The sequence below is a fragment of the Apium graveolens genome, chromosome 9, assembly GCF_009905375.1.
Source record: "Apium graveolens cultivar Ventura chromosome 9, ASM990537v1, whole genome shotgun sequence".
Classification (NCBI taxonomy): domain Eukaryota; kingdom Viridiplantae; phylum Streptophyta; class Magnoliopsida; order Apiales; family Apiaceae; genus Apium; species Apium graveolens.
Window position 1 is genome coordinate 52,246,873 of NC_133655.1, and position 72,089 is coordinate 52,318,961.

Here is a 72,089-nt window from a genome sequence, read left to right on the forward strand (position 1 = left end):
AACGAAGCTCGTAACATGAGCTATCTAAACATGGCAGTGGTCATAATCCAGCAGGGGGTTCTCGTGTCCTAATGTTATGCACAAAAACAGTCTAAAGAAAATCGGACGTTACGACGGCTATGTTTACGCGATTTCCCAATTTTAAACCATTCAAAACCAACCCAATTCAACCTCAAATCCAACATACAACCAACATCCATCCTTATCACATCATAACAACCCCAACCAATTCAATTTTAACATTCATACTTATGCCTAAGCTTAACTTTAACCATTCTTAAGTTCTTTTAATCAAAACAACAACATTTACCATTCCAATTCAATACCATTTCAAATCCCAAACTCTAAATCACAACATCAAGCTACAATATCACCCTACTAATCAAAATCATCTTATAATACATAGGAATCTAGGGTTTGGAGATGATATACCTTCCTTGAAGTGGTGGGAGGAGCTAAGAAACCTTAAGAAGCTTTGAGAAGTCTTAGGAATGCTTGGATCTTCAAGGAAAACAAGAAAAATTTCAAGTTAAAAACTTGAAAACACTATTCATAGTCTTCTTCTTTGATTAAATGAAGAAGATGGAGAAGGAATTGATGGCTTAAACTCATGATATAGCCCTAACTAAGCATGAAGATGATTAGGGAATTAACTCACCAATTTAGGAAGCTTGGATCTTTGATTTTTGAATTTCCTTGCCTTTTGAATAGTAAAAAGCCGAGAGCTCTTAAAGAACAAAGCCTTGGTTCTTTTTGATTTTGATGAAAAATGATTTTGCTTGGCTTGGTTGACTTGTTTTTGTGTTTGATTTAGTTAATTACCTTGTTGCCCTTGACTTTGTGTGGTTCTCATTCAACCACACCTCCTTCCTTCCCATGTCATGCTTATGTCATCCTTATGATGTCATCCTCCCCTCCATGTCCCCTTCTCATTGGTTGGGTGACATCATCCTCTCTAATCCCTTTAATTAACTTCCTAATTGTTTGCCTAATGACCGCTGATCTGTTATACGGTTCGCTTAACTTTCGTTTTCGTTTATCGTTTGAAGGATCATACCCGAGATCTTATTACTTAGGTTCCCTTAACCTTTCTCAATACATTATATTCCTTTTTATGATCCTCTATTATAATCCTTTAATTTAAATCCTTTTTATCCTGTTACCTTATACTCAATCCTTTCCGTATCTAGTGGATTTCCGGGAAAAATCCAAGTGTTCGGAAATTGGATTCTGACGATCTTTACATACACTTATATACCACATAGAGTACTAATAATATCCCAGAAGATCAATAACAGAACCCCTACATAGTGTGGCATGAAAATTTTTCTCATTCAGTAAAAACACTATTCACAAGGGTTACAAAAAGTTGAAAATTTTGGGGGTTATTACAGTCTCCCCTCCTTAAAAGGATTCCGTCCTGGAATCAAACAGAAAACAAATGGGGGTACTTTTCTAGCATTGTGCTCTCTAGTTCCCAAGTTGATTCTTCCACATTATGATTCTGCCATAGTACTCTGACTAGCTTGATCACTTTGTTCCGAAGCACCTGCTCCTTCTTATCTATAATCCTTACTGGTTTCTCCATGTAAGTTAGATCTGGCTGCATATCCACCTGCTCGTACTCCACTATATGTCTGGCATCCCGATGATACTTCCTTAGCATTGACACATGGAACACATTATGAACTTGTTACAAATTAGGGGGTAAGGCTAGCTCGTAAGCTAACTTTCCAATCCGTCTTAATATCTCAAAAGGTCCAATGTATCTTGGGCTTAGTTTTCCTTTCTTTCCGAACCTCATTAATCCCTTCCAAGGGGATACCTTTAGCAGTACTAAGTCCCCTACTTCATATTCCTTGTCCTTTCGGGCTAGGTCTGCATATTTCTTCTGTCTGTCTTGGGCTGCTACAAGTCGCCCTCTGATAAGATCCACTATATCTTTGGTCCTTTGGACCATTTCGGGTCCAAGCATCTTCCGCTCTCCTACTTCATCCCAGTGTAAGGGAGATCGACACCTTCTTCCGTACAGGGCCTCATAAGGCGGCATTCCGATGCTAGCATGAAAGCTATTATTATAAGAAAACTCGATCAACGGCAAGTGATCATCCCAACTCCCTTTAAAGTCTATTGCACAGACTCTCAACATATCCTCTAGTGTCTGGATGGTCCTTTCACTCTGCCCATCCGTCTGGGGATGATACGCGGTACTCATATTTAATTTGGTCCCCGCACATTCCTGAAAGCTCCTCCAAAATCTGGAGTTGAACCTGGGGTCTCGGTCTGAGACAATGGACGCTGGGACTCCATGTCGCGTCACTATTTCCTTAAGGTAAATGTCCACCAGTCTATCGACTGTGTATCTCTCATTGATAGGAATGAAATGAGCTGACTTTGTCAGTCGGTCTATAATTACCCAAATGGCATCATGATTGGCTTTCGTCCTTGGCAATCCTACAACAAAATCCATCGCTATCTGTTCCCATTTCCATTCGGGAATCTCCAGGGGTCGTAAGAGTCCACTGGGTCTCTGGTGCTCTGCCTTTACCCTTTGGCAAGTCAAACATTTGCTTACCCATTCTGCTACGTCCTTCTTCATGTTGGGCCACCAGTAATACTCCTTCAAATCCTTATACATCTTGGTACTTTCCGGGTGAATGGAATACCTTGAACTATGGCTTTCATCCAATATCTCATCTTTAAGCTCTTGAACATTCGGAACCCAAATCCGGTAGGAGTACCTCATTATCCCTTTATCATCTTTCTCAGTATGGATCTCCTCTCCAGTCATTGACTCTCTGCCTTCATTCATTATTTTCTCCTGGCACAATCTGATCTTTTCCAATAACTCTGGCTGCATTGAGATCTCAAAAAGCTTTTCAGTTCCGGTTCCGGTTACCTTTACTTCTATTTCCATTTTCTCAAAATCCCTTATCAATTCTTCTGAAGTCGTTATCATTCTGAGTCTTTCCTTTCTACTAAGGGCATCAGCCACCACATTGGCTTTCCCTGGATGATAGAGAATCTCACAATCATAGTCCTTGACTAGTTCTAACCATCTCCTCTGGCGCATGTTGAGCTCTTTCTGCGTAAATATGTACTTGAGGCTCTTATGGTCTGTGAAAATCTCGCACTTCTCTCCATACAAGTAGTGCCTCCAAATTTTTAAGGCAAATACTATTGCCGCGAGCTCAAGGTCATGAGTAGGATATCTAACCTCGTATTCCTTCAATTGTCTCGACGCATACGCAATCACTTTACCGTGTTGCATAAGCACACACCCTAGTCCTTTGTGCGACGCGTCACTATATATCACAAAATCTCCTTTTCCGTCCGGCAATGCCAATACCGGAGCCGTTATCAACCTTTTCTTTAATTCCTGAAAACTGTTCTCGCATTTCTCCGTCCATTCAAACTTCTCTGTCTTACGAGTAAGTCGTGTCAAAGGGGCTGCGATCTTCGCAAAGTCCTGTACAAATCTACGATAGTAGCCGGCCAATCCTATGAAACTCCTTACCTCTGTGGGTGTGGTTCGCCTTTCCCAATTTGAGACCGCCTCTATCTTGGAGGGGTCGACCAATACTCCTTCTTTATTGATCACATGTCCTAAAAACTGTACTTCATTCCGCCAGAATTCACACTTCGAGAATTTGGCATATAACTGTTCCTCTCTGAGTATTCCTAGAGCTATCCTCAAATGCTCTGCATGTTCTGTCTCAGTCCTTGAGTAGATCAAAATATCATCGATAAAAACTATCACACATTTGTCCAAGTACTTCTTAAATACTCTATTCATTAAATCCATGAAAGCCGCTGGGGCGTTGGTTAATCCAAAGGACATTACCAAGAACTCATAATGCCCATACCTGGTACGGAACGCTGTCTTGGAAATATCTTCGGGTTTAATCTTTAGTTGGTGATATCCAGTTCTCAGGTCGATCTTGGAAAAATAAACAGCATCCTTTAGCTGGTCGAACAGATCGTCTATTCTAGGTAATGGGTACCTGTTCTTTATGGTTAGCTTGTTCAACTCTCGATAGTCTATGCACAGCCTCATGCTCCCATCTTTCTTCTTAACAAATAAAACTGGTGCTCCCCATGGAGACACACTGGGTCTTATCATACCCTTATCCAAGAGTTCCTGCAATTGGATAGCTAATTCCTTCATTTCTAACGGGGCTAACCGGTAAGGTGCTTTTGAAACTGGCGCCGTCCCTGGGGCCAACTAAATAGCAAATTCAATCACTCTATCGGGTGGTAATCCCGGAAGGTCTTGTGGGAATACATCTTTAAATTCGTTGACTACTGGAATATCTTGTAAGTTGGGCACCTCCTTCTGCGTGTCCACCACATAGGCTAGGTAGGCCTCATTTCCTTTTCGTAGCATCCTTTTAGCCTGGGCCATGGTCAAAAATTTTTGCGTCTGCCTCTTTCCTCTAAATATAACTTCTTTCTTCCCTGGGACATTTAGCTTAACTTTCTTCCCTTTACAGTCTATCTGAGCATCATTGCTAGATAGCCAGTCCATTCCTAAAATTACATCAAACTCCCCTAATTTAAAAGGAATCAGATCAACACTAAAAGATTGCTCCCCTATGCCTATCTCACAGGCGGGGTGAACCTGGTTAACAGGAATAATTTCATGATTGGCTATTTCTACTTGTAAGGGTTCTATCAAGGGTGCAGCCTTAAGTCTTAACTTACGCGCAAGGTCCTTTGATATAAAAGATTTAGTTGCTCCCGAATCAAATAAAACATTTGCACTGACTGAATTTAGAGAAAGGGTACCTGCTATCACATCTGAATCTTTCATAGCATCCTGGACTGTCATGTTGAAAGTCCTCGCAGTAGGTGGCTTATTAGAAGCAGCCCTGCTTGCTCCCGAAGCTGCTGGTTTGTTCATTGGGCATTCCCTCTTCCAATGACCTGGGCGTCCGCACTGATGACAAGTGGTGGTTGGAATGATGGCAGGGGTTGATGATGGGCACTTAGTTGAATAGTGGCCTTCCCAACAGCACTTAAAGCAGGTTATTGGCTTTCCTTTACACTCCCCAGTGTGATTCCTTCCACATATGTTACAGGCTGGCAATGGGGGTCGAGACTGGTTGGAATAGGACATTCTTGATTTCTGGCCGCCCTGGCTCACACTCACACTCATTGGCCGCTTAAACCCAGTGTTCCTTCCTGGTAGGGACACTGCTCCTTGATTAAATCTAGTTGGGAAGCTCCTTCCTGCGGAACCTCCACCCATGCTCATACTTTTCCTCTTTATTCCTTTCTTCTCTCTTTCCTTCTGCATCTGTTCACTTCCAACTTCTACAATCGTTGCCTTTTGCACCAGAGTGGCATAGTCCGTAAGCTCAAGGATTGCCACCCTATTCTGAATCCACGGTTTCAGTTCCTGCTGAAACCTCCTAGCATTCTTTTCCTCGGTGCTCACAAACTCCGGCACAAACCTTGATAACTCAGTAAATTTCGCTTCGTACTCTGCTACAGACAAGTTATTCTGCTTTAGCTCCAAGAACTTGAGCTCCATCTGGTTTTCCATAAACCTCGGGAAATACTTTCCCAGAAACAACTGACTAAATCTCTCCCAGGTTATAATAGCATCTGTCTCCATGTTTTTCTTGGCCTCCCACCAGTAGTTAGCTTCTCCTTTCAGAAGGTAGGTAGCAAATACAGTCTTCTGTGCCTCATCGGTACTCAAAATCTCAAAGGATTTCTCCATTTCCTTTAACCATGCCCTTGCCTCAACTGGGTCGGCTGATCCGTGGAACTCAGGGGGCTTAAGGGACTTAAAAGCCCTGAAAGAGTTTGCCACAGTATTGTTATTTCCTTGAGGGGGTGGGTTGGGTTGACGTTCCAAATTCTGCCTTAGGAGTTGCATGAACTGGCCCATGGAATCTATGCCTGGGTTTGGTACTGGTTGCTCAACCTCGGTTTCTCCTTCTTCAGCCTCTATCTCAATTCCCTCAACATCATATGTTTCCTCTTCCTCTTCATACAGGGAGTCATCCTGTTCCACATAATCCTCATCTTCCTCTTCACTGTGTTCCTGGTTCCTATCATCCTGGTTATGGCTTCCCTGGTCCTCAGATCCATGGTTCGCCCTAGTTCCAATCTTTCTTGGCGGCATGATTCTGATAATAATAAAAAAAATTATTGGGAAAATTCAACGTTAGGTCACAATCATATACAACATTGTGCCTTGCACAGCTCTTATAATGGGGAGAACGTATATCACAATTCTATTATTTTAAGAAAGTTCTAATACGAAGTGCAGTAATAATAATGATAAAAACAGTGATCCCGTCGCTAATGAACTGAACCAAAGGAAACAAATATATACATAATGTGAGAAATACATAGTTTGATCTGGTCAAAAGTACAACAGTGCTATAGTCGTCTGTCCCAAAAGTGATACACAAGAGTCTATCTGTCTAGTCAGAAAAAGGGATGCTATATACAAGTCAACTATCCCGAAAAATTGGCTCTTACTAAGGCCTCGGCTAACTAGACAACTAGACTATTCCATCATCAATCCTGAATCACACACCGGAGCGGGTCAGCTCCCATACCCTTTCCATCGTACGATGGAAGATATAGTCGGCCTGCCACCTGGAGATCCTACCATGCCTTTCCCCCTGGAGCGATCTGAGCCTCGCTCGGGATGTGAGCTCTATCCCCGTAAGCTCCCTCCTCAAGGATCGGGGTATAGAAGCCCTAGTCTGATAAGCTCGGGTACGCCTACCCGCCCTCTCTGCATCCAACTCCCTCCTGGCCTTATCCAGTCGGGCCTCGGCAACAGCCACTCGGGTCCTCAGAACATCCTGAACATATCCATGAGCTAACGAAGACTGCCTGTGGGCAGGGTCAAGAGGTGGTGAATCCGGAGCCGCTGAGGGTGCCTCCTCGGTCTGCCTAGGCTCGGAAGTATGGGTCTCTGAGCTGTCATCATCAGGAATCCAAGATAGTGGTGGAGGGGTAGGGGCTCTGACCACCGGAAGTGTGGGTAATGGGGTACCAGCATACACTACCATAGGTCCAACACGCTCCTCAACTACTGGGACCTCATCCGGGTCCTCCTCATCTGGAATAGCAATAACCTCTGTCTCTGACTCCTCTGAGGGGTCCTCCTCATCTGAAATAGCAATGACCTCCGTCTCTGACTCCTCTGAGGGGTCCTCCTCATCCTCCTCCATCTCAGGCTCCTCCTCATCCTCAACATCTAGCAATGCCTCATCATGCTCACGCTCGAACATCTCAGGGTCCTCTATCTCAGGCGCCGACACATTAAACGAGCTAAGTTACTATCATGATACTTATAAGGGTTCCCGTAAGGGTTTTAACTGTCAGCACTACTTTAAGTAGTCCGACCATGAACTTGGCAAGAGTTCTTATTATCTTTGTGAGTTTGTTATTATATCGACGCATCATCTCTGAGGTTTATAACGCTTAGATCTAATACCATTTCTGTAACACCCCTAGATCCGGGGTCGGGGATCCGGGTCATCACGGTCTTTCTTTCCACAATATCACTTCACTTAATTAATAATAATAACCTTATGCTGTGACCCCACACTAACACACACCACAACCCGTTATAGTCTCAGAGATGAAATAGAAATAAGTACAAGTCTTTGAATCCACAATTTAAAAGTTATTACAACCCAAAATGATTACTTGATAAATTTACAGTTAATTGCCATTATCTGCCACAAGTTATAATTATACATAATTGATTCTCAAAAGTAGATGGTCTGATCTACAATAGATCTACCTCTGCAGCTATAACAGCTACAACATCATCAGGAAGACGCGGGACGCTTCCCACGCGCTTGCGCTGGGTCTGCTGGAGTCTGGCCATCTTTCCTAACTATTGTTGTGTGATGAAGAAATAAAGCAAGAGTGAGCCTTACAGCTCGCAAGATAATACATAGTGATAACAATAATATAAGTATCTAAATGGATACTTACTAAAATCTTTTACCAAGTGTAAGATAATTACTTACTAGATATAAGTAAAAACAAGGGATGAAGTTACCAAATACTTCACTACACTTATATCATTTATAAAGCTACTTGAACTACCACTGTTCAAAGTATAATGAGCTTTCAACAGTTCATCAGATAGATGAGACTACAAGACAAGATTTGAATAGATTAAATCTTTGAAATTTTATTAAAGGAAATGAAGTCATGATATACTTCATTAAGTTCTGATATATATATATATATATATATATATATCCACGTATACATCTTCTTTATACAATTTCCTGAAAACCTCTGTCATGTAAAGTATGAACAGAATCGCAATATCCAATAAATTTGGAAAGGAAAAGAATTTGGCATAAACCAGATATCTTGCTGATCAGGCAAAGATACCCATAAGTAACCTTTTCTACTAGTAGATGGATGAATTCCCCACTGGTCATCACCCTGGTCGTAATAGGACCTTATGCTGGACTGCCACTCAGCCACTTATGCATTTGATGGACTCCCACTGAGCCACTTACACTATCATGGACGCCCACTGAGCCCATGTTGCTTATGCCGACTAAATAGATGGACTTACTTCCCGAACGTTGGGTAAGTAATCAATTCATTTACCAAAACTGCAACCGTGTTGCGAATATAAAATACACCACAGAGCCGGATCCCTCAGGTTTTGAGCGAGTATTTAAATCCCCTTAAAAAGGAAGATCTTAAATATAAAAATGAGTTTTGGGATCCGCTCTAACTTTTAAAAATCATTTTGAAGACTCGAAAACACTTTATAGAGTGTTTGGAGTAAAGCTGATTTAATGAAGTAAATCAGTCCCCAGAATATTTAGAAAATGACTGAATATTATTATTTAAATAATATTCCCATAAAGAATAATCTTTATAAAAATAATTGAAGTAGAAGTATTAAAACTTATACTTGAAACGAGTATTAAATAACCAAAGATATACTTATATGAAAGTACTATCTTTATTTGAATAATCGAAAATAAGTTTGATTATTTACACCTTATTCTTTAATAAAATAAAGAACAAATCTCAGCCAATAATCGGAGTCATAGATCCTCAAATGAATATTCAAAAATATTCATTAAATAATATAAACTGAGTCATAAGCCCTCGAATGAATATTCAAATAATATTCAGATAATAAAATAAAAGGAGTCATAAGTCCTCGGAGGAATATTCAAGTAATATTCATTAAATAAAATAAAGTGAGTCATACATCCTCAATTGAATATTCAAATAATATTCATTTAATATAAAGGAGTCATACGCCTTCGAATAATATTCGAAATAATATTCAATAATAAAATAAAGTTAAAGTTATCGAATAAACCTTATTCGATTAATAGTTTTGAAAACTATGACCATATATATATATAAGTATATATATATATATTTATATCCATATATACAAAATCTACTCGGGATCCTCGACTCCCGGTTTTAGAAAATATTTCCACCTTTGGGTCCCTATACTAAGGGTATATGCAAATTACCGCTATCCTCTAGCATAGGTATTATCAACAATTATATATGGAAAGAATACGAAACAGGCATGCATATATATATATACCATAGCAGCATGCTTCAATATATAACAACATTTGCTAATTAACCAACATGCATCTATCGCAAGATAATGCAAATACATATACTCATCACCACAACAGTTATAACGGGTAGAAAACTTGCCAGAGCGACTTGGGGTGATAAAAGGCTCGGGATGAGTCTGGTAACCTATAAACAACAAGCAAGTTGGAATTAAACCAAAGTCACTTGTAAATCTATACTTTAACAAACTTAGACTCTAACGCTTGTTTTGCGCTTACTGATTCGCTTAAGTCACTCGAGTACCCTCGGCTCCATCATTTTTAATAATTTTACCCTTACGAGTTTTAAGACGATTCCATCGCGAGTGTCTTACCAACTGCCTAACACACTTACCATAAATGTTTCATACATTAATTAACCCTTTTTGGTCTTTAACCTATGTTTCAAAGTAAGGCGAGGGGAAAAGTTTCGTTCGCCAAACGCCGTTATTTGAAACGGTCGTTTCTCCTAAACCGTGCATCAGAATCGAACGAACTACATATCAAAACGAAGCTCGTAACATGAGCTATCTAAACATGGCAGTGGTCATAATCTAGAAGGGGGTTCTCGGGTCCTAATGTTATGCACAAAAACAGTCTAAAGAAAATCGGACGTTACGACGGCTATGTTTACGCGATTTCCCAATTTTAAACCATTCAAAACCAACCCAATTCAACCTCAAATCCAACATACAACCAACATCCATCCTTATCACATCATAACAACCCCAACCAATTCAATTTTAACATTCATACTTATGCCTAAGCTTAACTTTAACCATTCTTAAGTTCTTTTAATCAAAACAACAACATTTACCATTCCAATTCAATACCATTTCAAATCCCAAACTCTAAATCACAACATCAAGCTACAATATCATCCTACTAATCAAAATCATCTTATAATACATAGGAATCTAGGGTTTGGAGATGATATACCTTCCTTGAAGTGGTGGGAGGAGCTAGGAAGCCTTAAGAAGCTTTGAGAAGTCTTAGGAATGCTTGGATCTTCAAGGAAAACAAGAAAAATTTCAAGTTAAAAACTTGAAAACACTATTCATAGTCTTCTTCTTTGATTAAATGAAGAAGATGGAGAAGGAATTGATGGCTTAAACTCATGATATAGCCCTAACTAAGCATGAAGATGATTAGGGAATTAACTCACCAATTTAGGAAGCTTGGATCTTTGATTTTTGAATTTCCTTGCCTTTTGAATAGTAAAAAGTCGAGAGCTCTTAAAGAACAAAGCCTTGGTTCTTTTTGATTTTGATGAAAAATGATTTTGCTTGGCTTGGTTGACTTGTTTTTGTGTTTGATTTAGTTAATTACCTTGTTGCCCTTGAATTTGTGTGGTTCTCATGAAACCACACCTCCTTCCTTCCCATGTCATGCTTGTGTCATCCTCATGATGTCATCCTCCCCTCCTTGTCCCCTTCTCATTGGTTGGGTGACATCATCCTCTCTAATCCCTTTGATTAACTTCCTAATTGTTTGCCTAATGACCGCTGATCTGTTATACGGTTCGCTTAACTTTCGTTTTCGTTTATCGTTTGAAGGATCATACCCGGGATCTTATTACTTAGGTTCCCTTAACCTTTCTCAATACATTATATTCCTTTTTATGATCCTCTATTATAATCCTTTAATTTAAATCCTTTTTATCCTGTTACCTTATACTCAATCCTTTCCGTATCTAGTGGATTTCCGGGAAAAATCCAAGTGTTCGGAAATTGGATTCTGACGATCTTTACATACACATATATACCACATAGAGTACTAATAATATCCCAGAAGATCAATAACAGAACCCCTACATAGTGTGGCATGAAAAGTTTTCTCATTTAGCAAAAACACTATTCACAAGGGTTACAAAAAGTTAAAATTTTGGGGGTTATTACACTTCACATAAGGGTTTGGGTTGTGTGTTGATGCAACACAGTAAAGTGATCGCATATGCGTCAAGACAGTTGAAGCCGCATGAGTTAAAGTACCCGACGCATGACTTGGAACTAGCCGCCATAGTGTTCGCACTCAAGATCTGGAGACATTACCTCTATGGAGAGAAGTGTGAAATCTACACGGATCACAAGAGTTTAAAGTATATTTTTACTCAGAAAGAGCTCAATATGAGGCAGAGGAGATGGCTGGAACTGATCAAGGACTATGACTGCTCGATAAATTACCATCCTGGAAAGGCGAACGTAGTGGTCGATGCTCTGAGTAGGAAGGAGAGATTGAATATGATGATAACATCAAAAGAGTTATCTAAAGAAATCGAAAAATTGGAATTGGAACTTTGTGCTTATGGAAAAGTCGAAGAAGTTTGTCGTGCAATGACCTTTCAGCCAACACTAGTGGAAAAGATAAAGAAGTGTCAAGAAGAAGTAATGGAGAAAGAGAAGAAACAGTTATCTGAAGAGGAGATTGATGCTCAAAGGGATGAGCAAGGGATACTAAGGTTTTCATCCAGAATATGGATTCCCCATGTACCTGAATTAAAGAATGAGATCCTCCATGAAGCCCACAATTCGAAATTTTCAATCCATCCGGGAAGCACCAAGATGTATCGAGACTTAAAGAAGAACTTTTGGTGGCCAAATATGAAGCGAGACGTGGCAGAATGGGTTGCGAAGTGCTATACTTGTCAGAAAGTAAAGGGAGAACATCAACGACCAAGCGGATTAATTCAGCCCCTGAAGATTCCAGAATGGAAATGGGGAAATATCGCTATGGACTTTATAGTAGGACTACCGCAAACGAAATCCGGACATGACGCAATATGGGTTATAGTTGATCATCTTACGAAGTCGGCGCATTTCCTTCCAATAAACGAGAAGTCATCATTGGACAAGTTGGTTCATTTGTATGTGCGCGAAATCGTACTAAGGCATGGAGTACCCGTATCAATAGTTTCAGACAGAGATCCCCGATTTAACTCGAGATTCTGGAAGCAATTTCAGGAATGTCTTGGCACAAAGTTGAATATGAGCACGGCGTACCACCCGCAGACTGATGGCCAGAGTGAAAGGACAATTCAAACAATTGAAGATATGTTGCGCAGTTGTGCAATCGATTTTGCAGGAAGTTGGGACGACCATTTGCCGTTGATTGAATTCTCTTACAATAACAGCTATCATTCCAGTATCGGCATGCCACCATACGAAGCTTTGTACGGGCGAAAATGTAGATCACCAACAAGTTGGGATGAAGTAGGAGAAGGAAGAATTCTCGGCTCGGATTTGGTACAACAGTTGCATGACTCGGTCAAGTTAATTTAGAAAAGGTTGCTTGCTGCTCAAGATAGACAGAGGAAGTATGCAGATCCAGCGCGTAAGGACGTTCAATTCCAAATTGGCGAAGCTGTGTTGCTGAAAGTGTCACCTAGAAAAGGGTTGATAAGATTTGGCAAGAAAGGGAAGTTAGCACCTAGGTACATAGGTCCTTTTGAGATTTTGAGTCAAGTAGGAAAGGTGGCCTACGAGTTGGCCTTACCACCTCAGTATCGGCATGTGCATAATGTGTTCCATGTGTCATTGCTTAAGAAGTACAATCCTGACGCTAGCCATGTGATATAATATAAACCTGTAGAAATTCAGGCAGACCTGTCATTTGTGGAGCAACCGGTTAAAATACTCGACTGGCAAGTAAAGAGTCTTAGAAATAAGTCAGTAAAGTTAGTAAAAGTACTTTGGAGGAACCCTAAGGTCGAAGAGTCGACTTGGGAGTTAGAGTCTGATATGCGTTCCCGGCATCCTCATCTTTTCTCTTAGATTCTGGGGACAGAATCCCTTAAGGGGGAGAGGATGTTACGACCGGCATTTTATGTAATATTATTTGTGGATTGGTATAATATTAAAGTCAAATGAAAATATATTCAATGATTGTACGCTAGTGTGAGTGAAAGTTTCTGCATTATAAATTTGCTTTGTGTAGTATATGATTTTTCAAAGCAAGAGTTTATTTAATTTCTTTATTTTTGATTTATAAGGAATATTCTAAGCTTTGGAAAAATTTTCTTTTAAAAGGTATTTTGTTCACAAATTTTGAAAATGATTTTATAAAGTCTCTAAAAATCCAAGTTATTTTATGATATAAATTTTATAATTTTTGAACTTGTATTTTATTTTATAAAAATAAATCATTATAAATTTTAGTTGTCATATTTATCAAATTACATAAGAGACCATGCATGCAAATCACCCTTCTATTCTCTCAAAGGGCAAACAAGACTTTTCCAACCCCACTAACTCATTTGATTATTACCAAATTACTACCTTAGCCTTGCATGCAAAATGGCCTAACTTTAACCAAGGGACATTTTTGTAAGTTCTCACTTCCACTCATCATTTGTAAACCAAATAGCATAAAACAAAGAAATCAAAGTGGGAAAAGTCATTCTCATTCCACACTCCAACACCCCACAAATTTTCTCTCCTCCCCCTCCCACATTGCTCTCGGCCGAAGGCCAATTCCCCACCCCCCTTCCATTTTTCAATTCATTCTTCATCTTCCCAAGTGTAAATCTTTTACCTACATTCATCTTATATACTTTCCAAGTGTTTTGTGACTTGGAAGTTAAAGTTCCATGGATGCATGTGTAGTTCTTATGTGATCTCCAAAGAGAAACTCTTGATTCTTGTGAATTCAAGAGCTCTCTATGAGATATATTATGTATATGTGCTAACTAAGTGTTTTATGGAGATATCATGATTTAAAATCCTTTGCATGCTACTGAAATTTCATTATATATTTATGTTTAGCCATGCATGTTAGTTTTAAGACATTAAAATATGATCAACCATGTTTTGCATGCTACTCTTTTCGAAATCATGTAGTTATGTTTAAAAATCTATAAATTCGAAATATGTGTGCTTAAAATAGATTGTTTTCATGATAAATTTCTTATTAATACTTAAAAGAAGTTATATTTCATGATTATTAAGGATGAATATTAGGTGCAAGTCGATTTTGCAAGCATTTACAACTTTATGCCTAGCCGAAATCTTGTTATGTGCTTTCCATGAGTTGCATGTTATATATTTAGTTGCATGTTGTTGTTTTTGGGCATGGATGATCTCACCCAAGTTTATTTTGAGAATAAGGGAGTTAGTTCAGTATATTACCATGTATAAGTCTTGGTTTAAGTATTGAGTTGTTGTTAGTTGAGTTTGTCAAGTCAAAACCTTGGAAAATGAGAGTTATAGTTTCTGCAGAAAAATCAGTATAGCACCCTGAGGTTTAGAGTGAGTTTTGACCATGTCATTGGTGTGCACTTTGAGGCCCAAGCTACCAGAAGTTAGTATTGGGAGTCATATAAAAGGTTTTAGGAGTTGGTTGGAGGTTTGCATGTCATTTGGTTAGGTGCACAAGTAGAATCACAAAATCTGTCCAGCAGGGGACAGTTTTGTTGCAACTTAGAAATAGGGAGATTTGACCATGTCATGGGTAGGCCCTCATTAGGCCCAATTGGGCCTTAGTTAGAGGGTATGTCAGAGAAGTTTTTCCAACCATAGTTCATAGGATATGAGCTAGAACCATGTGTCACAAGTTAATTCAAGTCAGGGCATTTTCTGCCCAGAAAAAAACAGGGGAACCTTGGACTTTTAGCTTAGGCCCAAGAAGGCCCAAGCCAGACCCTTGAGCCACATCAATTTTGTGAGATGCCCTTAGGTCAGGAGAGTCTTGTGTAAAAGTTTTGAAGGAAAACTTGTAGTTTAAGAGTGTCTAATGTACTCAAGAAACCATAGTTGTCATTCTGAAATTTGCACCAGTGAGCACTATCACTTATCACATAGTTTTAGAACATTTAGAAGTGAGTATTAGGTCGACCACCATAGTTTTAAGATAGTATAAGGTCAGTAAAGCAAAAAGCATAAGTGAGGGTCAATAGGTTTTGGATAATTTAGGAAAGGCACATCGAGTTAGGAAGCCAAAATTAGAAGACCTTGTCTAGTTTAGCGACCAAGTGACTTAAGTTGTGAATCGAGATCATCCAAGCCTAGTGTTGCATTATGATATATATGGTGTTATTTGATGTTAATATATGATATGTGAATATGTGGCTATGTGTGTGCAATTATAATTTTAAAGGAGAATATAAATTAAGTGCATATAGGCCTAAGTGCCATCCGTGTTTAATTTCGAGTTGTAAATAGGTTAAGTTGGTGAGAATATATTATAATGAGGATTATTATTATTTATGTAGGATCTCGAGACGAGGGAAAACTTGCCATAAAAGTCGAGTGAAGCTCCAGTTGCTCTTACCAGTCAGACCAGACCAGCCTATCTCAAGGCAAGTGATTCAACTTGACCTTCGTATTTACTATAAACAGTTCATATATATCGATGCAATTATCCTGAGTCATTTTGATATATTTAAATCAAGCGTATCTTTTGTTTATCTTTGAGTTACATAGAGATGCCATGAACCCTCGAGTACGTATTGCAAGTAGTTCAAAAGTCTTTCATGATAGTTTAATGCCATGATAAAATGAAGAGTTGACATATTACTTGATTGATCCTCTTGATTAACATGTTAATGTTTCCTATGTATTGATATCTCATCCTGATACTTGAATCCCTATAGAACCTTACTTTGAACCCTACAAGTCAGAAACTTATCAACATGAACCCTCATTGATTGATACCCTCTTTCTTATCCTAAAGCTTGACAATTCTGATATGTCCTGAGTTAAAGATCATTCTTCATACCTTAACACCCTTAGTATTCATGAAGCTTACCTTCTTGATGATCCAGCACTTGAACCTTGATGAGAAACCATTGCTTTGAGCCCAAATTGGCATTACCCTTCATATTATCCATTAGCCTCACTAAATCCTCTTGTCCAATCATTGATATATGAAAACCATTCAATTACTTGAATAGAGGATAGTTTTGTGAATCATGGCTCTGATATTCAGTACCTTGTTTCCCGTGTTTCGAGTTGATCTATAATCCCTTGATAAAAATGTTTACAGTCAAAAGAGATTTTGTCATAAATCGGCATCAGTTTCTTTTAAAATGATTATAATGTGGATTTCTCAGTCCCAAAGGGGGATAAATGTTTTCTTTGAACGGTGGATCTGGACTGAGACGCGAGTCCTTTCCACACTTATATTAGGCTTAAAAGTTGCCTAGGGATTCCCATTAATGTTTTAGAACCCAGCGAGGTTCGGGATTACTTCGCGGCTGATCACCGGCTGTAATCCGTAGCGTCATAAAATGATTTTGATTAAGACATGATTTTAAAATTGTTATGATGCAAGCAAAATGATGCCATCTCACATAGTTTTTATCTCTCGTTACCTTTGGTTATGACTTTCCATTGTCATTCTTAAAAGTATATTTCAATTTATGTTTTGTGTCGTACTGTTAGCATTTGTTGAGCATTTGGCTCACTTCTTGCTTTACCCTGATATTACAGCTAGCAGCTATGGTTAGATTCAAGCAGACTGCCCGTAAGACTTGTGATGCTGATGCTTATGTTCGAGCGCAGGTAGAATAAGTAATAATAGTTGTGTGAGGACTCGGTATTTGTAATCAGATGTAATAGTTGGTAGTGTTGGGCTGTTCCAAACCCTAAACTGTAAGATTTTGGAGTTGGTTGTGTAATCTTCATTTAAAATATTGTAATAGCTATATTTATTTTGCTATTTAAGTTGGGGGTGTGACAGGATTATCTTGTTAGATTCTGACTTAGTAGTCTTTAACCAACTATGTATCCCATATTTGAATTAGTTATTTATGTTAGATATATTTGGATGTCATGTCTAATATGATTTGTGTTTAGTTTTCAGAGCTTAACAACAGAACAAATCAGGACATACTGAAATCAGGACTTACTGGAAGTCAGAACTTAATATCAGAACTTAAGGTCATATCAGAACTTAAGTGCGGGAAGACTTTCGGTTAAGGAATGAAGCTGATTTATAGGAGAAGATCGAGACTAAAATAAAAGAAGATATACATGGAAAGAGTTAGAAGACTGGAAGACTTGTAGAAGATATCTGATTGATATATTTTAGGAGACAGAATTGTATTCCATATCAATTAGAATATATCTTATAATTGTGTACTATATAAACACAGTCTTAGGGTTTACACTATAAGTGTTATCATTATCGAGAAGATTATACATTGTAACCTAGCAGCTCTTAGTGATATTTGTTCATCACTGAGAGAGAACATCAGTTCATATTGTAACAGAGTTTATTGAATATACTTGATCTTTGTTACATACTTATGTTAAATCGATTTGATTGTATAAACACTATATTCAACCCCCTTCTATAGTGTTGTGTGACCTAACAATTAGTATTAGAGCTTTTCTATTAACAAACATATAGTAAAGATCGAAACAATCATGTCTGAAGAAACACAAACCCTAACTAAGCCCACCAAAACTCAAGAAACTCAAAACACCCAATCCCACAGTCGATATGAGACTATTAGGGTTCCATACTGAGACCTTATGGGTATCCCATATGGAAAGTGAAGATGGCTATATTTCTGGAATCTACAGATCCAGAATACATTGATAGGATTAATGAAGGACCATATAAGCCTACCAAGCTCTCTGTTGCAGTTGCTGATCAACCAGCAAAGTCCATACCAAAGGAGAAAGGTGATTACATAGCTAAAGACATCTCATCTATTTCCAATGATGCAAGGGTAAGGCATTTGCTGCATAGTGCCATTGATAATGTCATGTCAAATAGGGTAATTAATTGCAAGACTGCAAAGGAGATATAGGATGCTTTGGAGACAAGATGCCAGGGAACTGATGTAATAAAAAAGAACAGGAGGATTATACTCACTCAAGAATATGAACACTTTGACTCAAAAGCTGATGAGTCATTAACTAATTTATATGACAGGTTTTCCAAACTCTTGAATGATCTGTCACTGGTGGACAAAGAATATGATCTTGAAGATTCAAATCTAAAATTCCTTTTAGCTCTTCGTGAAAATTGGGATTTGAAGTCTACTACCATAAGAGACAAATATGACCTTACTGAAACTACTCTTAATGAAATTTATGGTATGCTCAAGACTCATGAACTTGAGATGGATCAAAGGAGCAAGATGCATGGAAGAAAGTCTAGGATAGTTGCTCTTAAAGCTGAGGAGGAGTTTCCTAAATTGGTTGCCTCAAAGAGGGGCAAAGGAAAGGCTCTTATCATAAAGTCTGATTCAGAGTCATCATATTCTGATGATGATGATTCAGAAACTAAAAGTTTACCTGAAATAGAAAGTCTGAAGGCAAAGGAGGAAAGTCTGTCAGAGGAGACAACTCAAATGTCAAATGTTACAATTATGGTGAAAGAGGCCACATATCTCCTGACTGCAAGAAAGGAAAAAGTGACAAAGGCAAGGCACTTGTCACAAAGAAGAAAAGCTGGACCGACACTTTAGTTTCTGAAAATGAAGTGAACTATGCCTTGATGGCATATGTTGAAAGCAGTACTGAAACTGCTGAATTGAAGGTATCTCAAACAACTTATGCTTTTCATACTGATGATATTACTGAGTAGAGATTATATCTTAAAACCATGTTCATTAGTCATAGAGATTAGACTTTAATATGTGAAAGATTAACATCTGAAAATCTTGATTTTAAAAAGAGAAATGACTATTTAGAAAAAGAGTTAGTTTTTCTTCATCAAACTAAGAAAGAAAGAGATGATGCTTTGTAAGTTAGAGATGAAGTGTTAAAATTGAATGAATCTCTAAAAGCTGACTTAGAAAAGGAAAGAGAGATTATCAGAACTTGGACTAACTCTGGCAGAACAACTCAGAATTTACTAAGTAGTGGAAACTGGAAAGAGGGCTTAGGTTATGGAGATGATAAAAGTGAGAAAGGAACTGTGCAAATTGAGCCAATTGTTGTTAAACAGACTGCTTAGACAAAGGTAAATCCTGTTAAGTTTGTAGCAAAAACTGTAAAGTCTGATTCTGCAAAGATGAAAGAGTCTAGGAAAGAAGTTAAAGAAAAGTCAACTTCTGACAAACAGGATAAACCAGCTAAAGTAAACATAGGCTTAATGACAAAGAAGCAGCTTAAGCATAAGCTGAAAGAGATTAGAAATGTGAACAACGTAAAGGAAGCTAGGAAAAATAGGAATGAAAAGGAAGGTGTGAATAAAAGAAATAATTATATGCCTGTTCCTAATGCTCCTAGAAAGAAATGTTATAATTGTGGAAACTCTAACCATCTTGCTTCTTTTTGGAGGAAAAATAAAGATATAAACTCTTTACCTCCTAGATCAGGAATTAAGAGTCAGTCTGTTAGGTTTAAACCACAAAATCCTTAATTTCATTATGGTAGTTTATGGCATTCCTTTTATACTTGTAAGGAATATCATAGTTTGTACTATGATTATTATCAAATAAAACCTTCTTTGAAGAAAGTTAGTATTATTCCATCTATTTTAAAGTCTGAAGCAAAGTCTGATATAAAGTCTGATAAACAGCATGTTAGCATAAACTCTGAAATTAAATCCGCTGCAAATGCTAACAAACTTAATAAGGCCAAAGGATCCAAGAAAGTCTGGGTCCTTAAAACTAACAAATAGTGGTCTTTGTGATTGCAGGGCAACAGGAAAAACATCCTAGTACTAGATAGTAGATGTTCAGGACATATGACTGGAAATAAAGCCCTGCTATCAGACTTTGTGGAGAAAGCTGGCCCAGGAGTTTCTTATGGAGATGGCAACATGGGAAAAACTTTGGGATATGGCAATATCAATCTTAGGAATGTCATCATTGAATCAGTAGCTCTTGTCTCAGGACTTAAACATAATCTGCTAAGTGTGAGTCAAATCTGTGACAGAGGTTATCATGTGGATTTCTTTGAAGAACACTTTGAAGTTGTAAGTAATTCTACAGGAAAAGTAGTTCTGAAAGGTTACAGGCATGGTAACATTTATGAAGCCAGACTTTCAACAAACTCTGATAGTTCTGCAATCTGTCTGTTAAGTAGAGCATCAATTGAAGAAAGCTGGAATTGGCACAAAAGACTCTCTCATTTAAAATTTAACAATATAAATGAGCTAGTAAGGAAAGATCTTGTGAGAGGACTGCCAAAATCAGTATTTGCTCCTGATGGCCTTTGTGTTTCATGTCAAAAGGCAAAATAAAGAAAATCTTCATTCAAGACCAAAACTAAATCTTCAATTCTTGAGCCTTTTCACCTACTGCATGTTGATCTATTTGGTCCAGTCAATGTCATGTCTATTGCAAAGAAGAAATATGCTATGGTTATAGTGGATGAGTTCATAAGGTACACTTGGGTGTATTTCTTGCACAAGAAGAATGGGACTACATCTACTCTAACTGATCATGTCAAACAGCTGGATAAATTGTTCAAAGATTCTGTCAAAATTATAAGAAGTGATAATGGCACCGAGTTCAAGAATTCAATAATGGAAGAGTTCTGCAAAGAGTATGGAATTAAGCAGGAATTTTCTACACCTGGAACTCCACAGCAAAATAGAGTTGTAGAAAGAAAGAACAAGACTCTCATTGAAGTTGCACGAACTATTCTTGATAAAGCAAAGCTACCAACCTACTTTTGGGCTGAAGCTGTGCAGACTGCTTGTTTTACACATAATTCTACGCTCATAAACAAGCATGGAAAAACACCATATGAGAGTGTTTTGTTCTGAAGCTACCAACCTACTTTCATGTATTTGGTTGCAAGTGTTTTGTTCTTAAGACTCATCCTGAACATCTGTCAAAATTTGATTTAAAAGCTGATGAAGGAATTTTTGTTGGATATCCACTTTCCACAAAAGCCTTCAGAGTCTACAATTTAAGAACAATGATTGTCATGGAATCTATCAATGTATCTTTTGATGATAAGAAGATTACTGTACTTGAAGATTTCAATGATCATGATCAGCTGAGATTTGAAAATGAAGATTTAAATTCTGATTCTATAAATTCTGATGACTTAAATCCTGATCCTGTAAGTTCTGACGGGTTAAGTTCTGATGTCATTGAAACTGTGGTAACTACTCCAAGGGAAAATGTACTTGTCCAGGGGGAGCAAGCTAAAGATCCTATCGTAACTCAAGACTCTCAAGAAGCATCAGAACCTGTCACTGGCTCTTCAAGTTCTGATGAGCCAAGTTCTGATAATTCTGGAAACTCTGATTCTTCAAATCCTGAAGGATCCAACTCAAATTCTGAAGTCTCAGAGAGCATAACTACAGGGGGAGCATCAGAAAATGCTGATGGAGACAGCATGAATCATGGGGGAGGATCTAATTCTAGAAATCAACTTCCATATGCAAGAAAGTGGACCAAATCACATACACCTGACTTAATAATTGGAGATCCTGAAGCAGGTGTCAGAACTAGAACTGCAACATCAAATGAATGTTTATATCATTCCTTTCTATGTCAGACTGAACCAAAGAAAGTAGAAGAAGCTCTTCAAGATGCTGATTGGGTGCAAGAAATGCAGGAAGAGTTAAATAAATTTGAAAGATATAAAGTCTGGATCCTAGTGCCAAGACCAAATAACAGATCCATTGTTGGCACAAAATGGGTGTTTAGAAACAAAACTGACAGTGATGGCATAATTACAAGAAACAAAGCAAGGTTGGTTGTAAAATGCTACTCTCAACAGGAGGGCGTTGATTATAATGAAATATTTGCACCGGTTGCTAGATTGGAAGCCATAAGAATCTTTTTGGCTTATGCTGCTCACAAAAAGTTTAAAGTCTTTCAAATGGATGTGAAAAGTGCTTTTCTCAATGGAGAATTGGAAGAAGAGGTATATGTTGAACAACCTCCAGGCTTTGTAGATTCAAAATTTCCAAATCATGTCTACAGGCTTGATAAAGCACTTTATGGCCTTAAGCAAGCTCCAAGAGCATGGTATGAGACTTTAGCTCAATTCCTTCTGGAAAGTGGATTTCACAGAGGTACAATTGATAAAACATTGTTCTACCTAACCATGGAAAGGACTTACTTTTGGTACAGATATATGTTGATGATATTATATCTGGTTCTATAAATGCCAAACTATGTGAAAGGTTTGCAAAGCTAATGCAGTCAAGATATCAAATGAGTATGATGGGAGAACTTAGCTATTTTCTGGGACTTCAAGTCAAGCAAAATGAAGAAGGTACTTTTATCAATCAATCCAAGTACACCAGAAATTTACTGAAGAAATTTGGAATGTAAGACTGTTCAACTGCATCCACTCCCATGGCCACTGCAACCAAGTTAGATAAAGATACTGGTTCATCAGTAGATATTACTAACTATAGAGGCTGATTCAGAGAATCAGATTTTAAGCTAATAGGTTACTCAGATGCAGATTTTACAGGATGCAAAATAGACAGAAAAAGCACTAGTAGAAGCTGCCAATTTCTTGGAGGCAGATTGGTTTCTTGGTTTAGCAAGAAACAGAAATCAATTTCCACATCAACTGCAGAAGCAGAATATATTACTGCAGGATTCTGTTGTGCACAGATTCTATGGATGAAGAATCAGTTACTGGACTATGGGTTAGAATTTTCTAAAATACCTATTTACTGTGATAATCAAAGTGCTATTGCTATGACATGTAATCCAATTCAACACTCAATGACAAAGCACATCGGCATTAGGTACCATTTTATAAGGGAACATGTGATGGAAGGTACAGTGGAATTGCATTTTGTTCCAATAGATCAACAACTAGCAGGTATCTTCATAAAACCACTATGTGAAGCTACTTTTACAAGACTGGTAAATGAACTTGGAATGGTTTCAGGTTTTTTCTCTAAATATGCTTAGTTTTTGTTCATATGCATCAGACTTTATGATCAGTGTTTATAGATTGTCTTATCTTCATGTAATCTGTGCTTAAATTATAATACATTAGATACTGATTGTTATCTGATGTGGATCTATATACTCTGATAGTGTTTTGAATGTTCTGTGACTATTCAATCTAATGAGGATAACTGTGCTAGATGCTGACCTAGTAGTCTTTAACATACTAGAAATCCCATGTTTGAATTAGTTATTTATATGGAAATTTATTAACACAAGAAAATTCTGATGTTGAGCTTAGTCAAATTTACTTTGTGTATCTTATTACTAAGTCACAAACTAGATTGTTGCTTCTTATATGTCAAATTCTGATGTCAGTAAATCTTAAGGATGAACCACATGTTTGATAAGCCTCACTTATCTAAAGAAAAGAAAAGAAAATTGAATTCAGGTACTCCTTTGAGATCTAGAGTAAATATGTGGAAGGGAAGACTCAAGTGCATTGCTGGTATTAAGTAATATGCATTAGAAAAGCAAATAAATTTTTTTTGGTGACTTTTCACATTCTCTGATTACTGGAGAAATACTCTGATAATAGCATAAATTCTGATAGCAGTTGTGACTCACTTACACTGAGAAGCCACTGTAAAAAGGAATTTCAAAAAATGCATAAAATGAGCATAAACAGTTGAGGTGGATTCTTGCGTAAATTTATTCTATAGTAGACTTCATTATTAATGACAGATTTTAAGCACTTTTCTTAGTTATGCCTTATTTCTGAGATGTATTGAAGTTTATCAGACTTTAATCTTTATCTAATATTTTTCTAATGCACACACTTTCACTCAATATGAATGATGAAAATTATTGTGGTGATTAAGTTGTTTTTGACAAACAGTTAAGCGTCATATGCATAAATTCTGAGGACAAGTTCTGATGGAATTTCTGATGCTTAAACTCTGAAGAAACAAGTTAGTATTTATATAAAGAATCACAAAAACAAACATTCACTTTTTGAGTACATAAGCTATATTCTGATGACCGTTAAAAACTGATAATAGTCAAGTTCTGATATTAAATCCTGATACAAACTATGATGCTTATGTGGCATTATTTATTTATTTGACTTATTTGTGGTAAATACTGTAACAGCATATTTTATCAGAATATAATTAGGTGAGATAAAAACAGTCATAATCATTTAGTAAGAGGGAAGCGTGTTTTCCTTGAAACACTGCATGTGCACATTTATTACTGCTTAATACCCCGTGCCCAATAATAATATTTTGACTAAAGATATGCTTCCGGGTGTCTAAAGTCTGTTCTGCTTCAATCATAATAGTTGTCAAAAAGAGAGTATATATATGGGAGTTAAAAGATTTTATAATCTTTTACCTACTTTTCTTTCTCTAATCTCTCTTATTCGTTCTCTCACTAATATTCTCTGAAGCTATTTTCTTACAGGTCTTTTATCAAACACCTTGTGTACACTCTATTTTCTCACTTATTTTTCACAGAAATGGCACCCAAAGACATCATTTTCAATGGAGCTAAGTTTGTTCCTAACAACTATTTGGCTATACTGAGCAAGGATGAAGCCCCATCGGAACTTCACTTCATCCAAGATTTTCTATCTGGAAGTGAGATTGGGTATGCTTTGACCCAACCTAAAGCAATCTCGGAGACTCTGGTGCTGGAGTTCTGGAGGTCAGGAGTTTATGATGATGGTGGTGCTAATGGGTCCCAAGCATCATATTTACAATAGGGGAGGATGCACATATGGTGACTTTGGCCACAGTTCGACAAGCACTCCAATTGCCAGGAAACTACACTTATTCAACAGTTGAGGAGCTAGCTCTTCAACAGCTAATGGCCAATCTGGGCTATGAGAAAAGTTTTTCAAAGCTTGGGTAGTTGAAGAGACCGTACATCAGGAGGGAGTGGAGCTTCTTCTTTAATTGCATCACAAAAACCTTTGTCAACAAGTGTTCAAACTTCGATGCAATTCCTATCCTAAGTCAGCAAATTGGGTATGCTTCGATTACTCAATCTCATTTTGATTATGCTAATGCTGTACTAGGATTCATAGGTAATAGGATGACAGAAGATAGGAATACAGTCTATTTTTCTAGATTCTGTCAACTTATTTACAGTTTCTGTTGCTCTGATGCACCCCAATTAACAAGTGAGTTGATTTCACCATTTAAACTTGCTAAAAGAGCTTTTACTGATTTATTATCAACTGATAATAAGAAAATTGTTCTAAGACCCCTCCAAATTTCACAAGCAATCAAACAGTTTTTAGTAAACTCTGACCCAACCACATACACTGTTAAATATCCTAATGTCCAACCATCCCAACCTCCATCAGCACCTACACAACCAATCACCTCTCAACCTCAACCAACTCAACCTACCATCAGAACATACTTCTAACCAGCTCAATCCTCACAATAACAACCATTAGCACCTACCATCAGACCTTCATCTTCCAGGCCTAAGAGGGCAAAGTCTGTTCCTCCACCTCCACCAAAGAGAAGGAAGATGATTTTAAGGGATGAGTCAGATGATGAAAAAGCACAGTTTCATGCATCAGAACTTGTGACTGAAGAAGCTAAAGGGTCAACCCATCAGAATTTAGATGAAGCTGCGGGTTCGGGTCATTTAAAGAGGAAAACTGTAAGTTCTGATGTAGATCAAGAAACTCCTTCACTATCAAGGAGATTAAAGAAAATGAGGGCAAAAAGGCACATGGTTAAGCCTCCATCTGAGGATACTACTGAAGCTGAGGAAGGGGATCAGGAATCTCTGATCTCAAAGCCAATTGTGATTGAATCTTTGCCACCTCCAGTTCAAGCCAAAGACACTGCTAATGACACAGTGATCACTCCTACTGTCTCTCCAGTCAGAGAAACACCAGTTGAAGATTCAGGATTAAGTCCTGAAATTAACCTTCAAAGGCTGATTATTACTACTGTTTTATTTCTGGAAGCTCCAACCACAACAGCTCAGCCATCAATAGTCAATTCTCCTATTCTAGAGGATGAGATACCAACAACTCCTATTCTCGAGATAAATTCTGATGATCAGAATTTAGATGAAGTTATTATAGAATCTCCAGTTGCCTCACATACTCTTGTATTGTCAGAAGATAATGAGTCTATTTCAAGTTCTGAAGACAGTGTTTCTGTTGATACTCCAGCTCCCATTCTAGGAAAGGAGGCACTTTATTCCTTGGAAAGATACTCACAGAGGTGTAGAGTGGACAAAGAATTGGAATGAAACTGATTTCATTCCAAGCTCCAAAGTACTGACAGACCACATTGCTAAGGCTGATGAGCTGGTGACAAATTTTGATTTTAAGACTCAACTCAAAGTCACAGCTCTAAGTGTCAAGACTCTTCAAGTTCAACACTCTACAACTCATGAAAAGGTTGACAAACTTCTTGAAAAGGCTGAAAAGCTGGATAAGGAGACCAAGCTTGATAAAAAGAGGTTTATCAGACCTATTTCTGAGAAAGTTGAAGCCATTGAGAAGATTCAAGAACAGCAACAGCCCCAAATCACTGAGGTCTTGCGGAATCAAGCTTCTCAAAAGGCTCAGCTGGATGAAATCCAATCTTCAGTAGAACTTCTTCTCTCTCTCCTACTACCAGATGATGCCAAAAAGGGGGAGAAGGTAAGTAAGTCCAAATGCTCAATCACTCAGATATTGAAGAAGAAGGATGACAAAAGTGATGACCAGGGAAACTCTGATAAGAGTAGAGGTCAAGAGACAGGGATGCTAGAGAACCAAGAGACAGGGATCCAATAAAAAGCCGATTGCTGTCTGATTTCATGACTATTGGGTTAAATGCTAGTGAACCAATAGACAGGGATGGACTAGGTTCTGATGAAGCTAAAATCAAGACAGGAGTTGAAGTTGCTACTAGAGATCCATTTTTGCTAACTGACAAACCTCTTGAAGATGTTACACAGAAATACCTTGATAAGGTTATCTCTGTTCAGGTGGTACTGGATGCTCATGACAAGCACAATGTCAAGGAAAATCTGATTCTATTTCTTGAAGATGGAAGGACATATCAGATGTCAGAATCAGATGTGCTAAATAAATCTCTGAAAGAACTTTAATTTTTACATTATCTTCTAGAGATAAAGTCTGATATTACCAGGAGATGGTCAAATTTCATATTGAAGACCATAAGAAGCTAGAATTTTTGGTTCAAGGGTTACATAATTCATTCCTGATATTGTTGAAGATGATGGAAGTGAGATTCCAATGAAGAAGGATTCTGCTAAACTTGAAGTGATACTGAAAGAGAAATGTCTGTGCTACAATGAAGATTCTTCTCATCCAAGGGTAATAAGACTTGATGATGGTTTAGAAAGAAACCATATATCTGCTCTAAGGACTGTAATCTACCAGATTGGAAGTTAGGGTGAAGATTTGATACAAGTCAAGACTACACTATCTCAAGTCCTGAGGATTAAAGAAGAAAAGCTGATATCAAACTTTGTCAACAATCATTTTGGATTCAGATTGACTCAGTAAGATTGGTAAAAGCTACAAGGACTGTAAGTTGTAGTTAGTTATCTAGTTAAACTCTAATTTATATTTGTACTTAAATGTTTTTGACATCATCAAATCTATTAACTTGTATATTTTGCATAATTTACAAGTTCGGGGAGATTGTTAGATATATTTGAGATGTCATGTCTATTATGATTTGTGTTTAGTTTTCAGAACTTAACAACAGGACAAATCAGGACTTACAAAAATCAGGACTTACTGAAAGTCAGAACTTAATATCAGAACTTAAGGTCATATCAGAACTTAAGTGCGGGAAGACTTTCAGTTAAGGAGTGAAGCTGATTTACAGGAGAAGATCGAGACTAAAAGAAAAGAAGATATGCATGGAAGGAGTTAGAAGACTGGAAGACTTGTAGAAGATATCTGATTGATATATTTTAGGAGACAGAATTATATTCCATATCAATTAGAATATATCTTGTAACTGTGTACTATATAAACACAGACTTAGGGTTTACACTATAAGTGTTATCATTATCGAGAAGATTATACATTGTAACCTAGCAGCTCTTAGTGATATTTGTTCATCACTGAGAGAGAACAACAGTTCATATTGTAACAGAGTTTATTGAATATACTTGATCTTTGTTACATACTTGTGTTAAATCGATTTGATTGTATAAACACTGTATTCAACTCCATTCTACAGTGTTGTGTGACCTAATAGTTTATGTGAAAATCAATAACACAATCAAATTCTGATTTTGATCTTAGTCAAATTTACTTTGTGTATCTTTTTACTAAGTCACAAACTAGATTATTGCTTCTTATCTATCAAATTCTGATGTTAGTAAATCTTAAGGATGAACTACATGCTTGATAAGCCTCACTTATCTGAAGAAAATAAAAGAAAAGAAAAATTGAAATCAAGTACTTCTTTGAGATCTAGAGTAAATATGTGAAAGGGAAGACCCAACTGCATTGTTGGTATTAAGTAATATGCATTAGAAAAGCAAATTTTTCTTGGTGACTTTTCACATTCTCTGATTACTGGAGAAATATTCTGATAACAACATAAATTCTGATAGTAGTTGTAACTCATTTACACTGAGAAGCCACTGTGAAAAGAATTTTAAAAGATGCATAAAATGAGCATAAACAATTGAGGTGAACTCTTGCATAACTTTAATCTATAGTAGACTTCACAATTAAAGACATATTTTAAGTATTTTTCTTAGTTATGCCTTATTTCTAAGATATCTGAAGTTTATCAGACTTTAATCTTTATCTAATCATTTGCAAATGCACACACTATCACTCCATATAAATGATGAAAATTATTGTGGTGATTAAGTTGTTTCTGACAAACAGTTAAGTATTATTTGCATAAATTCTGAGGATAAGTTCTGATGAAAGTTCTGATGATTAAAAAGTCTGTTCTGCATCACAAAAATAGCCGTTGTCACTTGGAGTGTATAAATAAGAGAGTTAAAAGATTTTACAATCTTTTACCTACTATTCTTATTTTCTAATCTCTCTTATTCTCTCTCACTCTCTAATATTCTTTGAAGCTATTTCTTACAGGCATTTTATCAAACACCTTTCGTACACACAACTTTTCACTTAAATTCTTACAGAAATGGCACCCAAGGATATCATCTTTAATGGAGCCAAGTTCGTCCCTAACAACTACATGGCTATTCTGAGCAAGGATGATGCTCCATCAGATCTTCATTTTATTCAAGATTTTCTGGCTAATAGTGAGATTGGGTATGCTTTGACCCAACCACAATTACTCTCAGGAACACAGATACTGGAGTTTTGGAGGACTGGTGTTTATGATGATGGTGGTAAAAATGGGTCCCCAAGCATTATCTTCACAACAGGGGAAGATGAGCATCTAGTTAACTTCTCAATTGTTCGATAAGCTCTACACTTGCCAGAAAACTGCACTTTCAATGCTCAGATTGAGGAGCCACTTCTACAAAGTATGATGGCCTATCTTGGCTATGGGAAAAGTTTTTCCAAGATGGGACAACTGAAGAGGCCATACATTAGAAGGGAGTGGAATTTTTTCTTTGACTACATCACCGGAGCTTTTGCCAACAAATGCTCAAATTTTGATGCCATTCCCATTCTGAGTCAGCAAATAGGGTATGCACTTCCAAATCAAACTCACTTTGATTATGCTACTGCTATTTTGGGTTTTATTGGGGATATGATGAATGAGGACCCAAATACTGTTTGCTTTGCTAGATTTTGTCAACTCATTTATAGTTTTTGTTGTTCTGATAAAGCCCCACAACTTTAGTGAGTCAATTCAACCTTTTAAACTTGCTAAAAGGGCCTTCACAGACTTGTTATCTACTGATAATAAGAAAGAGATACTAAGACCCCTTCAAATTCCTACATCAGTAAAATAGTTCTTAGTAAACTCTGACCCCAACACATATATAGCCCAATTTCCTGATATTGTACAATCTTCTCAACCTCAACCATCTCCACCTACACAACCTACCAATACTCAACCAGCTCAATCCTCTCAACCACAACCATCACAGCCTACCATCAGAACCTATTTCCAACCAGCACAATCTTCTCAACAACCATCATCACCTACAATCAGAACCTCACCTTTGAAATCCAAAACCTCCGGTACCTCTCAAAAGGTGCTAGTTGTAAAATCTAACACATCCTCTAAGCCCACAACCAAAAGAACTAAATATGTTCCTAAATCTCCACCAAGGAGAAGAATGATGATTCTTAGAGATGAATCAGATGAAGATGAACAGGTCCAGGTTCCTGCATCAGAACCTGTGACAATAGAAGCTGAAAAAGAAATTTTTCAGAAGGAGGTAGTAGCTGAAAAGGTAACTCCTCAGAAGGAGAATGAAGCTGAGGGTTCTAGTATTTTAAAATGGAAAAGAACTTCAAGTTCTGATGCTGCTCAAGCAACTCCTCCACCATCCCGAAGATCAAAGAAGAAGAGAGCAGGTGTGAAAATTACACAAGCTCAGTATGAAGAAGCTGAGGAAGGGGATCAGGAATCTCTGATCTCATCAGAACCAATAGTGATTGAAATTTTGCCACCTCCACCTCAAGCTGAAGACACTGTTCAAGATACAGTGATCACACCTCCTATCTCTCCACTTAGAGAAATAACTATAGTTGAAGATTCAGGATTAAGTCCTGAAATTGACATTCATAGGCTGAACATTCCATTTGTCTTGTTTCTGGAAGCACCACAAGGACAAGTGACAACTCCACCCGTTTCTCCATTAAATGCTGAAATACGAACTACTCCAATTCTGGATGTGGAAACAGATGTAGTTGTACCAGAATCTCCTACAGCCACACACACTCTTGTGTTGTCAGCAGATGATGAGATTCTAGCAAGTTCTGAAGAGTTAGCTCCAGGAAACACTCCAGCTCAAATTCTTGGAAAGGAGGCACTGCTTAAAAAGTTTGTTGAAGAAGATGCTCCTGTTCCATGGGAAGAAACTCACAGAGGAGTTAAATGGACCAAGAAGTGGAATGAATCTGACTTCATTCCCAGCTTAAATGTTCTGTCAGATCATATTGCAAAAGCTGATGAGTTGTTGACAAATTCTGACTTCAAAGCTCAACTTAAAGTCACAGCTCTCAGTACTAAAAGTCTTTAAGGTCTACACTCACGAACTCATGAAAAGGTTGATAAACTTCTGGAAAAAGCTGATAAGCTAGATATGGAGATCAAGCTAGACAAGAAGAGGTTTATCAGACCTATTCAAGAGAAAGTTGAAGCTATTGAGAAAGTTCAAGAAGAGCAGCAGGCCCAACTGGCTGAGGTCCTACAAAATCAAGCTGCTCAACAGACTCAATTGAATGAGATCCAATCTTCAGTGGAACTTTTTCTCTCTCTACTCCAATCAGATGATGCCAAAAAGGGGGAGAAGGTAGTTAAGTCCAAATGCTCAACTAGTCAAGTACTGAAGAAGAAGGATGATAAAGAAGATGACCAGGGAAACCCTAGTAAGGGCAAGGGTCAAGGTCAAGGAAAGCAAAACAGCAAAGTTTCTTCACAGAAACTAATTTCTGATTCTAGCAAATCTTCTACACAGAAGAATACGAGTTCTAAAGCTGTGAATGCTGAAGTTCTGAAAGCAAGTTCTGATGATCAAAGTCTGATGAAAAAGCCTGATATTCTGATTCAGTCTGGAAGTCAAGACTCTCAGAAGTTTTTACAAACTCTGAAGCTTAAGGGAAGGGAGACTACTGTCTACTATAAGGATCCCAAGATTCAGACACTTGATGAAGAAATTGTTATAAGATTGTTTCTCAAGCATAATCCTGGAATGGATTTAGAGATTCTAAAGGAGGAAGAAGCTAGATTTACAACTCAGAAGACAAATCTTAAATCTAAAGCTTCTAATGCAAAGAACCATCCAAGGCCCAAGGCAAAAGGCATTGTGATCAAGGAAAGGTCAACTTCTGAGGCTTCAAAGCCCAAGACAAGATCACAAGTTGAAATTGATCCCAAGGCAAAAGGGAAAGGAAAGATTGTTGAACCAACAAAGAAATAGGAGATGAAGATTACTCAAATCCTGATGGATCCTGTGTGCAAATTGGTTCAGGTTTTTAATGATGTTGCTCTTGAAGATGAAACTGTTGAAACTCTAAAAAGAAGAAAGGTGACAGAAGAATCTAAGACAACCTCTGACATAGCTCAAGTTGTTCAGAGTGAAGACATTTTAGAATAGCAAGGTATAAATGAAACAACAAATCTTGATCAAGTCATCAAGACATCAACCTCTAACAGAGCTCAAGTTGATTTGAGTAAGATGGAAATTGCTGATAAGAGGAAACTCCTATGGAAAAATGTTACACCATCAGATCCTAAGAAAAGTCAGCTGTTATCTGATTTCTTGATTGTTGAAATAAAAGCCAGAGAAGCAAGAGACAGAGCTGGATTAGGTTCTGAAGAAGCCAAGATCAAAACAGGAGTTGAGGTAATTACCAGATATCCATTTTTATTAACTGACAAACCAATTAAGGAAGTTACACAGAAACACCTTGACAAGGTTATATCTGTTCAAGTGGTACTAGATGCTCATGATAAGAGTAATGTCAAAGAAAAGCTGATTCTGTTTCTTGAAGATGGAAGAACATACAGAATGTTAGAATCAGATGTGCTGAATAAATCTCTTAAAGAACTTCAATTCTTTCATTATCTTTTGGAGATAAAGTCTGAGATTACTAGAAGATTGTCAAATTTCATCATAAAGACTATAAGGGATAAAGCCAGAATCTCTGGATCAAGGGTTGCAGAATTTGTGTCACACCCCCAACTTAAATAGCAAAATAAATATAGCTATTACAATATTTTAAATGAAGAATACACAACCAACTCCAAGATCTTACAGTTTAGGGTTTGGAACAGCCCAACACTACCAACTATTACATCTGATTACAAATACCGAGTCCTCACACAACTATTATTACTTATTCTACCTGCGCTCGAACATAAGCATCAGCATCACAAGTCTTACGGGCAGTCTGCTTGAATCTAACCATAGCTGCTAGCTGTAATATCACGGTAAAGCAAGAAGTGAGCCAAATGCTCAACAAGTGCTAACAGTATGACACAAAACATAAATTGAGATATACTTTTAAGAATGACAATGGAAATTCATATTCAAAGGTAATGAGAGATAAAATTTATGTGAGATGGCATCATTTTGCTTGCATCAAAACAATTTTAAAATCATGTCTTAATCAAAATCATTTTATGACGCTACGGATTACAGCCGGTGATCAGCCGCGAAGTAATCCCGAACCTCGCTGGGTTCTAAAACATTAATGGGAATCCCTAGGCAACTTTTAAGCCTAATATAAGTGTGGAAATGACTCGCTTCTCAGTCCAGATCCACCATTCACAGAAAACATTTATCCCCCTTTGGGACTGAAAACCCACATTTTATTTATTTCAAAAGCTGATGCCGAATTGTAACAAAATCTCTTTTAACAGTAAACATTTTTATTAAGGAATTATAGATCAACTCGAAACACGGGAAACAAGGTACTGAATATCAGAGCTATGATTCACAAAACTGTTCTCTATTCAAGTAATTGAATGGTTTTCATATATCAATGATTGGACAAGAGGATTTAGTGAGGCTAATGGATAATATGAAGGGTAATGCCAATTTGGGCTCAAAGCAATGGTTTCTCATCAAGGTTCAAGTGCTGGATCATCAAGAAGGTAAGCTTCATAAATACTAAGGGTGTTAAGGTATGAAGAATGATCTTTAACTCAGGACATATCAGAATTGTAAAGCTTTAGGATAAGAAAGAGGGTATCAATCACTGAGGGTTCATGTTGATAAGTTTCTGACTTGCAGGGTTCAAAGTAAGGTTCTATAGGGATTCAAGTATCAGGAGAAGATATCAATATATAGGAAACATCAACATGTTAATCAAGAGGATCAATCAAGTAATATATTAACTCTTTATTTTATCATGGCATTAAACTATCATGAAAGACTATTGAACTACTTGCAATACGTACTCGAGGGTTCATGACATCTCTATGTAACTCAAAGATAAACAAAAGATACGCTTAATTTAAATATATCAAAATGACTCAGGATAATTGTATCAATATATAAGAACTATTTGTAGTAAATACGAAGGTCAAGTTGAATCACTTGCCTTGAGATAGGCTGGTCTGGTCTGACTGGTAAGAGCAACTGGAGTTTCACTCGACTTTTATGGCAAGTTTTCCCTCGTCTCGAGATCCTACATAAATAATAATAATCCTCATTATAATATATTCTCACCAACTTAACCTATTTACAACTCGAAATTAAACACGGATGGCACTTAGGCCTATATGCACTTAATTTATATTCTCCTTTAAATTATAATTGCACACACATAGCCACATATTCACATATCATATATTAACACCAAATAACACCATATATACCATAATGAAACACTAGGCTTGGATGATCTTGACTCACAACTTAAGTCACTTGGTCGCTAAACTAGACAAGGTCTTCTAATTTTGGCTTCGTAACTCGATGTGCCTTTCCTAAATTATCCAAAACCTATTGACCCTCACTTGTGCCTTTTGCTCTACTGACCTTATACTATCTTGAAACTATGGTGGTCGACCTAATACTCACTTCTAAGTGTTCTAAAACTATGTGATAAGTGATAGTGCTCACTGGTGCAAATTTCAGAATGACAACTATGGTTTCTTGAGTACATTAGACACTCTTAAACTACAAGTTTTCCTTCAAAACTTTTACATAAGACTCTCCTGACCTAAGGGCATCTCACAAACTTGATGTGGCTCAAGGGCCTGGCTTGGGCCTTCTTGGGCCTAAGCTAAAAGTCCAAGGTTCCCCTGTTTTTCTGGGCAGAAAATGCCCTGACTTGAATTAACTTGTGACACATGGTTCTAGCTCATATCTTATGAACTATGGTTGGAAAAACTTCTCTGACATACCCTCTAACTAAGGCCCAATTGGGCCTAATGAGGGCCTACCCATGACATGGTCAAATCTCCCTATTTCTAAGTTGCAACAAAACTGTCCCCTGCTGGACAGATTTTGTGATTCTACTTGTGCACCTAACCAAATAACATGCAAACCTCCAACCAACTCCTAAAATCTTTTATATACTCCCAATACTAACTTCTGGTAGCTTGGGCCTCAAAGTGAACACCAATGACATGGTCAAAACTCACTCTAAACCTCAGGGTGCTATACTGATTTTTCTGCAGAAACTATAACTCTCATTTTCCAAGGTTTTGACTTGACAAACTCAACTAACAACAACTCAATTCTTAAACCAAGACTTATACATGGTAATCTACTGAACTAACTCCCTTATTCTCAAAATAAACTTGGGTGAGATCATCCATGCCCAAAAACAACAACATGCAACTAAATATATAACATGCAACTCATTGAAAGCACGTAACAAAATTTCGGCTAGGCATAAAGTTGTAAATGCTTGCAAAATCGACTTGCACCTAATATTCATCCTTAATAATCATGAAATATAACTTCTTTTAAGTATTAATAAGAAATTTATCATGAAAACAATCTATTTTAAGCACACATATTTCGAATTTATAGATTTTTAAACATAACTACATGATTTCGAAAAGAGTAGCATGCAAAACATGGTTGATCATCATTTTAATGTCTTAAAACTAACATGCATGGCTAAACATAAATATATAATGAAATTTCAGTAGCATGCAAAGGATTTTAAAGCATGATATCTCCATAAAACACTTAGTTAGCACATATACATAATATATCTCATAGAGAGCTCTTGAATTCACAAGAATCAAGAGTTTCTCTTTGGAGATCACATAAGAACTACACATGCATCCATGGAACTTCAAATTCCAAGTCACAAAACACTTGGAAAGTATATAAGATGAATGTAGGTAAAAGATTTACACTTGGGAAGATGAAGAATGAATTGAAAAATGGAAGGGGGGTGGGGAATTGGCCTTCGGCCGAGAGTAATGTGGGAGGGGGAGGAGAGAAAATTTGTGGGGTGTTGGAGTGTGGAATGAGAATGACTTCTCCCACTTTGATTTCTTTGTTTTATGCTATTTGGTTTACAAATGATGAGTGGAAGTGAGAACTTACAAAAATGTCCCTTGGTTAAAGTTAGGCCATTTTGCATACAAGGCTAAGGTAGTAATTTAGTAATAATCAAATGAGTTAGTGGGGTTGGAAAAGTCTTGTTTGCCCTTTGAGAGAATAGAAGGGTGATTTGTATGCATGGTCTCTTATGTAATTTGATAAATATGACAACTAAAATTTATAATGATTTATTTTTATAAAATAAAATACAAGTTCAAAAATTATAAAATTTATATCATAAAATAACTTGGATTTTTAGAGACTTTATAAAATCATTTTCAAAATTTGTGAATAAAATACCTTTTAAAAGAAAATTTTTCCAAAGCTTAGAATATTCCTTATAAATCAAAAATAAATAAATTAAATAAACTCTTGCTTTGAAAAATCATATACTACACAAAGCAAATTTATAATGCAGAAACTTTCACTCACACTAGCGTACAATCATTGAATATATTTTCATTTGAGTTTAATATTATACCAATCCACAAATAATATTACATAAAATGCCCGTCGTAATATCCTCTCCCCCTTAAGAGATTCTGTCCCTAGAATCGAAGAGAAAAGATGAGGATGCCGGGAACGCATATCAGACTCTAACTCCCAAGTCGACTCTTCGACCTTAGGGTTCCTCCAAAGTACTTTTACTAACTTTACTGACTTATTTCTAAGACTCTTTACTTGCCAGCCGAGTATTTTAACCGGTTGCTCCACAAATGATAGGTCTGCCTGAATTTCTACAGGTTCATATTCTATCACATGGCTAGCGTCATGATTGTACTTCTTAAGCAACGACACATGGAACATATTATGCACATGCCGATACTGAGGTGGTAAGGCCAACTCGTAGGCCACCTTTCCCACTTGACTCAAAATCTTAAAAGGACCTATGTACCTAGGTGCTAACTTCCCTTTCTTGCCAAATCTTATCAACCCTTTTCTAGGTGACACTTTCAGCAACACAGCTTCGCCAATTTGGAATTGAACGTCCTTACGCGCTGGATCCGCATACTTCCTCTGTCTATCTTGAGAAGCAAGCAACCTTTTCTGAATTAACTTGACCGAGTCATGCAACTGTTGTACCAAATCCGATCCGAGAATTCTTCCTTCTCCTACTTCATCCCAACTTGTTGGTGATCTACATTTTCGCCCGTACAAAGCTTCGTATGGTGGCAAGCCGATACTGGAATGACAGCTGTTGTTGTAAGAAAATTCAATCAACGGCAAATGGTCGTCCCAACTTCTTGCAAAATCGATTGCACAACTGCGCAACATATCTTCAATTGTTTGAATTGTCCTTTCACTCTGGCCATCAGTCTGCGGGTGGTACGCCGTGCTCATATTCAACTTTGTGCCAAGAAATTCCTGAAATTGCTTCCAGAATCTTGAGTTAAATCAGGGATCTCTGTCTGAAACTATTGATACGGGTACTCCATGCCTTAGTACGATTTCGCGCACATACAAATGAACCAACTTGTCCAATGACGACTTCTCGTTTATTGGAAGGAAATGCGCCGACTTCGTAAGACGATCAACTATAACCCATATTGCGTCATGTCCGGAGTTCGCGGTAGTCCTACTATAAAGTCCATAGCGATATTTTCCCATTTCCATTCTGGAATCTTCAGGGGCTGAATTAATCCGCTTGGTCGTTGATGTTCTGCCTTTACCTTCTGACAAGTATAGCACTTCGCAACCCATTCTGCCACGTCTCGCTTCATATTTGGCCACCAAAAGTTCTTCTGTAAGTCTCGATACATCTTGGTGCTTCTCGGGTGGATTGAAATTTCGAATTGTGGGCTTCATGGAGGATCTCATTCTTTAATTCAGGTACATGGGGAATCCATATTCTGGATAAAAACCTTAGTATTCCTTGCTCATCCCTTTGAGTATCAATCTCCTCTCCAGATAACTGTTTCTTCTCTTTCTCCATTACTTCTTCTTGACACTTCTTTATCTTTTCCACTAGTGTTGGCTGAAAGGTCATTGCACGACAAACTTCTTCGAGTTTTCCATAAGCACAAAGTTCCAATTCCAATTTTTCAATTTCTTTAGATAACTCTTTTGATGTTATCATCATATTCAATCTCTCCTTCCTACTCAGAGCATCGGCCACTACGTTCGCCTTTCCAGGATGGTAATTTATCGAGCAGTCATAGTCCTTGATCAGTTCCAGCCATCTCCTTTGCCTCATATTGAGCTCTTTCTGAGTTAAAATGTACTTTAAACTCTTGTGATCCGGGTAGATTTCACACTTCTCTCCATAGAGGTATTGTCTCCAGATCTTAAGTGCGAACACTATGGCGGCTAGTTCCAAGTCATGCGTCGGGTACTTTAACTCATGCGGCTTCAACTGTCTTAACACATATGCGATCACTTTACTGTGTTGCATCAACACACAACCCAAACCCTTATGTGAAGCGTCGCTGAATATTACAAAATTCCCTTGATCATTTGGAAGTACCAACACCGGAGCTGTTACCAACTTCTGCTTTAACTCTTAAAAGCTATCTTCACATTCTGCACTCCATTCAAACTTTTGATTCTTTCTGGTTAACTTGGTCAATGGCGTGGTAATCTTCGAGAAATCCTTGACGAATCTTCTATAGTATCCGGCCAATCCTAGAAAACTTCGCACTTCCGTAGGAGTCTTTGGCCTCTCCCAACTCATAACTGCCTCAATCTTTGCCGGATCCACTTTAACTCCCTCATTTCCAATAACATGCCCCAAAAATTGAACTTCCTTTAACCAAAACTCACATTTGGTGAACTTGGCATACAACTTCTCTTGTCAGAGTATCTCCAATGCTATCCAGAGGTGCTGCTTATGTTCTTCTTCCGACTTAGAATAAATAAGGATGTCATCAATAAATACCACGACAAATTTATCCAAATACTTCTTAAATACCCGATTCATCAGATCCATAAAGGCGGCCGGAGCGTTGGTCAATCCAAACGGCATTACTAGGAATTCATAATGCCCATATCTGGTCCTGAATGCGGTCTTAGGAATATCTTCTTCTTTGATCTTTAATTGATGGTATCCCGATCTCAAATCAATCTTCGAAAAGCATTTTGCTCCCTTCAACTGATCAAAAAGGTCATCTATCCTTGGTAACGGGTAGCGGTTCTTGATCGTCATCTTATTCAACTCCCGGTAATTTATGCATAAACGCATACTCCCATCTTTCTTCTTTACAAACAGAACAGGTGCTCCCCATGGCGACGTACTTGGTCGTATCACTCCTTTATCCAATAATTCTTGTAGCTGGCTCGCCAGCTCTTTCATTTCTGCTGGTGCCATCCTATATGGGGCCTTTGAAACTGGTTCCGTACCTGGAGCAAGGTTGATCTCAAACTCAATTTGTCGATCTGGTGGTAAGCCTGGTAGTTCTTCGGGAAACTCACTAACTACAGGAATATCTTCCATGCTGAGGCTGCCTCTCTCTGAATCCACTACATATGCTAGGAACGACTCACAACCTTTTCTAAGCAACTTCTTAGCCTGAACGATTGTAAGAAATAGTTGCTCTTGCCTCTGCCCCTTAAATACTACCTTCTCTCCACTCTTCGTCTTTAAATACACTCTCTTGGTCTTACAATTAATCTGAGCGCTATTCTCTCCTAACCAATCCATTCCTAAAATTATGTCAAACTCTCCCAACTTGAAGAGTATCAAGTCGGCTGAAAACTTGTATCCCGAAATATCGATCTCACACTTTGGACAAAATTGATTCACAGGAATCTTCTCTTGGTTTGCAATTACCACATTTACTACCTCACTCATAACCATTTTATCACATTGAAGCTTACCAACAAAAGATTCTGATATGAAAGATCTTGTTGCTCCCGAATCAATCAATACTTTAGCTTTGACATTATTGAGTAAAAGTGTACCTGCTATCATCTCAGAATTCTGAACAGCATCTTTCATCTTTAGATCAAATGTCCTTGATGTTGCTTGCGGGGTTGGTGTGGGTGGTGGAGGTAATGCCAATACCTCAGCTGGCACGCGTGCACTGGTACTTGCCACGTTCATCAAAGCTTTGACTGGTCCTGTTGCCTTACACTCCCTAGCTATGTGTCCAGTCTTCCCACACTTGTAGCACGTAACTCCTGGCTTCGGTATCTTGCACTTATTTTCCAAATGTCCCTTCTGATTGCACCTATAACAGGTCATGCTCAGCTTATTGCATACTCCGGGGTGCCTTCTTCCACAGTGCTTGCATTCCGGTCTCTGGAACCTATTTTCTCCAACTTGCCCTTGGCTTGCCTGGTTGTTTCCTTTTGATTCTTGCCTTTTGCCCAAATTTCCCTTCTTTTGAAAATTTCCGCCCTTCTGAAAACCAATACTCTTTACATTCCGATCTTGCGAACTTCCAGCTTCAGACTTTTCTCCATAAAATGGAACCTTCCTCTTCTTGTTATCCCTCTCTTTCCTTGAATGCATCCCATTATTCTCAATCAGAGCAGCTTTCTGTACTACTCCCGCATAAGTTTCAAGCTCAAACATAGCCACCCTATCTCTGATCCAAGGCTCCGATCCTTGCTGAAATTTCTTTTCTTTTTCCTCCTCAGTGCTGGTATACTTTGTCACAAACCTTGACAACTCAGTGAACTTCTTCTCATACTCCAATACAGTTATGTTCCCTTGCTTCAACTCAAGAAATTTTAGCTCCATCTAATTCTGCATGTACTTAGGGTAATAATTGTCCAGAAATAACTTTTAAAATCTCTCCCAAGAAACCTGCTGAGTGACTTCCATAGCCTTTACTGATTCCCACCAATAGATAACTTCTCCCTTCAAGAAGTATGTAGCATACGGCGTCTTCTGATCGTCTCCTAACTGTACCAACTCAAAAGCCCTTTCCATCTCCTTGATCCATGTGTTAGCTATCACTGGATCAGTGGTATCATAAAATACAGGTGGATTCACATTCTGAAAAGCCTTGAAAGTGACAATTTGTCTAGGTGGTACTGGTAGTTCAGGTGGTTGGTGTGGCTCACGGTTATCTTGGTTTTCAATTCGTTGTTGAAGAGTTAGTTGTTGTTGAGCTATAGCATTGGTTTGCTGTTGCAAGGTTTCCAGTAGTCGAAGAATATTTGGGTCTGTGGTGAAGGTGGTTGTTGGGTTCTTCTTTTTGGGAGGCATGATCCTGAAATAAGAGTTGTGTCAAAACAGATATGAATGATAAAATGATTCGAGGGTATCGCATGGCATTCTCATTTTCATATGGGGTCAAGTTTCCAAATTAAACAGATATGATGATAAAAACATAAAATAACAGTTGAGAGCAAATGGAACAATAGCACATAATTATTGAAATTTTAAAGGTCACAGTACATAGGATTGGGACCTAGTCTATTTCTAGGAATAACAGGCTTATTTAAAGGAAAAATGGAAACAACTGGGGACTCCATAGAGTCTGATAGTACAACAACATGAAAGGTAAATGGAAAGAACTAAGGCTCCACTCCATCTGAACGGGGCTTGGTAGTCTTTTCCTCTCGAAGCGTCTTCACAATGCTCTAGAGCTCATCCGCCACCATCTGAATGATATACTGGCTGGTACGGTCCCGGTGCGCTGGCATCTCCTCAAGCTTAGTGTTGACGTACTGAACCAAGGTCTCAAGTCTCGCAGTCATCTGCTCCTTGGGCTTCCCTTCGTAGTTTCGGCTGTCCGTATACACGTTCTTCAGTCGGTCTATCAGTCGGTCGTACTTGCCCTGAAGCATGTCGAACTCGCGCCTCAACTCAGCATACACGGAGAAAGCAATAGTGTCATCCGACCCAGAGGATGACGAGGAATGCGCCCTTTGCTGACAACCAATAAGAGGAGTATTAATAATAATTTACTTAACCTACTCTCTCGCATAATATCTATAACCTACACACAAATCCTATAACCTATTTGGGCTGTCCAGGGACTCTAAACCGTAGCTCTGATACCAAAACCTGTCACACCCCCAACTTAAACAGCAAAATAAATATAGCTATTACAATATTTTAAATGAAGAATACACAACCAACTCCAAGATCTTACAGTTTAGGGTTTGGAACAGCCCAACACTACCAACTATTACATCTGATTACAAATACCGAGTCCTCACACAACTATTATTACTTATTCTACCTGCGCTCGAACATAAGCATCAGCATCACAAGTCTTACGGGCAGTCTGCTTGAATCTAACCATAGCTGCTAGCTGTAATATCACGGTAAAGCAAGAAGTGAGCCAAATGCTCAACAAGTGCTAACAGTATGACACAAAACATAAATTGAGATATACTTTTAAGAATGACAATGGAAATTCATATTCAAAGGTAATGAGAGATAAAATTTATGTGAGATGGCATCATTTTGCTTGCATCAAAACAATTTTAAAATCATGTCTTAATCAAAATCATTTTATGACGCTACGGATTACAGCCGGTGATCAGCCGCGAAGTAATCCCGAACCTCGCTGGGTTCTAAAACATTAATGGGAATCCCTAGGCAACTTTTAAGCCTAATATAAGTGTGGAAATGACTCGCTTCTCAGTCCAGATCCACCATTCACAGAAAACATTTATCCCCCTTTGGGACTGAAAACCCACATTTTATTTATTTCAAAAGCTGATGCCGAATTGTAACAAAATCTCTTTTAACAGTAAACATTTTTATTAAGGAATTATAGATCAACTCGAAACACGGGAAACAAGGTACTGAATATCAGAGCTATGATTCACAAAACTGTTCTCTATTCAAGTAATTGAATGGTTTTCATATATCAATGATTGGACAAGAGGATTTAGTGAGGCTAATGGATAATATGAAGGGTAATGCCAATTTGGGCTCAAAGCAATGGTTTCTCATCAAGGTTCAAGTGCTGGATCATCAAGAAGGTAAGCTTCATAAATACTAAGGGTGTTAAGGTATGAAGAATGATCTTTAACTCAGGACATATCAGAATTGTCAAGCTTTAGAATAAGAAAGAGGGTATCAATCAATGACGGTTCATGTTGATAAGTTTCTGACTTGCAGGGTTCAAAGTAAGGTTCTATAGGGATTCAAGTATCAGGATGAGATATCAATACATAGGAAACATCAACATGTTAATCAAGAGGATCAATCAAGTAATATATCAACTCTTTATTTTATCATGGCATTAAACTATCATGAAAGACTTTTGAACTACTTGCAATACGTACTCGAGGGTTCATGGCATCTCTATGTAACTCAAAGATAAACAAAAGATACGCTTGATTTAAATATATCAAAATGACTCAGGATAATTGCATCAATATATAAGAACTATTTGTAGTAAATACGAAGGTCAAGTTGAATCACTTGCCTTGAGATAGGCTGGTCTGGTCTGACTGGTAAGAGCAACTGGAGCTTCACTCGACTTTTATGGCAAGTTTTCCCTCGTCTCGAGATCCTACATAAATAATAATAATCCTCATTATAATATATTCTCACCAACGTAACCTATTTACAACTCGAAATTAAACACGGATGGCACTTAGGCCTATATGCACTTAATTTATATTCTCCTTTAAATTATAATTGCACACACATAGCCACATATTTACATATCATATATTAACACCAAATAATACCATATATACCATAATGCAACACTAGGCTTGGATGATCTCGACTCACAACTTAAGTCACTTGGTCGCTAAACTAGACAAGGTCTTCTAATTTTGGCTTCCTAACTCGATGTGCCTTTCCTAAATTATCCAAAACCTATTGACCCTCACTTGTGTCTTTTGCTCTACTGACCTTATACTATCTTACAACTATGGTGGTCGACCTAATACTCACTTCTAAGTGTTCTAAAACTATGTGATAAGTGATAATGCTCACTGGTGCAAATTTCAGAATGACAACTATGGTTTCTTGAGTACATTAGACACTCTTAAACTACAAGTTTTCCTTCAAAACTTTTACACAAGACTCTCCTGATCTAAGGGCATCTCACAAACTTGATGTGGCTCAAGGGCCTGGCTTGGGCCTTCTTGGGCCTAAGCTAAAAGTCCAAGGTTCCCCTGTTTTTCTGGGCAGAAAATGCCCTGACTTGAATTAACTTTTGACACATGGTTCTAGCTCATATCCTATGAACTATGGTTGGAAAAACTTCTATGACATACCCTCTAACTAAGGCCCAATTGGGCCTAATGAGGGCCTACCCATGACATGGTCAAATCTCCCTATTTCTAAGTTGCAACAAAACTGTCCCCTGCTGCACAGATTTTGTGATTCTACTTGTGCACCTAACCAAATGACATGCAAACCTCCAACCAACTCCTAAAACCTTTTATATACTCCCAATACTAACTTCTGGTAGCTTGGGCCTCAAAGTGCACACCAATGATATGGTCAAAACTCACTCTAAACCTCAGGGTGCTATACTGATTTTTCTGCAGAAACTATAACTCTCATTTTCCAAGGTTTTGACTTGACAAACTCAACTAACAACAACTCAATACTTAAACCAAGACTTATACATGGTAATATACTGAACTAACTCCCTTATTCTCAAAATAAACTTGGGTGAGATCATCCATGCCCAAAAACAACAACATGCAACTAAATATATAACATGCAACTCATGGAAAGCACATAACAAGATTTCGGCTAGGCATAAAGTTGTAAATGCTTGCAAAATCGACTTGCACCTAATATTCATCCTTAATAATCATGAAATATAACTTCTTTTAAGTATAAATAAGAAATTTATCATGAAAACAATCTATTTTAAGCACACATATTTCGAATTTATAGATTTTTAAACATAACTACATGATTTCGAAAAGAGTAGCATGCAAAATATGGTTGATCATCATTTTAATGTCTTAAAACTAACATGCATGGATAAACATAAATATATAATGAAATTTCAGTAGCATGCAAAGGATTTTAAAGCATGATATCTCCATAAAACACTTAGTTAGCACATATACATAATATATCTCATAGAGAGCTTTTGAATTCACAAGAATCAAGAGTTTCTCTTTGGAGATCACATAAGAACTACACATGCATCCATGGAACTTCAACTTCCAAGTCACAAAACACTTGGAAAGTATATAAGATGAATGTAGGTAAAAGATTTACACTTGGGAAGATGAAGAATGAATTGAAAAATGGAAGGGGGGTGGGGAATTGGTCTTCGGCCGAGAGCAATGTGGGAGGGGGAGGAGAGAAAATTTGTGGGGTGTTGGAGTGTGGAATGAGAATGACTTCTCCCACTTTGATTTCTTTGTTTTATGCTATTTGGTTTACAAATGATGAGTGGAAGTGAGAACTTACAAAAATGTCCCTTGGTTAAAGTTAGGCCATTTTGCATGCAAGGCTAAGGTAGTAATTTGGTAATAATCAAATGAGTTAGTGGGGTTGGAAAAGTCTTGTTTGCCCTTTGAGAGAATAGAAGGGTGATTTGCATGTATGGTCTCTTATGGAATTTGATAAATATGACAACTAAAATTTATAATGATTTATTTTTAAAAAATAAAATACAAGTTCAAAAATTATAAAATTTATATCATAAAATAACTTGGATTTTTAGAGACTTTATAAAATCATTTTCAAAATTTCTGAACAAAATACCTTTTAAAAGAAAATTTTTCCAAAGCTTAGAATATTCCTTATAAATCAAAAATAAAGAAATTAAATAAACTCTTGCTTTGAAAAATCATATACTACACAAAGCAAATTTATAATGCAGAAACTTTCACTCACACTAGCGTACAATCATTGAATATATTTTTATTTTAGTTTAATATTATACCAATCCACAAATAATATTACATAAAATGCCGGTCGTAACAATTTGTTCCAAAGATAATTGAAGATAATGGAAGTGAAATTCCAATAAAGAATAATTCTGCTAAACTTGAAGTTATTCTGAAATAGAAATGTCTGTGTTATAATGAAGACTCGTCTCATCCAAGAGTAATCAGACTTGGTGATGGATTGGAAAGAAATCACATCTCAGCACTTAGGACTGCAATCTACCAGATTGGAAGTCAAGATGAAGAAATGAAGCAAGTCAAGGCTACATTAGCTCAAGTCCTGAGAAATGCAGAAGAGAAGCTGATATCAAACTTTGTCAAGAATCACTTTGGATTCAGATTGATTCACTAAGATTGGTAAAAGCTGCAAGGACTATAAGTTATAGTTAGTTGTCTAAATAAACTCTCATTGCATTTGTACTTAAATGTTTTTGACATCATCAAATATATTAACTTGTATATTTTTCATAATTTACAAGTTGGGGGAGATTGTTAGATATATTTGAGATGTCATGTCTAATCTCATTTGTGTTTAGTTTCAGAACTTAATATCAGGACTTACTGGAAATCAGAACTTACTGAAGTCAGAACTTATATCAGAACTTAAGGCCGTCAGGATTTATATCAGGACTTAAGTGCGGGTACTTCTGATAGGAATGCAGCTGATTTACAGGAGATGATCTGGACTAAAACAAAGGAAGATATGCATGAAGAGTTGGACAACTAAAAGACTTGTAGAAGATAATATTTGATTGATATATTTTAGGATACAAAATTATATTCCATATCAACTAGAAGATATCTTGTAACTGTGTACTATATAAACACAGCTTAGGGTTTACACTATAAGTGTTATCTTTCACAAGAACATTATTCATTGTAACCTAGCAACTCTTAGTGATATTGTTCATCACTGAGAGAGTAGTTTAATCTACTTTATAACAGAGCTTATTATATCGAATAAACTTGATTACTGTTACATACTTGTGTTCTAAATCGATTTGATTGTATCAACACTATATTCAACCCCCTTCTATAGTGTTGTGTGACCTAACAGCATACTGGGAAATGAAGGCGGTGCAGACATAGAAGCAGGCATAGAAAGTTTGTAATTAGCAGAAAAATGATTAAAACTACCACACTTGACACTAACTTTTCTTGGTGCATATTTATCAGGTGTGTAGTTGTTATGTTTATTAATTCCCACTTTCCCATTTCTATTGTTTTTCCTTTTAGACTCTGCTTTCACTTCAATTTTCTCCAATCTATCATTTAATTGCTTAATAGACAGATGCCCTATATTGACTATCTTGTTCTGTTTCACTTGACTTGTTTCTCCTAGAACAAAACTCTTAGAAACCGATCCATATTTTTTTATTTAATTTAGATAGATTAGCTTTGCTGACTGGTTTCTTTCACTCAACGAGTGTGGCTCATTGTCTTTCGACGGATAATCGTTTTGATTATTCTACGGATAATGTTCATCATCCGTCAAATCCACATCCGTTGAAAGTCTTTCAACCAAATTGGAATCAAGCTTCTCCTTGCTCTTTTTTCAGGCTGCATCACAGAAGGATTCTATACCTTGAACTTTAGTAATGTGAGCATGGACATCTCTAGATGATTTCCATGCATTAATTACTTCATGTTCTTGTAGAATTCAGTTAGTTCATCTTTAGCAATCTTGCACTCTATCTTCAGTTTTTTAAACTCAACAAATTGAGTTTCTAACACAGTATTTCTTTCACTTAAATACAGATTGTTCTCTTTAAGTTTAGTGTTTTCTTTAGTGAGAGACTTGAGTGTGACACGCATGTGATATAATTCAGTAGACATGTCATGTATGGCATCATTACACTCAGCTTTAGATAAATGTGCTAGGTTAGTGGTGATTACCTGATTACTTGATGAATTGACCTCTGTTTCATCTGATATGGCCATAAGTGCTAGATTGACATAGCTTGTATCTTCATCCTCATCTAATACATCTGCAGCCCAATCATTTTCTTGTGTAATGAAAGCCCTTTCCTTTTTTTTGAGCAATTCATAGTATTTCTGTTTGTAATCAACAGAGTTAAACTTCTTTTACCATAATCAGACTTTCTGCATTCACTAGCAAAATGATCTGCCAAGCCACACTTGAAACATTTGAATTTAGACTTATCAATCATGTTTCTGTCTAACTTGGCTACTCCAAAATTCTTCTTAAATTTGAGCTTGGCAAATCTCCTGGATAGAAAAGCGAGATGCTCATCTATGTCATCCATGTCATCTTGACTGAGATTGTCTTCATGTTCAGCTACTAGCCCCTTTCCCTTGCCTTCACAAACTCTATGGTTTGGTGCAGATTCAACAGCTTCAACCTTTATCTCCTTCTCCTTTTCTTGCTCATAAACCAATGCAATGGATCCTCCCTTCTTTCTTCCAATCTATAGCTTCTCATCCTGCTCTATTTCAAGCTCATAGGTCTTTAGAATCCCATACAGTCTATCCAAGGTGAACTTCTTGTAATCTTGAGAATTTCTCAATGAGACTATCATAAGCTTCCATTCTTTTGGCAGAGATCTAAGGAATTTGAGATCTGAGTCTTTTGTTTGACAGACCCTTTCATGCAGTTTTAGAGCATTCAGTATTTTTTGAAACCTACTGAAAATGTCAGTGAGTGACTCACTTTCTTCACTATGAAAATGCTTATATTGCTGAATCAAGAGTTACATTTTGTTTTCCCTTTCCTGCTCAGTTTCATCGCATATAACTTGAATTGTGTCCCAGACATCCTTAGTTGTTTTATAGTTTATGATGTTGTCAAACATGTCACCATCAACACCATTAAACAAAATGTTCATGGCCTTTTTATCCTTATGAACTTGTTCAATATCAGGATCAGACCATTCTGCTCTAGGTTTTGGAACAGATGTTTCATATCCTGTAGCAGCTCTCATAGGTACATGTGGACCTTTCTCAATGCAGTCCACATATTGTTAGTCCCTTAACAATGTAATAAGAATTACAGAAGGGGGGTTGAATGGAATTCTTCAAACTTTTTCGTGAATAAAAATGTTCTAACTCAAATATATATATAAGTGTGAATTGATTAGCAGAATGCGGAATAGTTACTTGAAATGAATCAAAACACAAGTAATTAAAAACAAGGGTCTTTAAAAATTTCTGGTGGATTTGAATGATTCCACCAGAGATATATAATATATATATCGAGAGAACTCTGTGTGCACAAAGCTCACAGCTGCTTACAAAATGATAACAACTAAGTATGAGAGAAATGCTAAGAATACAGCTTACAAATGTTTCTATCTTTCTATCTGAGTTTCTTAGTTCCTTAGTTACTATTCTATTTGTTGCTTCTTGGTTTATATATCACCAAAATTATAAAGCAATAAGACAAGATAATAAAACAAAAACTATCAAGTCTAATACAATGCTACTTCATTACTCTATTCCAGCATCTTTGAATATCTTCATAATAGCATAGAAGTGGCAATGCTTCTTTATTCTTGAAAACCCAGTTGAATAGGCTACCACATTCCATTTGCATACACTCGACGCATATGACTGTGTTGTCACTGTCAACAGATATTTGAATTCTTTATCCGTCGGGTTCATGATTATCCGTCGAGTTATTGATCATCCGCCAGGTTGTTGATCATCCGTCGAATTCATTATTGTTTATCCGTCGGGTAGCAATCAGGCACTAGACTTCATTTCATCTATGCAGAATTACAAGACATCATCTATGTACAATTAATCAACCTATTCTGCATATCTAGTTAAAGTCAACATGACTTAAGTACTACTACAGATTCTAAACAATGTGTATGCAGAAATCTGCTACAGACTTATTGTTACATAAGCTACTCACTCGATGGATAATAAATCATCATCCGTCGGAACTATATTGAGTCATCCGTTGGGACTATAATCTTTATCCGTAGAGTGCTACAATTTCACTAAGTAAAATCTACCAAGGTGTTTTGTTAATGAAATCACCAAGTTCACAACATATACACAACAATCTCCCCCAATTTATGTCTACTGGAATTGTAGCCATAAATTAAGAGATACTTGTTGATAACCAAACAGCCTAAAAAAACAACTTTAAAAGAAAGTAGATAATACTGAAAAGTGCTTCAATTAACAGAATGTACTAAGTTTAACTCACAGTCATTTTCAAGGTGCTCCTCTAGCCTGAGCAGATTTATCTAGTTCCTTGAAGGTCTGGATCTCTTTCCAAGCTTTTTGTTGTTTTCTTCAATCTGATTTTGGAGCTTCCTGTGGAATTCCAGTTCATTAGATTCTAAGAGATTTAGCTTTTCTTGCATTTTCAACAGAGTCTCATTGCTAGAGATGCTCAATTGGTCTTCTAATCTAAAAATCTTCTCACTCCTTTGTCATCCATGAACTCCATCAGCCAGTAGGGCCTTAGATGCACTCTTCTCCCTGTATAAGGAATGATTAGAGTCTTTGGGAGTGCATCTTTAGCTCTAACACTCCTTAGTTCTTCAATCTTCTTCAGTACCAATCTTCTTACAGTAACATTGAACCCAAAGTTCTTCTTGAAAGATGAATAAACCTTAATCAGTACAGCTTGGCTTTCTTGAAGGATCCTATGAAGTGGCCACTGAATCTCCTTTCCTCCCTTGTACTTGAACACTAACCTTTCAGGTAGGTTTCTGTATGCATCAATTCCTCTCACTTCATCTAGTTCATCTAGATAGAGGTTTGGATCAGAAAATTCCTTGATGGCACACAAGTACATATAATCTCCTTTGTTGACTTTAGATTGAGCTTTGACTAGAGATGTGGATTTGAGAGGTGACAACTTCACTTTCTTGAGTGCTCTTGACTTTGTTCTCTTTGGCTTGTTAAGGATTGGTAGATTGAAGTCAGGAATTGGTATGTTCTCCCATTCTATTGGCTCATCCTTAAGCACAATAGGTTCACCATGAATGTTCCTGTAAGGATCCACCACCTTGATATCTTCAAATACCACAGAGGGTTTTGATGCTTGAGTTGTAGTTAGAGTGGATTCCTTTGGAAACTGATTCTCCAATTCCTTATCAACAATGTCCAGTTTCTTTTTGGTTCTTTAAGCCAATTCCTTGATTCTTGGAGACTTCTTCTATTGTTTAACTTGCTTCTTTGGATCTTGAGATGCAATGATTTCAGATGGCTGAGCAGGAATTTGTTGTGATGTATTACAGCATGTAGCTTGGCCAAGATAGCAATTTGCTCTTTCTTTTGTTTAGCCTTTTTAGCATCTAGAGCAGCTTGCTTCTTTTCCTGCTTCAATATGGCCTTTTCTTCTCTCTTTACTTCAGCAAATTGAGGGTGTCCAGCCGCGACACAAATTTCATTCCCATTCCTGAAAACTTTAGCAATTCTCTTTTTCAAAGCTGAATCAGCTGGATCTTTGTAGAAAGCAATTGACCTTGACAGAAGCTTCTTTTTATCAGGCTTAGGTGTCTCATACACAGTATCCAAAGGGTTCTTCAATGATAATTTTGGATAATTCACCCTTGGTTTCAGAATTATTTCAGCCTTTGGAGATTTGATGCAGGATGACTGTCCCCTTTCCAGATAGTTCATTCTCATCTCATTCACAGAAATTTGCTTGACTTGAGAGTGATGGATGGCTGACTTTACTGGCTCCTTGACTAGTCCAAACTTCTTTTGTATATCCTCATCAATCTTCTCCCAGTTGATTGGCTTGAACTGCTTCATTTCAGCTACTGTAATGTTGGCTGCTGCTGTATTTATCAGATCTATACTGTCTGCAACTGGTGGTTTTGAAATAGTAATTGAAGGCATAATTACTTTACTGATTTGAATTAGAAGCCTCTCCCCCTCACTTGGTCCTTTCTCCCCTTTTTTGTTATCATCAAGTTGAGTAGATGAGGGGGTTTGAGCAGCTACCAGTTTTTGAAGTAAATCTGTCTGTTGGGCTTGATGAAGATGAATGGCTGTTAAAGATTCTTCCATGGCTGACATCCTTGTATCCAAGGCATCTATCTTGGTTGCAAGATTAGAAATTTTCCTTAATTGCATCTTGATGTCAAGCATTGTAGCTTCTGGAAGCTTAGAATCCATCTTGTCTGAAATGGCCTTCTTTATCTCCTCAATATCACCCTTGATGGTGTTTACATCCCTAGCATGTTGAAAGCCTTGAATTTGTTGAAGTTGCAGAGAGGCTAGATGTACCTGAAGGAGCTTCTTGGTGCTGGCATTTGTAGTGGTTTGAAGAGCAGTATTTATCTGATTGATTAGTTGGATCAGGGTTGTCTTGAAGTAGTGCTCATCATAGTGCTTTGAAAATGCCCATGATGGCATACCTGATCTTGAACTGGAACCTAATTCTCCCCCATGTCCATTGCTTCATCTCCACTATCCCCACTGTCATCACCAAAGAAATCAGCTGAGCCACCAATCTCATAATCCACATCACCAGCTGTAGAGGGCAAAACTGTGATGACATCCCTAGCTCTTATTATAGACTGTGTGGTATGCACCAGATTGAGCATCCTTTCTGCTTTGTCATTGCCCTATTCAGCTAGAAGTTGATAAGCTGGAACAGGGTGAGTAAATGCCTCAGCATCAAGGGAGGTGGAATCTATAACAGCTTTAGGTTGCTGAGATAGTCCCTCCCTGTTTGCATCCTTGACATTCATTGACTCACTAGAAATGACATCCATCATTATAGCTCCAGTAACTGCATTTCTCTCGTTTTCTCTCTTTTGTTGCATCAGGGTCTCACCTTGGCTCCCCACCCTCACCTTCACCATCTAAGGTGGGACTCCTCTCACTTTCTTTTGCCAATCTTGAAGAAATGGATTGCATAATTTCACTCATTACCTCTCCTTTTTCCTGGGAGCAACCCAGACTCTCACTCATAACACTCTTCTCTCTCAATCCTAATAGTGACTGTACAACCACTAATTCTTCCGCACTTGAAATAAATGAAGTTTGAAGCTGTGCAGAGATACTTGACGGATGAGTGATATCCATCGGGTGAGTGGTTTTGCTATCCGATGGATAATTGCTGGTAAGCTTATCCATCGGGATACAATCACTACTCGACGGATGAGCAATATCCATCGAGAGAGTAGAAATGAATGAACTAGGAATGGAAACTATTGTGGACTTTGTGCCGATTGAAGATATTTTGGGCACAGATGATTCAACAGTTCCTGAAAGAATGGGCAAGTGTGCCAACAAATCATCTAAAAGATGATGCTCACTTGCACTAGATTTTGGCTTCCCCAACAAAGTTAAAGAGGGGGAATCAGGAATTTATATGTTTATCATATCCACATCCAGTGAGTTTGTGGGTGAGTTTTGTGTTTGAGGTGCTTCTATTACTAGAGATTTTTGCTGTGACTCCACGTTTATTGGAGTCACATCAAACTGAATTTGTGAGGGTGCAGTGATTGTGTCTTTAGCACCAGTTTGTACAGTGTGTGTACCCTGTGCATCCCCAAGGGATTTATATTTCTTCTTTCTGGCATAAGTTTGGGGTGAGCTTGTGTCCCTAACCCTCTTGACCTGTGCTCTTGGTTGACAGCTTTGTTCAATAGCTACATCCTTTTGGGAGGATGCAGCTAGAAATGAGCTTTTATCCTTTTTAAGCACTGTAGTTTGTTGGGAAACTGCAGTGTGGCTAGGTTGGGAACCACTCAACTCTCCATCCTTATCCTTAGGGTTTCTTTTATGTTCACCCCTTCCTTCATCTGTCTTACCCACCTGCACACTCCCCTCTTTGATTTTGGTGGATTTTGCAACTGGCATCTTTTGAGAGATACCAGAGGGGGCTTTCTTTGATTTGGGTTTTGAAATTTTTGCAGGTTTGGTAGCTTGGGTAGGCAACTGTTGGGTCATTAACACAGTTGCCATAGCCACACTAGAATTCAAAGAAATTAGTAAGGTTGGAATAGTAGTAGGGATAGATGAACTTACCTCACTTACTTGAGGTGCTTCCATTACAGGGAAATAGAACAGTGGCACCTCCTTGTGATGATTGGCCCTGTTCAAATCTGCAATGAGCCTTCTCTCTTGAACCCAACAATCTAATTTGTTGTTAGGGTTCTCAAGCACAATACCCTCAGAGAGATGGTTAGCTAACATCATAAAGAATCTAGCATAATACACATTCTTACCTCTCTTATTTAACTCTCCTAGTTTGAAACCCAACTCAAACAAAACAAGGTCACTGAAATTATAGAACTTATCTGTAACTAGCATGTAGAGCATGTTAAGCATCGAGATATTGACTGAATCAAAATTACTGACTTTACTTGAAAATACCTTTGTCACTACATCACACATAAAACTCCATTCCTTCCTAAGACCCAATCTCCTAATGTAACTTAACTTAGAAATAGAAAGAGCACAGTTCATGGAATTAAGCATATTTATTATATCAGTGTCAATGTGTGGTGAGGTCACAGTCTTATCAGGAATCTTGAAACATGCTTTTATAACATCACTATTGATACAGAATTCTTTACCTTTAATGGTTAGAGTAATTGTCTTATCTGTTGAGTTGTATGTAGCAGTGGTCCATATCTCTTCAACAACTTCATAAAAGATTGTGGGAGATTCCAGCATGGCATAGCTAAGCTTGCAATTCTTCACAAAGTCCATCATCTTGTGATAGTCACCAGATTGTTGAATACCCCTATTTACTAGTGCAATGAAATTGTTCTTCTCATAAATAAACCCAGTTTAAGACATAATCTTGACAACGGGCGCCATTGTTAGAGAATGAGAGCTTGAAAAGAGAGAGATTAAGTGCTTTGAAAGAGAAAGAAATTTGAGCAGTTGATTTCAGAATGATAAAAGAAAAACAATTGAAATGAAATAAGCTTTTATACTATCTCAAAAATATCTGCTAAAAATAATAAAGTAAAATAAAGTAACCAATGAAAATTGCCTAAAATAGCCGTTTAAAAATAAACTGTAAAAATTTCACCCATTATCCGTTGTGGTATGCTTACAAACTGTAAGTATACTCGATGAATAATGTTCAGGGAATTAACGGCTAAGATTAAGACAATTCGACGGATGAGGATAGATTGTTATCCGTCGAGTCATAAACTATTCCAGAAAAATAATTGATTTTTATTAGCAAATAGTATACCGGCGGGTGATCAAACTCGATGGATAAAGATCATCCTTCGAGATATAAATTTTGACTTAGCCAAAATTTTATCCAAGATTGAAAAATCAATTAAATTTTTGGCTGCATCTCAACTTGCAAATTATCTCATATAGATTTAAGAATAATTAAGCATACCTAACTCACTTACCAACCTTGAAAAGGTGGATTCATCCAGTGGCTTGGTAAAGATATCTGCAAGCTGGTTCTCACTTGGAACAAAATGTAGTTCCACAGTACCATTCATTACATGTTCCCTTATGAAGTGGTACTTGATGTCTATGTGCTTTGTCCTTGAATGTTGTAGTGGATTTTCAGTGATGACAATTGCACTTGTGTTATCACAGAAAATGGGAATCCTTTCAATTTGCAAACCATAATCTAGCAATTAATTTTTCATCCATAAAATATGTGCACGGCAACTACCAGCAGCAATGTATTCAGCTTCAGCTATAGAAGTAGAAACTGAATTTTGCTTTTTACTGAACCAGGACACAAGCTTGTTTCCTAGAAATTGACAGGTTCCTGTTGTACTTTTTCTATCAATTCTACAACATGCATAATCTGCATCTGAATAACCAGTTAGATCAAAACCAGAATCTCTAGGGTACCAAATGCCAAGTTTTGGTGTTCCCTTGAGATATCTGAAAATTCTCTTAATAGCTATTAAGTGAGATTCTCTAGGATCAGCCTGAAATCTAGCACATAAACCTGTAGCAAACATTATATCTGGCCTACTAGCTGTTAAGTACAGAAGTGAGCCAACCATGCCCTTATAACTTGAAATATCCACAGACTTTTCAGTAGTGTTTAATTCAAGCTTAGTTGCAGTAGCCATGGGAGTTTTTGCAGATGTGTAATCCATTAGATCAAACTTCTTTAAAAGATCAAAAATATATTTAGTTTGACTAATGAATATTCCATCACTAACTTGCTTAACTTGCAAACCAAGAAAGTAATTTAGTTCTCCCATCATACTCATTTCATACTTACTTTGCATCAATTTGGCAAACTTTTTGCAAAGTTTCTCATCTGTAGAGCCAAAAATAATATCATCTACATAAATTTGAACAAGTATACTAGAGCCATTAATATTTCTAAAAATAAATTTTTATCTACAGTACCTCTTGTGAAATGATTTTCCAAAAGGAACTTTGATAAAGTGTCATAATTGGCTCTAAGTGCTTGCTTCAATCCATAAAGTGCTTTCAAAAGATAATAGACATGTTCTGAAAAATTTGGATCTTCAAAATCAGGAGGTTGACTGACATAGACTTCCTCCTCCAAATCTCCATTAAGAAAGGCACTTTTGACATCCATTTGATAGACCTTGAAATTGGCATGGGCTGCATAGGCTAAGAAGATTCTGATGGCTTCAAGTCTTGCAACAGGAGCAAATGTTTCACCAAAATCTATTCCTTCTTATTGACAATAGCCCTTAGCAACCAATCTAGATTTGTTCCTGACTACTATGCCATTCTCATCCATCTTGTTTCTGAATACCCATTTGGTGTCTATTGGATTCTTTCCTTTAGGCTTGGGCACCAGCTTCCATACATTATTCCTTTCAAATTGGTTTAGCTCCTCCTGCATAGCTAAAATCCAATCAGGATCCATCAAAGCTTCTTCTACCTTTTTTGGTTCTTCCTTGGAAAGAAAGCTGCTGTATAGACATTCTTCTTGAGTTGCTTTCCTGGTTTGAACTCTAGAGGAAACATCACCAATTATGAGCTCAAATGGGTGATCTTTTGTCCATTTCCTTTGTTGAGGTAGATTAGCTCTAGATGAAGAGGCCTCATTGTTGTCTTGATGTGTGATTGAGTTTTGACTGTTAAAAACTCCCCCTAAGTTTGTGGATCTTTGATTTGAGAAATGGGAACTTTCTATAGGTGATCTATCCTGACTTCCTGCTCCTTTTGATAACCCGATGGATGGTGAATTTTGAGTACCGACGGATAAAGCTAGTTGTCTCCTGACGGATAAGGCAGATTGTCTCTCGACGGATGAAGCATTATGCAACTCGACAGATGTAACACCCCCAGATCCGGGGTCGGGGATCCGGGTTGTCACGAGTTCCATTTCCCCTAATAACACCCAATCTTAATAATAAATCAACTATTCTGTACTGTGACCCCACAATAAACACACACACCACACGTTATAGTCTCAGAGATGAACATCCAAAAATAATCACAAGTCATTTTATTCCACAATTATCTGCCAATCCACCTTAAAAGGTTTTCTGAATAAATTTATATTTTCTTTGCCATTATTACAATTCATAAATATACATAAGTCTGGTACATCATAAGTTGAAAACCTAGCCTATTGGTAGTTCCTACCTCAGCTACAGCGACATCCACGCCTACAGGAAACTGCGGAATGTTTCCTATCCTCCTGCGAATTAGGAGCTTAGTCCTGTTCATCTTATCTATCTGTTGTTGTGTGATGAAAGAAGAAAGCAAGGGTGAGCAGCAAGCCCACCAAAATAATATGTATAATGATTAATAGTATATGAGCCTTCTCATAGTACTCATAAAAGTCTTGGTCAAAAGAAATGAACCAAGTTGATATCTTAATGCGATGAAGTCACAAAATATTTAGTATATATACATATATACTTTTCAAAATCTTGGAAGTCCTCTTCCATGCATAATACACACAGAGTTCCAGTGTATAACTGTATAAAAAATATCGTTGCAAGGTGATCTCATATATCTAACCTTGTCTCAACGTTTTTCTGAAAATCTTTGTCATTCATAAGACAATTATTAACTAGATATAAGTTTAAAAGATGAAGTTACCAAATACTTCACTACACTTATATCATTTATAAAGCTACTTGAACTACCATTGTTCAAAGTATAATGAGCTTTCAACAGTTCATCACATAGATGAGACTACAAGACAAGATTTGAATAGATTAAATCTTTAAAATATTATTAAAGGAAATGAAGTTATGATATACTTCATTAAGTTCTGATATATATATCTATATATATATATCCACATATACATCTTCCTTTATACATTTCCTGAAAACCTCTGTCATGTGAAGTATGAACAGAATTGCAATATCCAATAAATTTGTAAAGGAAAGAATTTTGGCATAAACCTGATATCTTGCTGATCAGGCAAAGATACCAATAAGTAACCTTTTCTACTAGTAGATGGACGAATTCCCCACTGATCATCACCCTGGTCGCAATAGGACCTTATGCTGGACTGCCACTCAGCCATTTATGCATTTGATGGACTCCCACTGAGCCACTTACACTATCATGGACGCCCACTGAGCCCATGTTGCTTATGCCGACTCAATAGATGGACTTACTTCCCGAACCTTGGGTAAGTAATCAATTCATTAACCAAAACTGCAACCTTGTTGCGAATATAAAATACACCATAGAGCCGGATACCTTAGATTTTTGAGCAGTATTCAAGTCCCCTTAAAATGGAAGATCTTGAATTTGAAAACAAGTTTTGGGATCCGCTCTACCCTTTTTAAATTCATTTTGAAGACTCGAAAACATTTTTAAGAATGTTTGGAGTAATGCTGATTTATGAAATAAATCAGTCCCAATATGAAAGAAATATCTGAATATTATTATTTAAATAATATTCCCATAAAGAATAATGGAGGTAGAAGTTGGAAAACTTATACTCGAATGAATAGCAAATAATCAAAGATATACTTATACGAAAGTAATATCTTTATTTGAATAATCAAAAATAAGTTTGATTATCGACACCTTATTCTTTAATACAATAAAGAATATTATTAAGTAATAAGCGGAGTCATAATACCTCGAATGAATACTATAAATAATATTCATAAAATAAAGGAGTCATACATCCTCAAATGAATATCCAAGTAATATTCAATAATAATATAAACTGAGTCATAAGCCCTCGAATGAATATTCAAATAATATTCAAATAATAAAATGAACTGAGTCATAAGCCCTCGAATGAATACTCGAATTAATATTCAATTAAGTAAAATAAAGGTATCGAATAAACCTTATTCGATCAATAGTTTTAAAAACTATAACCATATATATATATAAATATATGTATATATATAATATACTCGGGAACATCGACTCCCGGTTTAGAAATATGTTCACCTTTTATCCCCTATACTAAGGGTATACGCAACTACTTGCTTATTTCTGGCATAGGTATTATGCAACTATAAGCATTGAAATCAACAGATAGATAACCAGATTACGAAACAGACATGCATATATACCATATCAGCATGCTCCAATATATCGCAAAATTTGCTAATAAAAATCATGCACTATCACAAGATAATGCATATACACATATACATCACCACAACAGTATAACGGGTAGAAAACTTGCCTGAGCGACTGGGGGTTACGAATGGCTCGGGACGAGTCTGGTAACCTATAAACAACAAGTAAGTTGGAATTAAACCAAAGTCACTTGTAAATCTATACTTTAACTAACTTAGACTCTAACGCTTGTTTTGCGCTTATTGATTCTCTTAAGTCACTCGGGTACCCTCGACTCCAGCATTTTTAATAATTTAACCTTTATGAGTTTTAAGGAGATTCCTTTGCGAGTGTCTTACCAACTGCCTAACACTCTTACCATAATTGTTTCATACATTAATTAACCCTTTTTGGTCTTTAACCTATGTTTCAAAGTAAGGCGAGGGGAGAAGTTTCGTTCGCGAAACGCCGTTACTTAAAACGGTCGTTTCTCCTAAACCGTGCATCGGAATCGAACGAACCACATATCAAAATGAAGCTCGTAACACGAGCTATCTAGACATGGCAATGGTCATAATCTAGCAGGGGGTTCTCGGGTCCTAATGTTATGCACAAAAACAGTCTAAAGAAAATTGGACGTTACGACGGCTATGTTTACGTGATTCCCCAAATTTAAACCATTCAAAACCAACCACAATTCAACCCCAAATCAATCATACCACCAACATCCATCCAAAACACACTCCAACAGCCCCATCAAATCAATGTTACCAATTCATACTTATTTCTCAATTATGAACTAAGAGTTTTACTTAAGTTCATTTACTAATTAACCAAGATTTCCAACTCCAAAAATATCACAAAATCAACCAATCTCTAAACACACAATAATCATGCCTCTCACCAACTAAAATACTCATAACAAGCTTTAACATGATTATACACCCATTACCCTAACCCTTCATCTTAACATTAGGAAATCTAAACAACAAAACTTAAAGCTAAGATCATGAAGAGTTATACCTTCCTTGAAGCTTTTAATCCATGAAAGATCCTTGGAATGCCCATGGAAGCCTTAATCTAACCTCCTACAAGCTTGTTCTTTCAAAGAAATCAAGAACACAAAAATTAATTTCAAGAAAGTACTATTCACCATCTTCTTTCTTGATTTATAGAAAAAGATTGGCTTGGAATTAGAAGCTTAAACTTATAGGAAGTATGTAACTTAACTAGGAGAAGCTAGGATAATTACCTTGCTAAATAGTAAGTGGAGGAGCTTGGACTTTCATTTTTTAAGAAAAGAGGCCGAGAGCTTGAAGAAGAAAATGGGGGTTTTGTGTTTTTTTGATGAAAATGAAATGTTTTGGCTTGGTTGGTTGCTTTTTATCTTGTTTTTGGTTAATTACTTTTCTAGCCTTGACTTTGTGTGGTTTTAAATCAACCACATCTCCTTCCCCTTATGTCATGCTTATGTCACATTGCTATGTCATCATCCCTTCTAATCTCTTTAATTTGCTTCTAATTGTTTGCCTAATGACCGTTGATCTGTTATACGGTTCGCTTAACTTTCGTTTTCGTTTATCGTTTGAGGGATCATACCCGGGATCTTATTACTTAGGTTCCCTTAACCTTTCTCAATACATTATATTCCTTTTTACGATCCTCTATTATAATCCTTTAATTTAAATCCTTTTTATCCTGTTACCTTATACTCAATTCTCTCCGTATCTAGTGTATTTCCGGGAAAAATCAAAGTGTTCGGATTTGGATTCTGACGATCTTTACATACACTTATATCCCATATAAATTACTAATAAAATCTCAGAATATCCATATCAGAACCCCTACATAGGGTGGCATGAAAAGTTTTCTCATTCAGCAAAAACACTATTCATAAGGGTTTCAAAATTTCCCAAAAATTGGGGTTATTACAACAGATGTTGAGTTTTGTGCTTCATTGGTAGTGGATTTTTCTGCATTATCCTTTGATACCGTTTCTTGATCACTTTCATCATCACTGTCATCACTAACCATCTCCACATTGTCAAATTTGAGACTCTCATGGTAATCTCCATCTTTCAGTCCTTCAATCTTTTTATCATCAAACACAACATATATTGATTCCACAACAATGTTGTTTTTAAGATTGTAGACTCTATATGCTTTACCAACAGCATATCCAACAAAAATTCATTCATCTGCTTTAGCATCAAACTTCCCATTTTGATCAGTTTGATTTCTCAGAATATAGCATTTGTAGCCAAAGACATGAAGAAAATTTAGAGTTGGCTTCTTGTTCTTGAACAATTGATAGGGAGTCATGCATCTTGCTTAATTAACCAGGGAAATATTATTTGTGTAGCATGCAGTATTTACAGCTTCAGCCCAGAAATATGTTGGCAGTTTAGATTCTTCAAGCATTGTCCTTGTAGCTTCAATAAGTGATCTGTTCTTCCTTTCCACTACTCCATTCTATTTTGGAGATCTTGCTGCTGAAAACTCATGCAAAATCCCATTTTCCTCACAGAATGCTCTTATGACTGAATTCTTGAACTCAGTTCCATTGTCACTCCTGATTCTTCTAACCTTGAAATCAGGATGATTATTGACTTGCCTTATGTGATTGATGATGATTTCACTAGCCTTATCTTTAGACTTTAGGAAATATGTCCAAGAGAACTTTGAGAAATCATCTACAATTACTAGGAAAAATCTTTTCCTTGAGATGGACAACACATTGACTGGTCCAAACAAATCCATGTGTAGCAGTTGCAAAGGTTCTTCAATTGTTGAATCAAGTTTCTTCCTGAATGATGCTTTAATATGCTTCCCTTTTTGACAGGCATCACACAACCATCCTTAGAAAACTCCACTAGAGGACAAGTAACTAGTTCTGCATTAGATGAGTTGAAATCAGCTAGGTACACATTTCCTTTTCTCACACTAGTGAGAACCACTTTGTTGCTTCTTTTGTTAGTCAAAACACAGGCTTCTGAGTTGAAGGTTACTGAATTGCCTTTATCACAAAGTTGGATGATACTCAACAAGTTGTGTTTGAGACCATCCACTAAGGCAACCTCCTCAATGATGACATTGTCCTTTGAAATCAAGCCATATCCCACAGTATAACCCTTGTTGTCATCTCCAAAAGTAATACTTGGGCCAGCTCTTTCCTTGAACTCTGTGAGCAGGGTAGAATCACCAGTCATGTGTCTTCAACAACCAATATCCAAGTACCAAAGATTCTTTTTGTTTCCCTGCACACATCAAAATCAAATCAAGTTGATTTTGGTACCCAAGTTTCCTTGGGTCTTGCCTTGTTAGCTTTCTTTTTCTGTTTCTTAGGCTTTATCTCATTTGACTTGGGGATATCAGATTCATCCTTGGTCATTTGTGTTGGGCCTTTGAAACCATTCATTGCAACAGAATTATCATGCATATTATAATCAATAGGGAATGGCATGCTATTAGTTAACATGTTATTCCAGTAAGGCATGCTAAATGGAATTTATGGCATACTAAATGCAGCATAATAAGGATTAGGTGCAAATGGCATATTAGCAAACTGTGCATTCATATTCTGTGTAGACATAACAGTCATAGGCATGGGAGGCATGGCATTCATGTTGGGAAAGTGAGGTGGCACAAACATGGGAGTAGGCATGGTAGATTTGCAATTAACAGACAAATGATTTACACTACCACACTTGACACAAATTTTTCTAGGAGCATATTTATCAGGTGTGTAGTTATTGTGTTTGTTAATCCCTACTTTACCATTTCTATTATTTTTCTTTTTACCCTCTATTTTCACCTCAATCTTTTCAAGTCTGTCACTTAATTGTTTGACAGTCATGTGACCAATATTAGCCTTTTTCCCTTTCTTAGCTTGGCTCGATTCTCCTGGAACAAAGTTCTTGGAAACAGATCCATACTTTTCATTCAACTTAACAAGTTTGGCTTTACTGATAGGCTTGCTTACAGACGACGGATGAGGATTTTCATCAGTCGACGGATAACCCTTTTTGTTATCCGACGGATGACCCTCATCATTCGTGGAGTCTACATCTGTTAGCACTCCATCCACCAAGTTTGGTTCTAGTTTCTCCTTGTTCTTTTTCCAGGCTGCATCACAGAAGGACTCGATTCCTTGAACTTTGGTGATTTGAGCATGGATATCTCTAGATGTTTTCCATGCCTTAATCACCTCCTGTTCTTGCTCGAGCTGCTTCTTCAAAATTTCTTCTTCCTTCAAGGACTCAGTTAATTCCTCTTTGGCAATCTTACACTCAATTCTTAATTTTTCAAAATCAATGAACTAAGACTCTAGCACATTATTTCTCTTACTCAAAAACAAATTGTTTTCTTTGATTTTCGCATTTTCTTTAGTAAGAGACTTAAGTGTAACACACAAATGATATAACTCTGTAGACATGTCATTTTTAGCATCATTACACTCAGCTTTAGATAAATGTGCAAGGTTTGTAGTAATTACCTGATAACTTGAAGAACTTGTTTCTGTTTCATCAGACTTTGCCATTAGGGCTAGATTGACATAGCTGACATCTTCATCTTCATCCAGACCATCTGATGCCCAACCATTTTCTTGTGTAATGAAAGCCCTTTCCTTTTGTTTGAGCAGCTCAAAGTATTTTTGCTTATAATCCACAGGCTCAAACTTTTTCTTGCGTGAATCTGACTTTCTACACTCACTGGCAAAGTGCCCTGCCAAGCCACATTTGAAACATTTGAATTTTGATTTATCCACCATGTTTCTATTTGGCTTGGCTGCTCCAAAGTTCTTTTTGAACTTGAGCTTAGAAAATCTTCTGGAAAGAAATGCTAAATGTTCATCAATGTCTTCCACTTCATCTTGGCTCAAAGAATCTTCACTTTCTACTACAAGCCCCTTGCCCTTGCTTTCACAGACCCTTGAAGTTGACTCAACAACTTCCATCTTCATCTCCTTCTCTTTCTCTAACTCAACAACTAGTACAATGGACCTCCTTTCTTCTTTCCTCTCTCCATCCTCTCATCTTGCTCTATTTCAAGCTCATAAGTTTTCAGGATGCCATACAGTCTCTCCAAAGTAAACTCCTTATAATCTTGTGAGTTTATCAATGAGACTATCATTGGTTTCCATTCCTTTGGAAGAGATCTAAGGAATTTCAGATTGAAATCTTTTGTCTGATAGACCCTTCCATGCAACTTTAGAGCATTTAGCAGTTTTTGAAACCTACTAAAAATGTCAGTGAGAGACTCACTTTCTTCATTATGAAAATGCTCATATTGCTGAATCTATAGCTGCATCTTGTTTTCTCTAACTTGCTCAGTGCCATCATAGATGATCTGTATTGTATCCCAAACATCCTTGCCAGTTTTGCAGTTGATAGTGTTATCAAACATATCACCATCAACTCCATTAAACAGGATATTCATGGCCTTTTTATCCTTCCTGACTTGTTCAACATCAGGATCAGACTATTCATGCCTTGGCTTGGGGGCATATGGCTCATTTCCAGTTGCAGCTCTCATTGGAACATGAGGGCCTCTTTCTATGCAGTCCACATAGGCCTCGTCTTGAGAAAGCAAATGAAGATGCATCTTAACCTTTCAATTATGGTAATTATCTTTATCCAGAAAAGGAATCTTGACTCCAACATCCTTCTTGTTCATCTTGTTGTATTGTTTTGATCTTAAAACTCTTTGTTCTTCAAGAGCTTGCTCTGAAACCAATTGTTAGTCCTTTAACAATGTAACAAGAATTACAGAAGGGGGGTTGAATGGAATTCTAGAAACTTTTTCTTGAATAAAAATGTTCTAACTCAAATATATATATAAGTGTGAATTGATTAGCAGAATGCGGAATAGTTACTTGAAATGAATCAAAACACAAGTAATTAAAAACAAGAGTCTTTAAAAACTTTCTGGTGGATTTGAATGATTCCACCAGAGATATATAATATATGTATATCGAGAGAACTCTGTGTGCAAAAAGCTCACAGCTGCTTACAAAATGATAACAACTAAGAATGAAAGAAATGCTAATAATACAGCTTACAAATGTTTTTTTTTTCTATCTGAGTTTCTTAGTTCCTTAGTTACTATTCTATTTGCTGCTTCTTGGTTTATATATCACCAAGATTACAAAGCAATAAGACAAGATAATAAAACAAAAACTATCAAGTCTAATACAATGCTACTTCATTACTCCATTCCAGCATCTTTGAATATCTTCATAATAGCATGGAAGTGGCAATGCTTCTTTGTTCTCAAAAACCCAGTTGAATAGGCTACCACATTCCATTTGCATACACCTGACGCATGTGACTGTGTTGTCACTGTCAACAGATATTTGAATTCTTTATCCGTCGGGTTCATGATCATCCGTCGAATTATTGATCATCCGTCGGGTTGTTGATCATTCATCGAATTCATTATTGTTTATCCGTCGGGTAGCAATCAGGCACTAGACTTCATTTCATCTATACAGAATTACACGACATCATCTATGTACAATTAATCAACCTATTCTATATATCTAGTTAAAGTCAATATGACTTAAGTACTACTACAAATTCTAAACAATGTGTATGCAGAAATGTGCTACAGACTTATTGTTACATAAGCTACTCACTCGATGGATAATAAATCATCATCCGTCAGGACTATATTGACTCATCCGTCGGGAATATAATCCTTATCCGTCGAGTGCTACAATTTCACTAAGTAAAATCTACCAAGGTGTTTTGTTAATGAAATCATCAAGTTCACAACATATACACAACACATATGCTTCATCTTGAGATAGGAGATGCAGGTGCATCTTCACCTTCCAATGGTGATAGTTGTCTTTGTCCAGAAATGGAATCTATACTCCAACATCTTTTCTGCTCATCTTGTTATTTGTTATGATCTTTAAACTCTTTATACATCAAGAGCTTGCTCTGATACTAATTGTTATTCCCAAACAATCTAAACAAAAATTACAGAAGGGGGGTTGAATGTAATTCGGGCTACTTTTCAATTTTTAAGAACAGTTCTTCAATAAATATATATAGTTGTGTTTGATTTAGCAATGGTGCGGAATAAAAGAATTATAGAAATCATGACACAAAATGTTTAAATACAAGTACTTAAAAACTTTCTGGTGGATTGAACTTTTCCACCAGAGATATATATTTAGTAGAGAACTCTGTGTTACAGAATTGTACACAGCTACTTACAAGGTGAATCTAAAAAATCTAGAGAAATTCTTTACAAATTCTGCCTTATCTATTTCTCTGGAAAATTGCTTGCTAACTTAAGATACTTTTCAACTTGCTACTCTTGGTTTATAGATCACCAAGTTACATGATAAAAAGAAAAGATAATAGGATAAACTGTATCTAGTCTAACTTCATGCTGCTACACTTCTCTTTCCAGCATCTTTCAATATCTTCAGTCTAGCATGGAAATGGAAATACTTCTTTGTTCTCTAAAACCTAAATTAGGCTACCATATTCTATTTGCATACAATCAACGCATGTGACTGTCAAGTCACTATCAACTGCTCTTTTGAATTTGATCATCCGATGGAACTCAGATTGATCATCCGTTGAAACTCAGATTGATCATCCGTTGAAACTCAGATTGATCATCCGTTGAAACTCAGTTTGATCATCCGTTGAGACTTATGTTGATAATCCGTTGAAGCTTTTTGAATCATCCGTTGAGACTGTCTTCTTGGCAGTTAACTTTATTTCATTTATATAAGATTACAAGATTTACAATTAGTCATCCTATCTTGCATATCAATCTAGTAGTCAACGTGACTTAAACATTCTACAACATCTAGTTCACTAAGTCATTCAAGTATGCAAAAATGTGCTTCTAGTCTTATTGTTACATAAGCTACTCTTTCAACGGATGTTAAAATGATCATCCATTGAAAGCTACAAACTCACTTAAATAAAATCTACTAGGTGTTTTGTTCAATTTATCATCAAGTACACAACATATTCCTAACATCGGTTTTTATCAAGAACCATTCGGTTTTTAAGTTGAGTTAGTTTTTGAGTTTGATTCTTTGCAAGAAAGTGATGAAATGGTGTGCATGATAGTTATCTTGTGTTATTGATGGAGAATTGGTGGTTTTTTTGGTTGGATACTCTCGAGTGAGGGCACCACTGAGAAGCCACCACCAACAGCGATGAACTCTGGTGAGTCGGTGGTGAGCTATGATGCTTGGTTGAGCTCTAACAAATCGAAAACACTTAGTTCGATTGTTGCATCTTGTGTTTTTTATAAACAGTGAATGCTAATTTGCTTTTAAAAATAATTGGGTTGAAATGATTTGTTAAATTAGATGATTATTCATTGTTATATTTAAATTATATGTTTGAGTTGATTATATAATTGATTTGGATGAGTTTTTGGTTAATTATCACATGCATGCCAAGATTTGTGATTTCATATTATCAATTTTGGCTTATAAGAGTTAAGAAGGTTTGTTGTAATCAAGAGTAATGGATTTAGTGTAATTAAGAAGGAATTTGTTATTGATTTGAGTTTACAAAGAATTTTGGTTCGAAAAATTTGGTTATGAGGTTCGGTTTTTGAGAAGAATGGTTCGAATGGATGGTTTTTGGCTTGGTTTAAAGTTTATGTATGATTTTTGAACTTGCATGTTGATTGTTGCTAATTGATTGATGATTCTTGAACTTGCATGTTGATTTTGCTACTTGCATTTCAAGAGAAGATAGAGGAAATACTCTTGCCATCAAAGTCGAGTAGGGAAGCTCAAGGTTATTTTTGTGTTAGCTAAGGTCGTTAGTACATGTAAGTGTCCTTACCTTCACTTATCATCCAAGTGATGTTTTCCTTAAACTATATTATACAAGTGTTCCTCCCTTGTCAAACTTATTCTATGCAAGTATTCTATTTTTCAACTTATGGTTATTGTAAGTGTTCCTCCCTTGTCAAACTTATTCTATGCAAGTATTCTATTTTCCAACTCATGGTTATTGCAAGTGCCCCATTGCTTTCAAACTCATATTATGCAAGTACTCTATTTCCAACTTGTGGTTATTGCGAGTGATTCTCATTTATACTTATTTATTCAAGTATGCATGTCTTAATTTATCGTTCAAATGATGATCTTTTTAACTCATTTTATGCAAGTGTATCACCCCCTTTTCAAACTTACTTTGTGCAACTGTTGTGACATATCCTATTGATTATCGTTATGGTTCTTTTTAATACTTTCTTTCTTAGTTATTGAATTATTGATACTCGTCCTTGATGACCCCACTAGTGAGAAGATAATTCATTTCTAATAATAACTTCGTAATTTGAATATTGAAATCCTACTCCTTTGATTGATGATCGTAATTGTATTGTTTAGAATCCCTTGAAAATGGAATAATCGATATCTTTGATTAGAATCTTTGTAATTTCCCTCTGGCATCAGTTTTATAAAAGATAATTGCTTAAAATAGATTTCAAACAAAAGAATGTCTTTCTTGAGATTAGTGGATTGGACTAAGACGCAAGTCCCTTTCACATTTATAATATTAGGCTTAAAAGTTGCCTAGGGATCCCAATTAAAATTTGTTGGAACCCGACGAGGTTCGGGATTACTTCGCGGCTGATCACCGACTGTAATCCGTTGCATCATTAAATGATCTTTGAGCAATGATTTGGTTTAAAAATGATTTGACATGAATAATGATGTTATCCACACCAACTTCGAGTTATGAATTGCTATATTGTTAAATTTTGTTTCACTATATATTCTGCTGAGCATTTGGCTCACTTCTTGCTATTTATTCATGTTACTCAGCTAGAAAGTATGGTTAGATTAAAGCAGACTCCTCGTAAGTCTGCCGGTGGAGATGCTGATGCTTACATGAGAGCTCTGGTAGTATAGCCAGCGTTCGTGTGAGGATCGATAGTTATGTAAAAGTTGTAATAGTTGTTAGTGTTGGACTGTTCAAATATTGAACCTTTGCGATCTTGGGTTATATTGTAATAAGTCGTTTGTAATAATTTATATTTCCCAGTTGTTATCTTTTCATTTTATTTCCGGGCTGCCATATCGAAACGCTAGAAAACACCATTGCCTAAAAACTGGGATTTCAAAATTTTCACTGTTTAACCCAAACAAAATTTTGGCATAATCTTATTATAGACATTCTCTAGATCGTGCACATGAAAACTATGTGCCATTTGAGTTAATGGTTAAGGAGATAGAGGCGTTTTAGTGAAACTAGTGCGAATAGTACAACTCTGCAATTGACTTGGATTCTAAAATATGTTTCACCTATTTAAACTTGGAATTTCAAAATAAAAACATTTTTGATAAATATTACAAATACCTAAGAAGATTTTGGAAATGGTTTCATATATAAATATGAATTCCTTGATTTATTAAGATTGTTAGAGTGCAAGTCGCGTAATAGTAATTCTTAGGAAAGTCAACTGTAGAGGCACTACTTTGACCATCCGTTCTGACCAAGATAAAAGGATAGTTTCAAATCGGTTAAAATATGGAAATTGTTGAGGATTATCATGAATACCTATTAGTGTAGAGAATGAGAGTAAAGACCATGGATTAAGTATACGTTATACTTGTGTTTATTGGACTCGTTATAGGTTTGTGGATTAGTATCGAGTTCTTGGCAAGTAATGAGTTAATGGAGTTTATTAGCTATTTAAGCTAAGTTATATTATTACATCTGTTGATAGAACCACTCGGAGCGAGTAGAGCTCTGAGGAAATTAAGGACTGTGAGAACCCTTGAGACTATATAGCTGGACTCCAGACAAGTTTTTAAACCTTGTACTCTATTTTCAAAATATTAAATCTTTATTTTGCATATAAGATGTAAGTATGTTATGCAAGTTTCCTAACCCTATGTTTTACATAGTACTATTCTGCTCAGTGAAGTATTTTATATTCGCAATGACGTTGCTGAATAGATAAAGAAAATTTTGATTACTTGCCCAACATTCGGGGAGTAAGTCATGGAATAAGTTTAATCCATTAACAAGCATCGCTTGGGAAATATTGGTGAGTTTCCCTTTTCTAACTAGATATGACTTGTTGGTGGAGTCCTATCAACAAGTTTCTATTTTCGAAAAAGGGAGACGAGCTTTACATTTCAGGGTCATGGATTTCATCTGAACTAGGAGTGGCGTAAGTGGCCCAGTGGTGCCGGTCCAACATTTATTGATTTATAATAGGCCTAATGCACCCAGAAGTTCAGCAGAGTTGGTTCATTCCTTAGGAGTTCAAGTATCGGTAGACAAGTAATTCCAGCTGTTCTCTCCTATATGTAGGTATTTAGCGGAGTTGTACGACTACAACTGGTCATCGTAAGTTACACTTCTCGCACGACATACTCCAGAATTAGTTCATCATCCAAATTGGATATCTTCTACAACATTATCGAGAGCACCCCGATCAGAAAGCTACGGATGGGTGATCGATGAATGTTGGCAGGGTCAAGCGTTCAAAATGATGTTTTGAAAATGAAGTATCTTGTAACTTCATCTTTTAAATGATATCTCGAGAATTGATTTTTCCTTGAGGTGATAAAAGCCATCAAGAGTTTTATGAAAATGATTTATACAAGACTCACCTTGTAACTTCATCTTTTAAATGATATCTTGAGACTTTGGTTATAGATAACATAACTAAGGTTCTTAGGGGTTTTACGAAAAAGGATATGTTTTGAAATATCTTGTAATATCTCTATATATGTTATATATGTTGAAACATGTTCATAATTTTATAACAAATATTTCATAAAAGCTTTTAAGAAAAGGTTAGATATATTAGATCACCTTGTAACATTATGTTATACAAATTATATTTTGAAACTCTGTTTATACATTGCATAGCAAATATTTTCAGTGATTACGAAAATATTACATATTGAAGTATCTCGTAACTTCATATTTTAAATATATTTCCAGATAATGTTATAGTATGCATGTCAAAAATTTTATGAAAAATGTTAAGATAAGGTTAGATATATGAGATCACTTTGTAATGTTATATTAAAGATTTTATATTTTGGAACTCTGTTTATAATATGCATAACAGAGGATTTCGGAGAATTGTGAAAAGGATCATAAGTATTGTTGATCCGTTATATATTATTTTGGGCTTTATTGCTCCCTTTTCAATAGTATTTATACTGTATGTTATTCTCAGAAATTGGGGAACGTTACTATCCCTTGTATAGTATTTTGAAATCAAAGGATATGCCTTAAATATTTTTGGTGGTTGTACTTGATAACTCTATTTCTTCCCCGGTCTTCTCCTCTCTCACTCGAGCTCGAGCCCAG